Source organism: Lactuca serriola, chromosome 4 (genome assembly GCF_051521515.1).
Source record: "Lactuca serriola cultivar US96UC23 chromosome 4, Lser_US96UC23_V15, whole genome shotgun sequence".
Classification (NCBI taxonomy): domain Eukaryota; kingdom Viridiplantae; phylum Streptophyta; class Magnoliopsida; order Asterales; family Asteraceae; genus Lactuca; species Lactuca serriola.
In genome coordinates, this window is record NC_136411.1 from 41,355,332 (window position 1) to 41,427,420 (window position 72,089).

At 33.4% G+C, this 72,089-nt stretch overlaps 3 protein-coding genes and 3 pseudogenes across 3 annotated transcripts; 1 reads left to right on the forward strand and 5 right to left on the reverse strand.

Moving 5' to 3' along the window:
- Nucleotides 1-11,761: 11,761 nt before the first annotated feature.
- On the reverse strand, nucleotides 11,762-13,599 carry LOC145098275 (protein FAR-RED ELONGATED HYPOCOTYL 3-like). Its single transcript, XM_079035925.1, has 3 exons — nucleotides 13,147-13,599; nucleotides 12,811-13,060; nucleotides 11,762-12,727 (listed from the first exon to the last, which is right to left on the reverse strand). The coding sequence occupies exons 1-3, from the start codon at nucleotides 13,597-13,599 to the stop codon at nucleotides 11,940-11,942; spliced, it is 1,491 nt and encodes a 496-aa protein (XP_078892051.1). The 3' UTR covers nucleotides 11,762-11,939.
- Nucleotides 13,600-29,335: 15,736 nt separating this feature from the next.
- LOC145098276 (protein CANDIDATE G-PROTEIN COUPLED RECEPTOR 6-like) lies at nucleotides 29,336-29,845 on the reverse strand. The gene has a single exon (XM_079035926.1). The coding sequence runs from the start codon at nucleotides 29,843-29,845 to the stop codon at nucleotides 29,336-29,338; it is 510 nt and encodes a 169-aa protein (XP_078892052.1).
- A 58-nt stretch (nucleotides 29,846-29,903) lies between these two features.
- On the reverse strand, nucleotides 29,904-30,617 carry LOC145098277 (protein CANDIDATE G-PROTEIN COUPLED RECEPTOR 7 pseudogene; annotated as a pseudogene).
- An 8,685-nt stretch (nucleotides 30,618-39,302) lies between these two features.
- LOC145098278 (secreted RxLR effector protein 161 pseudogene) lies at nucleotides 39,303-40,193 on the forward strand (annotated as a pseudogene).
- Nucleotides 40,194-60,525: 20,332 nt separating this feature from the next.
- On the reverse strand, nucleotides 60,526-61,743 carry LOC145098279 (protein CANDIDATE G-PROTEIN COUPLED RECEPTOR 7 pseudogene; annotated as a pseudogene).
- A 1,308-nt stretch (nucleotides 61,744-63,051) lies between these two features.
- Nucleotides 63,052-70,794, reverse strand: LOC145101383 (Leucine-rich repeat transmembrane protein kinase). Its single transcript, XM_079038573.1, has 24 exons — nucleotides 70,548-70,794; nucleotides 70,262-70,445; nucleotides 67,962-68,033; nucleotides 67,783-67,851; nucleotides 67,615-67,686; nucleotides 67,450-67,521; nucleotides 67,252-67,323; nucleotides 67,094-67,165; nucleotides 66,926-66,997; nucleotides 66,744-66,815; nucleotides 66,584-66,655; nucleotides 66,431-66,502; nucleotides 66,284-66,349; nucleotides 66,119-66,184; nucleotides 65,996-66,034; nucleotides 65,853-65,911; nucleotides 65,396-65,781; nucleotides 65,107-65,302; nucleotides 64,660-64,803; nucleotides 64,438-64,556; nucleotides 64,139-64,349; nucleotides 63,825-64,065; nucleotides 63,593-63,743; nucleotides 63,052-63,518 (listed from the first exon to the last, which is right to left on the reverse strand). The coding sequence occupies exons 1-24, from the start codon at nucleotides 70,633-70,635 to the stop codon at nucleotides 63,183-63,185; spliced, it is 3,003 nt and encodes a 1,000-aa protein (XP_078894699.1). The 5' UTR covers nucleotides 70,636-70,794; the 3' UTR covers nucleotides 63,052-63,182.
- Between the last annotated feature and the right edge of the window lie 1,295 nt (nucleotides 70,795-72,089).

Below are 72,089 nucleotides of genomic sequence, written 5' to 3' on the forward strand. Positions count from 1 at the left end.
ACCCGCTTCCTTTTATCATGTAGAGATTGTAAAAGTCTTTGGTGTTATTTGGGTGCATGGAGACACAACATAGGCCTTTCGCTTTTATTCAGTAGCCACTTCAAACTTTTGATGGCACCATATGTTTAATTTTATTGTAGTCATTTCTTTCCTTTATATGTACTCATAACATTCATAATGGTGAGTTTAATGAAACAATTTAATAAGGTGGTAAGTCTAATTATTATTTAATAGGATGAAACTCTATCATTGTGAGCAGTGGCGAACCTTAGTGGCGCCCTAGGGGTTCGGGACCACTGCTACGACGCCGACACGTAGTGTAAAAAAAAAATTAATGTTTTTTTAATGTTTTTTCTATTGGGTGCACCAGCTTAAAACACGAGTGACACTACTAATATAGATTTATTTGAAATTTTTTTTAGTGTCACCCCTACGAAAATGTTCTGCGTCCACCACTGATAACTCTTCATTGAAAAAAAAAGTTTTGTATTTCTTAAATAAATACTATAAATTAGTTTTGCAATGTTTTGTTGAACTTTGTAAAGTTTAATGTGCTATAAGAAAAAACTTATATAAAATGTAGAAAGTTGATGTGATAATTCATTAAACTCTATGAAGTTTAATACATTTTGGATGCTTTAATAAACTACATAAATGATTATATCTCCTTATAAACTTTACCGTAATAGATTTTTAACAACATTGTCCAACATAGATAGTTATCAATAAGAAGTTAAAAGAAGAATGCCACATGTTTGAGTCCTTTTAGAACAACATACCAGCCATGTTTGAATTATGTGGGATTCATAACTGGGACAACATACATTTTAAAGTGTTTGATTCCAAGTGATCAACGACACTAGACCACCTTCTACTACATGCATAATATTTTTGGTTAATCTATATATAATGGGACTCAACCATATGATTGCTTTTAGATTCGTGTTCCATAACATGCACCATTCTCACTATTAGAAAACTAAGTGATTACCTACAGCATAATTGGTAGTAAATCCGTAGGAACAAGGCGTTACCTACAGATTTCCTACAAAAAACGGGTTGTAGGAAAAACCCTCGTGGGTAATTTTTTCCTGCAAATTAGCTACAAACGTTCCTACGCATTTCCTACGGAATATTCTGTTACAAATTTAACTACGGAATACCTACATAACACGTTAACTACGGAGTACTTACAGATTACCTACAGGTTATTTAGCTACGGAACTCCTACAAAATACATACGGATTATTTTCCTATGGAATACCTACGAAATGATTTTCCTACAGAATACCTACCAACTACTTTACCTACGGATTACCTATAAACTGATTTTCCTACAGAATACCTACCAACTACTTTACCTACGGATTACCTACAAACTGATTTTCCTACAGAATACATACCAACTACTTTACCTACAGATTACCTACCAACATTTTTCCTACGGAATACTAACAGATTTTATTGGATTTTATTTCCTACCGAATACCTACTGAATATTTATTTCCTACAGATTTTCTATTAATTTTTACCAGTTTTTATTGCTATATTAAATTTATAATTCCTACAGAATTATAATTTAAAAAATATCCAAATTTTCTGCTAAAAAAAACCAAATAAATAATTAAAATAATAGTCAAATACCATTACATTCATTACCATTAAAATAGTCACTAACATGCCATTCATACATTCAAATACTCAAAATACCATTACAATACCATTACAAAAACTAAGAACTAGTCAATAACATAACATTAATTTAGTGTTCTAAAACAACAGCTAAGAACTACTTGGTGGATTACCGGACGTATTAATTTGTTTCATAAAGGCCGCCAATTGTCATTGCACTTGCAATTCCATTTCATTTCGCATTTGTGGCATTTGCAAATTCATTTCACTTTGCTTTTCTTCCATGGCTTGTTCCATGTTTGACATTTTTTGTCGCAACTCATTTACCTAAATATAGCAAGACAAACACATGCAGTTAGTAAATGTAATTCAACTTTAAACCATGATAGCAATGTATTTTACTTTTAATTCAATATAAAAACACACTATTGCTAATAAAAATGTACATTGTTTTTAACATCCATAATAATAACTTTTTATAAGCATAATAATAACATACTATATTTTTATCCATTATACCATTGTACTTTACATTTCCAATCCATAATATCAATATACTTAAATTATTATCAATAACAACAATTTACTTTACCAAATATCAATAATAGCAACATACTATAATTTTCACCCATTATAGCATTATGTTTTACCTAATTTAATAATAGCAACAAAGTATCATTTTCAACCATAATAACAATGCACTTTACCTAATATTAATAATGACAACATATTTCAATTTTCACCCGTAACAACAATGTACCTTACCAATATGAACATATATTTTTCAGCCATATTAAGTACCTCTTTACTTGATTTTTTTCTCTATAATATATTATGTAAATAATAGTACCTCCTATTGTGACTTTGCAAAGCCAGCAGAAGCTGAAGTTGACTCATAAGAATATGCACCTGTCATTAGAAAGTGAAGATCCGAGTATCCTGCCCGATAGATAGGACCTTTTTGTTTCCCGCCTTTCCTAAGCAATTGTGTTTGGGTCCACAATTCAGGATCATTCACATTATGTTGAGTCGGATCATCACCATATTTTTGAGATAGGGCTGTGTTATATGATTCCTACAACATACCAAAAGAAAGTTTTTGTTATTGTACTAAAAAGTAAAAACTAATATTAGTAAATATATAAAAAGATAAAGACAACTTATGATCGCCACTCTAGATGTCTCATTCACAAAATCCACTTGCGCCTCTTTATCTCCCCCAAAAAATATTTTCTTTGATTTGGCGGTAAGATGTATCTCATAATAAAGATCAATGAATGAGGGGTCTTCACCCGTCAACTGTTTCTATATAAATGACACAATATAATTGATATAATTAGTGTTGAAAGAAAAATGTATCACTAAAATCTATAATTAGGATTACTTACCAATTTAAGACAGTGCTCCTCAAATCCAATGCTACCACCCGTATGTCTGGCTGCCCCCCAGAATCAGTGTTACGGTTTTTTTTCCGCTTTTGGACAAATTTTTCCACTCATCCGTGTCCCATTTCTGTAATATATATATATATATATATATATATATATATATATATATATATATATAATTAGAATACAAAGTAAAAAACAAAAAAAATAAGCAATAATGTATTAGATTCCTTGCCCTGCACAAACGTCGCCAAACATCTATATGTATTTCAACAGGATTTTAATTTGCAAGAATCTCAAAGTTATCATTAATCTCTGCGATAACGTGGCCAACTTTTATTGCAGAATTTACCGATGCTTCCTTAGCATCCCTCATTCTACCCCTGTAGCAATCTTTCAGTGTATTCTCAAAACCTTCACGAATTATCCCTTCTTCATTTGGATCCCACCGGTATTGAGTCTGTAAAAATTAAAAAGTAAAAGTTTAAAATGCAAAATAACAGTGAATGAGAAATAGATAATAAAAATAAATAATTAATATATTACCCTAAAACACTCAAACATTTGAGTGACAACTTCCTTCGGAATTTTTTTATAAGTAATCCAAGGTTCATTTATAAACTGCCAAAATATCTTTACGATCGCCCGATGAATACTTTGTCTCCCAAACCTACAATATTGAAATAACCATATAAGGATAATTATAACATCAAAAATAGTAAATTTATAATAATTAAAAAAAGACTTACTTGTACCCCTTTCGTGTGATAAATGACCTATGAGAGTCATTCAAATCTGCATCATTTGATCCACCATGTGTACCCGAATAATGGGGCGTCTGAACCATTGGTGATTCAGGCTCATGCATAGACTCATGCCCATGCTCAGGCTCATTTTCATACCCAGGCCCATTATAGAAAAAATCACTAGAAGGGTCTTCATTGTTGCCTGTCATCTCATAACCATATGCAATACCATTCCCAAAATTCTGTACCACCCCTGTATCTGCTATAGCATCAGTCAAGCCCATGTGGGTATTTATGTCACCCATGTTACTACTCCCTGAGAATCCTGACCTTTCCGTCCTAACTGAAGTGCGTGAAAGGCCACCTGACAAAGGGATGCGTGGAAGGCCATTAGGGTCGGACGATGACCTGGCTCCCGATACAAAACCACCGCGTGGAAGGCCACTAGGATCGAGCAAAGGTGATGACCTGGATCCTGGTACAGAACCACCTGTAAGAGGGATGCGTGGAAGGCCACTAGGATCAGACAAAGGTGATGACTTGGCTCCTGGTACAGAACCACCTGTAAGAGGGATGCGTGGAAGGCCACTAGGATCAGGCAAAGGTGATGACCTGGCTCCTGGTATAGAACCACCTGTAAGAGGGATGCGTTGAAGGCCACTACGGTCATGCAAAGACGATGGCCTACCACCCGACGAAGGACGAACCGGAAAAAGGTTATGTGCTAGGCCTTTATCCGACATGTTGCGTTTATAGAACAAAAATAGTCAAATATGTTAGATGATAATGAAAAATAACAAATAGACTAGGTTCTACATACCATATTATAACTTAAAGGTAAAACAGGATAACAAATATATTAAAGTGTATATACCATATAGCATAAAACAAACTTCCTAACATTCGTCCTCATCTGGATAATAGTAGTCAAAATAAATTGGTTCGTCTCTATCATCTTCATCTGTATCATCTTCTTGTTTTTCCGCTTTTGTGACATCCCCATTTTTCACGGCCAGAAAAGACCAGTTTTGTTTATGCTTTGTAAAAATCAGAGTACTTCTTTTCATAAAAATGTTGCGGAATTTGTTCCCAGAAAAACACGATAAATACGTTATCAAAACATTTTCGAAGAGACGTATTTTATTCATTTTAAAGCGTTTAGGATGTCATCGTCAATACAGAAACATAAGCATAAACGGAACTTACATTTATTTACACTAGTGATCTACATCTCTTTAATCTCTCAGTGTAATGTGACTTCATATCAACACCTGTGATATAAATAAACTGAGTGGGTCAGGTTGGGAAACCTGGTGAGTACATACGGTTTTCAACCCACAATAATATAATTATTATGTTTAAACAATCAAACAATCAACCCAATTACCCATCCCCATTATCTTCTTTAGTCTTAAGGATCTACCTTAAGAATCCGCTATTCCTCGTTTATTTATTCCTAAGGATTATCCATCGTTACCAAGGCTTATAAATTATAACTGGTGAACATGTAGTCCAAAACATTTGGTAAACACTTAGTTCAAAAATAACCAGTGAACACACTCAGTTCCAAATACCTAGTGAACACACTCAGTTCAAATACCTAGTGAACACACTCAGTTCAAAAATACCTAATGAGCACCTAGTTCAAAAACACCTACAGATTACGAGTCTGCTAGCGTTCCACTGGACTATCTAGTATCGTCCGTGGTCGTCATCTATATTCCACTAGATGATTGGATCATTGTCAACGTTGATGTCTTTCATCGTGTTATCACAACTATTTCATCTACCCATGTTTTACCCAACACATTTTGTAGATATAAAATACATATACAGTTTAAATCATTTAAAACATGTATAAAAATATTTCACCCAACATAGACAGCAAGTATTCAGAAAATATGCACACATAGCACGTAATTTATATTAAAATACTTCATATCTATGTGTAAGATGAAAGGACTATGCACTCACCTGATAAGGTGATGACTCGGTACTCGGACAGCACTTCGTTACTGTTAAAACAATTTCTCTCGGACAAAACCTAGTATCATTACCACTAGAGTTTAGTCTAATGTTAACCGCGACTAATTAATAGTCTAGATATTATTACTATTATATAAGAGTTAACAAACACTCTTATATAACTCATAATAATAGCCCAAATACTTATTATAAGTTCCTAATAACGTTACTATATTAAAACATAAGCTATACTAAAGACAGGGTAGGCATAGCTCACTTACAGCGGGTTTTTCTCAAAACTGGGCGCCACTGGAGCAGCGTTCTCGATCCGAAAAGGCTCTTCTTCTCAGAGCCGTCGGGCACTCCGGGGCTTTCGCCTCGTGCTAGGGAGGTTCCCTAGGCTTTTCGGGGGTTTCGGGGGCTAGAGAGAAGTTCTAGAGAGAGAGGGAAGTTATGGGAGGTGTGAGGAATGAATGGAGGCCTCACCACTTATTTATAGGGGCTGGAGGAAGGTTCACGTCGTGAATTTTTAATATTCACATCGTGATCCAGGCTGGCTACAGCCAGGCGCAGCCTGGTGCTGACACGTGGCATCGCATACAGGGTGGAAATCAACCGATTGTCAAAAATTCATAACTTTCGCATACCAACTCCGTTTTCGACGTTCTTTATATCCACGCGTAGGTAAAAACAATATCTACAACTTTCATTTAGACTTTGTCGGCTAATTGTTGACCGATCTTAAATTTAACAGTAGGAGGAGTTTAGACTGCTAAATGACCGCGAAGAATTCGTAACTCCTTCATACGGAATCCGTTTTCGTCTAACTTTTTACCATTGAGTTCCTATTAATTAGATCTTCAACTCTCATTAAGGTTGCGTAAGCCAAAAACCGCTCGAACTAAAATTCGAGTTTCGGGTCGTGCACTGCTATGCCAAATTTTAGAAAAATCATAACTTCCTCATACGAAATTAGATTTGGGCGTTCTTTTTTTTTTTTGTATGTTCTCGGTTTAATTTATACAACTTTTGTTTAGATCACTAAGGCTAAAAAGTCTTCTATCTTAAATTCACTATTTACGTTTCCCGGTGTCGTGCCGGTTTTGCCGAAAAACTTAGACGGGCCATAACTTCTTTGTTATAACTCGGATTTCGGCGTTCTTTATATGTACGGAGACCTTCAGACATATTCTAAAACTTGGTTAAGATTATTTATTATAAATAATCTTTTGCCTAAAAGTCGTTTTCGACCCCTATTATCTCTAAATTGACTAGCCCGGATCTACGGGCGTTACAACTTTAAAATCCTCACTCTCATCGGAAGATATTTGCTCAAAGTTAGTTCTATTTGAGGCTAGGCTCAAACGTTCACTAACATTTACTTCATTCGGTAACTCAACCCGTTCATCAAGATGAAAGACTCCATTTGCTTTAGTGCTTCCATCAAGCGCAACTTCCGTTTCAGCTTTGGTGACTTCATATACCCCTCTTGGTTTTGTCTTGACAACCGCCCAAAGATCTTTTAATTCATTTGTCACCGCAGGATATGTTGTATAAAATACTTGTTCCGCTTGTGATGCCAAACGAAAAGGGTCATTAGTTTGAATACGGGACGTAGGTTTAACATCAACCAATTTATTCTTGTTAACTACTACACCGCGGATATTATCAAACCAAGTGCATTTGAATAGCACAACAGTCGAGCGCCCAATGCCATAATAGTCAATCTCTAGGATCTCATCCAATAAATCGTAGTAGTCTGACTCTTCGCCATTATATATCTCCCCCCCCCCCTCACGCATAGTCCATAGTTATTCGTTGCACGTCCTTTACCATATTCTTGTGTGTGGAACTTATAACCATTTACAAAGTAGCCATTGTAAGACTAAGCATCGTTCGAGGGCCCATTTGCTAAAGGTTCTAAATGTTTAGCACTTCCATCAGTTAAGTCCCTCGTTACCTACATTAGAGAGCATATATGCAAAATGTTTGTTGAAAAAAACACAAAAATTAACAAGTATGATTGAATTGGTTTTACTTACTTTGTATTTAAACCATTCTGCAAAGTATTTATCTCTAAATACTGAAATTGGTTCATTTTGATATGATGCTTGGGATGCTCGATCAAATTCTAGGATGAAAGGGGCAACTTCTGCATAGTTTAGTAGGATGTAAGTGTGTGCTTTGTGAAGTTCTTCATGTTTCAAGAGTCTTTTCTTTCCACCCTTTTCATGTAATCTTCTTTATGGAAAGGCAAATACGCTTAATATATCTCCACTTGAAGAGTTGTCATGTTGTGGTGCGACATTTCGTGGCTCTTGATTATGGTGTGTCTCAACCGTGGGGGCAAAATATAAAGAACAATAGGTAGCGATTTCATTCACTAGATGTTCATTGACGATTGAACCTTCAACCCTTGCTTTGTTCCTAATTCTTCTTTTTATTATGCCCAACTTTCTATACTTAGAAATTATCAAGAACGTGTTATGAATACTAAAAAGAATATGTAAAAGTTTAATACTTAATATTACAAACAAAATGATTACCTCTCGTATTGATACATCCATCTGTATTGCACCGGACCACCAAGAATTGCTTCATCAGCTAAATGTATGATTAGGTGTTCCATGGAATCAAAGAAACTAGGAGGGAATATTTTCTCCAACTTGCAGATGGTTTGAGCAATACTGCGTTTCATGTTGTACAAGTCCTCCATATGCAATGTTTTTGAGCATAATACTCGGAAAACATGCATAACTCTGTTATGGCCTCATATACCATATTTGGAACAAACCCTCTAATAGCAAGTGGAAGCAACTGTTGCATAAAGATGTGACAGTCATGGCCCAACTTTCTATACTTAGAAATTATCAAGAACGTGTTATGAATACTAAAAAGAATATGTAAAAGTTTAATACTTAATATTAAAAACAAAATGATTACCTCTCGTATTGATACATCCATCTGTATTGCACCGGACCACCAAGAATTGCTTCATCAGCTAAATGTATGATTAGATGTTCCATGGAATCAAAGAAACTAGGAGGGAATATTTTCTCCAACTTGCAGATGGTTTGAGCAATACTGCGTTTCATGTTGTACAAGTCCTCCATATGCAATGTTTTTGAGCATAATACTCGGAAAAACATGCATAACTCTGTTATGGCCTCATATACCATATTTGGAACAAACCCTCTAATAGCAAGTGGAAGCAACTGTTGCATAAAGATGTGACAGTCATGGCTCTTGAAACCGTAAAAACTGCCATTTTTGACGTTCACACAATTCCCTATATTCAATGCATATCCGTCTGGAAATTTCAACTTTTTCAGCCAAGCACAAACTTTTTTAACATCGACCCTCTCTAAAGTGTAGTCTCCTTTCTTGATCCAAGCCTTCCCTTTTTTGTCCCGGGCGGGGTTTAGAAGAGGACGGTCACATAACATCTCAAGAGTCGGAGATCGATGAGTCGGCGATGGCGACAACAATTGTAACAGTCAGAGATCGATGAGTCGGCGTTGGTGAGCGACAGCAACAACAACGTGGGTTTTGGTGGGGAATCGCCGGAACAGGGGTGGGTTTTGGTGGGGAATCGTCGGAAGGAACGAGACTAGGTTTTGGTGGTAGAAAAGAGTTATGCGACGAGATGAGGAAGGGAATTAAAAAATGGGTTAAATGCCTTATTTTTTTAATTCCAAATGGTTAAATACCTTTTAATTCCAAATGGTTTAATTCCAAAGAGTTATGCGACGGTGGTTAAATACCTTTTTTTTTTAAATTCCAACTCCACGTATTAATTTTGGGTTCACATTCTATACTTTTTGATGCTTTGAATATATATATATATACTAGGTTATAACCCGTGGAAACCACGGGAGATAAGTTAAAAATTTTATATAGACCAAAAAATTAATAACTGTAAAAAAAGCATTTGATTCTGGATGGTAAATAACTAAAATTTTATTTGATAAGTAAAATAAACATAACAATTTAACATAGATTTTGAAATACTTTCTTGAACACAACATTAGAAGTTTTATTAGTCAAATTATCATCCTTATCTAAAATCAATAACTTCAATCATTCTTTGTTCTTTACTCTAGATAAAACAACATATAACTGACCATGTGATAAAATCAGTTCTCGCAAAAACAACCTAACATTATTCAACGATTGACCCAGACTTTTATTTAGTCATAGCAAAACAAACCGACGAAGGAAATTGTCTCATTTTGAACTTGTAAGGAATTTTATTGTATGAAGGTGTTAAAGACAACCTTGAAATAAAAACTCGATGTTCAATGTTACTTCCAGTTAAGTCCAGTGTTAGAATTTCTATGACACGATTACCCAATGACACCACCTGAAATCTAGAAAATTATAGCAAAATATTTATAAAAAATTAGCTATAAGAAAAATGCACCGTAATATTGATCGTAAGTAATGTTTAATTAATTTGATAAGTAAAATAAACATAACACTTAGATTTTGAAATAGTTATTTGCACAACATTAAACGTTTTATTAATCAAATTATCATCGCTATATTGTACCGAAAAATTTAAAAGATATATATCTTAAACATAATATGTTATAAAACGGTAGTGAGAATTTATTTATCCATCATCTTTGTAGACATTTTTAAATAATAATTATGCCGTTAAAAAGAGAAAAAATATATATAATTATATCTTTGTGAGAAATGGTATTTGAAATTTTAAAAAGAAACAACATATTATGATTGAAATAAGGACATTTGTTTAAAAATTATATGATATACATTATTATGAAAATTATATATATATATATATATATATATATATATATATATATATATATATATATATATATATATACAAATTGCCTTAAGTATAATAGAAATACTAATAATAAAAATAGTAACTTCGAGTCCATAAAACAAAAAATTCATATAACATTATTCGCAATATTTTTTGATATTTTTGTTAATTACAATGTTATTTATATATCATATGAAAAATTAGTTTCATATAATGAGCAGTGAACGTTAATCTAAAATCTAATATATATATATATATATATATATATATATATATATATACAAAATTGCAAAAATGGTCCCTGTGGTTTGCATTTTTTCAGGAAAAAAGTCCAAACCACGAGTTTTTTGGTTTTGTGGTCCTTTTGGACTGGTTTGTTTGTGAGAATGGTCCCTATACTTAACACCCGTTAAAAAAAATCCGTTAACCCCCTCATGTGCCTTGCACGTGAGGGTATTTCTGTCCTTTTACTTATAGGGACCATTTTTGCATATGGAAAAATAAAACATCCTTTATATATCGTTTTCTTTTCCCAGCTTCTTCCCCAACAAATCTTCTTCCCCAACGTTCTTAACTGTTCTTCCCCAACGACTATTATCTTCCATTTCTCCTTTCCTGACTTGCAATCGAACAATGGTGGTTTGTTTTTGTGGAAAGCTTGCTTTGGTGAAAACGTCTTGGACACCACTGAATCCCGGCAGGAGGTTTTATGCTTGCCCTACTAAGGATTCTGTTTGTGGGTTTATCGGGTGGGTTGACCCACCTATTTGTGCTAGGAGTAAAACCATCATACCTGGTCTTCTAAGAAACATAAATACATTGGAGGAAAGATGTAATGGGCTGGTAAGAAGTATCAACATGTTACAGGAACAGTGCAATGGACTTTTGAGCAGGAACAACATGTTGGAGGCAAGGTGTGATGCATTGAAGGATGAAGGTTTCAAGCTGAAGATGTATTTATGTGCAAGTTGGTTTATGTTTGTGATTGTTATCTTTAGTACTTGGTCTATGTAAGGGAGAGGGTTAGGCAAATGTGGGGATTTTTGTTGATCAAGTGATGCAGGGTAAAAATGGTATAATTTTGTTGTAATTTGACTTCATCATGTTTGTAATGAATTCCAAAATGTGTATCAGTTGTGTTCAAAATGTGTATCAGTTGTCAGATATAAGCACATAAATAGAACCAAAATGTAACAAAAGTACATTACCAAAATACATGTCATAAATTTACCAAAATGAACATTCCATTAACCACATGAGTGGAACCAAAAACCATTACCAAGTTAAGCATACAAGTGTCTGTGCACCATACATAACCACATCATCAAACCATAACTAAAGTTTTCAAAAACAAACAGTTTTTAACAACAAGAAACTAAATAGTCATTGCACCACAACAAATAACCACAATCACTTCTTAGATTGATTCCCTCCTTGCCCTTTACAGGTCCTAGAGTTGTGTCCTTTATTCTTGCATTTGCTACAAGTAACACTAACATGTTTCCTTGATAGCTTCTGCACTCCATCATTTCTTGGCCCTTGGGAATTTTCTCCTTGCATCTCATTGACTCCATCACCTTCACTTGCCTTCTGCCTTTTGCTTAACCTTTCACCCTCACTTTGTCTTCTTTTTTTCTTAGGCCTTCCCACCTGAGTGTGATGTGGAGGAGGGATTAGCTTTGTTAGACAATTACTTTTAGGCCACATGGGTCTCCCTTTAATTGGTTCCACCTTAAATGAATAAGCTTTTTGCCATGTCTCTAGCCAATACACCTTGTGTACCCACTTGTAAATGTCAAGCTCAGCCTCAGGGTCTTTGCTCATTTCATTCAGAGTTGCAATTGCATGCCTGCAAGGTATTCCCATTAATTCCCACTTTCTGCAAGTACAGGTTTGGTTCCTAACATCCACCACATGTTGATCTTGCAATGCTGCAGTGACTTGATACTTGTTTGCCCCATTCCACCTAGCAATATATTGTGAAGCACCTTTTTTCCTTGCATCTAGGATGTCTGTTGCTGTAGGTGTTAGTGGACCTTTAGCCTTCTTCATTGCCTTCATGACATTGCATATCCTCTTCATTAGATACTCCCTAATGAACTCTAAACATGAAATTACAGGTTTGTCCCTGCCTTTCTCTATCTTCCCATTAAACACTTCACACATGTTTGAAATCAACACATCAGAAACAGCTCTTCCTGCACATTACAATAACATACAATTAATGCTGATAAATAACTGAAACACATAATCTTTACCATATGCAAACATATACAATTACCTGAGAAATGACTCCTTGCCCAATGTACAGGAGGAATTTGCTTCAACCATTGACATGCCTCCTTATCATACTCACTAAACTCTTTCATCAAATGTTCAAACTCAGGAATGGTGGTTGCTGATGCACACCTCCATAAATGGTCCCTGTACTCAGTTTGCCCCCACTTCTTTCTCATATTGTCATGAATATGTCTAATACAATACCTATGCTCAGCATTGGGAAACAATTGATCAACTGCAATTTGTAATCCCTACATGACTCAACATACAATAATTAGAATTAATTTCTTGGTAAAAAAACACAATCTAAATGATCAATTGATGAGTTTTAATTTACCTTTTGCCTGTCACTTATGAAAGTATAGTTTGAGTTGCTCCCAAGCTCCAAGTCATCCCCAAGGTTTTCTAAAAACCACTTCCAGCTAGCTGTGTTTTCAGACTCAACAATTGCATAGGCTAAGGGATAAATTCCATTGTTGGAATCTAGACCAACTGCTGTAAGAACCTGACCAGGGAATGGGTCTTTCATGAAGGCACCATCCAAACCTACTAAGTCTCGAAGACATGCTTTGAAACCTTTTTTCAGTGGACCCAAGCATACATAAATCCTTCTAAACTGCCTTGTTGGGGATGCAGGGTTGCCATTAGGACACACATCTATTTTGACTGTTGTGTATGGGTTTGTAGCTTGAAGTTCAAGAGCATAGTCCCTCAACAACTCAAACTGTTTTGTGTAGTCCCCAGTTACATGCTTTCTTGCCATATCTTTTGCCCTAAACACCTTATCCATTGAAATACCCACCTGGTAGGTCTTTTGAAAGTGATCTTGTATGGCTCTCAAAGGAATCTTCAGATCTGCCTCAACTTGATCTATGATTTTCTTGCAGATTAAAGAAGCAGTACAACTCTGAGTTTTCTTGTTTGTAAGCATGTATGAGTTTGGTTTAAGGTCCTTATAAACCAATCAGATTCGGGGTTTGACCTAGATGCATGTATATACCAACCACATGTTTCTTTTTGTGTCTTTACTTCTTTGCCCTTGCTTTTTGAAGTGGTAGGTTTAGTCCCCACTTGACCTTTATTGATGACAGGTACAACTCCTCTGCACTGTGCCCTAAGCCTTTGACTGTCATTTTTTTTAAAGAATAGATTCCTTCTTGTTTCTAGTGCGTGCACATCAATTAACTCCTTTAATTCTTTTTTACTTTTAAACTTTTGCCCCACTGAGAATGACTGTATATGTACTGACCCAAGGTTGCACCTTTTTTCTTTTCCCAAATTTCTTATGAGAGCTCTTCTTTCTCTGTCTTGGTCTGATCCTTCATCCAATGATTCGAACTCCTCATTGTTGATCACTTCCATATCTTCAGGTTCATGACCATCATTAATACATGCTCCTTCAACATCACTTTCAACATTTAGAAAGAAGTCTGCCATGTCCACATCAACATCTTCTATATTGTTCTCCTCATCCATTATGTCATCCACTTTATCTTCATTTTCTGATTGTTTCCCATCATGATCATCACCTTCATCCTTTTCATACTCTTCATCACTCTCTTCAGATTCAACATCTCCTTCATACTCTTCAACATACTCATCACTTCCATTTAAATTTTCCATAAGGTTGTCAAAAAGTTCATTATATTGTTCATCATCATTAATGGGTGGGGTGTTGTAGCATCCATCAATATGGTCATTATCATGAACCCCAATCATCTCATCCCCTACATTAGCAATATTTGAAGTAAATGGATTGTAGCATCCTTCAACAACAGTTGCAGCCTCATGAACCTCCTTAACACCCTCATTAGTGTTTTCCTTCTCTTTTAAATCATCAATATCCTCTAAATTAAGCCTCTTGCTATAAGAACCTTCCTCTCTTTTTGAATTCCCAACTCTACCCCTTCTATACTCTGGAGAGAATGCATCAGTTTTACTCCCAAAAAGAATCAAAGACATGTACTCACCAATTGGTTCATCATTGACATGGTTCATATTTCTCAATGGAGATTCTACATGAACTTCAGCCTCATATTTAGCCCCTTGATCATCATTTTCTGGTAATTCCTCAATGACAACTTTACCCTTTGCATTTGGAGACATGAAGTATGTGAGTAGATTTGTCTTCCCATGTTCTGTGTACACTTCAATCAACTTGTTATTTTGAATAAATTTAGAAAGATTGATAACATCCTGATCATTCCCTAAAGCTCTAAGACCAAATTGAAAGTCACCATTGGGTATCCTGAAATGGTAGTATATCACTGGGGATTCAACACTCAATTCAATCATCCGTGGGTCTGGGTAACCTAGGTCAAGCATTATGGCATCAAGTTCATGTACAGAAAACTCATCTATGTCCACATAATCAACATAACGCACTTCACCTCCAGTATACTTTATGTCAGGTAACTTAGTAAACTTCCCACCATGCTGAAGCTTAATACTAAACCATGTGGGTGCACCCGCTACAAGTCAAAATTGTACATGATAACAAAGTCAAAATTTGGCGGATTTTAGTATAAATCAAGGGTAAAATGAAAAATAGGAATGTTTAAGAAAACAGAGCAACTTACCATATAAGGATGATACGTCGACAACTTCATTTTTTGGTCTGATCTGCCACATTACGTACACCATTTCGACTTTAAAGTATGACCTTGTCTCCTTTTGCTTCGATTAGGTTCTTTCGATAACGACTTTTTTTTTGCAGGTTTAATGGAGCAGAAGGAAGAAGGAGGGAGGTGGGGAGTTGACGGGTGTTTGGGATTGTAAATGAGGGATAAAAGGTAGAAGGAAGTGTTGACACTGTAAGTAAAAAGACAAAAATACCCTCACGTGCAAGGCACATGAGGGGGTTAACGGGTGTTAAGTATAGGGACCATTCTCACAAACAAACCAGTCCAAAAGGACCACAAAACCAAAAAACTCATGGTTTGGACTTTTTTCCTGAAAAAATGCAAACCACAGGGACCATTTTTGCAATTTTGTCATATATATATAAAAGTTCAATAGAGAACCATAATTATGGTTTTTCAAGGAACCAAATCTTTTTTTTTCAATTTCTAGAGCTTATTCTTTATCGAAAAAAAAATCTAAAAATATCTAAATTAATATATTAACATTGTGAAAGTGAAAAATATTTTCGGATTCACCGTGTGAATCCGGATTCACGTTGTGAATTTTCGAAGATTCACATTGTGAACTTGACGTAAAAAAAAATTGAATTTTATATCATTGGAAAAAGGATAAAAATTTATGAATTTATGTATTTTTAGTTTTTTTTTTGATAAAAAATAAATTCTAAAAATTGAAAAAAAGATTATTTCCCTGGTTCCTTGGTTAATTATAGTTCTCTATTGAACCTCACCCTATATATATATATATATATATATATATATATATATATATATATATATATATATATATATATATATATATATATATATATATATATATAAAAGCCCTATTTTTCTCCAGCCGCTAGAATCATATTTACAGGTTTTCTTTTTCGCCACGTAATCTACCTCCTAAACGACACCATGAGTATTAAAGTCGATTCAAAATAACTTGTGTACGCTTCATGTAAAACGACATCATGAACATGAAAGTCGATTCAAAAGAGTCATGTGTCGGCTTCGTGTAATTTCTGATTTTCTTTTTCTTTTTTTTTTCTTTTGGATAGTCACACATGTTGGGAGATGTTGCTTCGAAACGTTTTTCTCAGCAAACATGGGTGATTTTCATGCACTCGATGAACTGATGCACTTCCCATTTTCTCTTGTGCAACTTCGTGCCGCCCCCTTCTCGTTTATGTTTATTCTGATTCAGAAATCTTTGGAAATTGACCATATAGTTCTTCTGGTGACAATCAACAACCGATCTGAATATCGCTGAAACAGTCTTCACGGTGAAGACTTTCAATGTCGTCCCTTCTGATATACTATTTTTTCTCCCGGTATGCATAATTACACATTCATCATCTACATGAACCCTAATTTCATTTAATTTTAATTTCATGATTTGTGATCCCTGTTTAGGAATAACCGAATATTTGGATGTTGAATCCCTTAAAATTGTGAACGAAGTTTACTCTCTTTTCTCTTGAAATTGTCCATGTACTCTCCGACGGTTTGCATGTCAGGCCGTCTAAAACCAAATCAAGCTATTCTAACCCTCAAACGACGCAACTTACCATTACGTCGATCCAATCCCATTATTTTCGTTTCTCCTTCAACGCCTCACTTTCTATATAAACCCTTTTTCTCTTCTACAATATTTATACGTTTCCAAATACGCCCACTTCACTCAACGTTTCAACAAGGACACCCATAAATTGGATACACACACCCGCTGGGAGGCGCTCTGGTTTTGCAGGTATGTAATTTTGGATTCAAATTTTGCTAATACTTGCTTCCGGTGTTCAACAAAACCTGCAAAATGTTTCCCTACTTCGAGAAATTTAATCGACTTTCAGATTAGGTCTTCCTTTTGCAATTCGACATACGTTCAATTCTGCATCTTTTCAATCACGTGGAAGACGTTTCCTTAAATATCTGGAAATCGGAATCAAAGAAGAACGGCTCAACTTTTCTTTCTTCCGTTACCTTCTACAGGTATATTATCACAGGAACCCTAATTTGCTTTCAAGTTTAATTAGTTGTTACAATTAATCCAATCGATGGATTTCTTTACCCTTCCGTCTTTTTTTTAAACAACTTTATGCCCAAAATATTCTTCTCATTCTTCTATACGCACAATCAACATCATGGTTATAGCCAATAACCCTTAATCAATGAAGAAATTCAACATGTTGCTTGCACCCGTTTTAAAAAGCAGAGAGCCCAATTTCATGAAGGTCGGTGTTGTACCTGCTTCTGAATCTTAAAGTATAAACGTGCAATTCTCCTAAACCGCCCCAGATTTTCTAATGTTCTGATTTTGGTGTCACTGCAAACCAACAGTTTTTGTTCAAATTAAAAGTTGAAAAAAGGCAAAAAAAAATTGTATCGATTTAATTTGGATTCAGCACTACCCTACATGATTTTCAATTTTCAATTAAGGGTTAGGGTTTTCATGGTTGGGTATATAGACTTATAGGTTGAGTTGTTTTGCTACCATGAACGTCCATAATTTAAGATGTTAATTAGATTTATGTTTTTATTAATGTAAATGCTATAACATTAATTCAATAAATATCCATGTTTCTTTATTTTCATTGCAGAGGGAGAGTAACAAAATTGGAACTATTGGATGATAAAACTTAGGAAAAGGCAATTGTCTCTTCTTCTATTCCACACCAAATTGGATTTCTTAACCACAGAGGTATGAATTACTTGTCACATTCCGCTTTACCTATGTTTACTGTCACATTCCACTCCATTTACATTGTTAACAAGAAATTTGTTCTATGTAATCGAAGAAATGGATGCCCAACTTAAGGTAACATAAAAAGTTATTGAAAACCGAATCAATTTTGTGGTATTTTTTCTGTGATATGTGGAAAGGCTGATATAATGTGCACACTTTCATGTACTCCAGCCAAAAACACACATTTTTGACAGCAATTAAAAAAAAAATATTTCATAGAGTCTCAAAGATCAAGTGATCTTTAAGCTGGACATTTGGCACGACCAACAACTTACTTCAACCTATTCAAAGTGATCTTCTGCCAACCTTTCATTCCCACAGGTACATCTTCACTAACACTAATTTCATTCGATTTTAATTACTTGAGATCGTTCTTGCTTCTCTTCTATATTATACCATGATATGCTCTCATCTGATGTGTGTAATTGTCTTAAAACTTTTGTGAATGATTATGGGTTATTTGTGAAAGTAATGAACAATCTCTATCGGATCGAATTGCATGAAATTTGTCATGCTTCATCATTCTGATTCAATATAGGTTCACAACCATTGTGATTTATTAGTACCTTCCTGCAAATTTGTGTATGTACCTTGTACAGAATCCCATTTCCTCTCTCGTTCTTTTGTGTTATGTTTGGTTATTAACTTTTCAAAAGCATAATTCCCAATGTTCATGAAAGTTAGCGTCGTATCCCAAACTAAAATTGACCATATTTATTCCATATTGCATGTAGTTTTTTTGATTCCTGAGCTTAACATGATGCTATATAATCTAAATATTGATTTATATCCATTCAACCCACCAGATATAGGAGAAATTGTTGTTTTCTTTTTTGAAATTACAGCTTTTGGCATATCAAATTTTCCCCATGTTGTAGACTTAATCGTGTACTTGACCATAAGATATGATATGGATTATCATGTCACTGTTTTATAATTGAAATTCTTTTGTTCCAATAAAATATGAATTTTTAACAGTTACATTGCATATTTTGTGTTCGTCTATGATATGGATTATTATGTCAAGTTACATGTTAAATTGATCAGCTCAAGTTTCATGGGAATAGGAATGTACATTCGTTTGTTTGTATAATATAGCATTGTACTTTCATATTCTTTTGCTAATTTAGGTCTTTTATGTTGAAAATCTACCCATTTATATCATTAACATTCCAATTTTTTGTTATTACACAATTTGTTCAACAACTATGAACCAAATACCCAAATTACCCTTATGTGTTCATGTTCAAGGCTTTTCAACGACTAGTACACTGTATAGACTCAAATTTCTAAAAGAAGACTTTTTACCATTCCTATAAGATTTTAGATATCTTTCTCTATGTGTGTATACAAATATGTGGAAACTTTGCACAACAACCATATTACATACATACACCACTATTAAAGGCACTTGTAGTAATGATCTCTTACCTCCCTCTAAGCTTCAGCAGTTGAGATTTAATATCAGTACATAACATAATTTATCATTTAGCATCTTACTTTCATGTTTTTGTTTTGTTGACATTTTAAAATAGCTTTACCAGTACAATGTTTTTATTTTTAAAGGTCACATGAATGTAATTTCGTTTTGTTACCCATAATAGCAATGTACGTGAATAAGGATTGCTTATTAATAATTGCAAAATACTTCATTCCAATATACTTTAATCTTTCTAAATACCCAATAGCCATTCTCGGACCGTGCTTAGCACGGACCTCGGAAAATACCTAATATATATATATATATATATATATATATATATATATATATATATATATATATATATATATATATATTGTAAATTACATTTCCCCTAAATAAGTTTACCCTAAAAACATTCATTCTTCCGGCCGATTGTTGTGTTCGATTTCTACATTTCAAAGTACCAATCTCTTGTAATCGGAGATTTCATCGACTTCGTAGTGGCCTTACAGTGTAGCCACCCCACTACCACAATTTCTTAATAGCATAATCGGGAATAAATAATATGTTTGAAATCCAAAATCGAAAGGAATACAAATCCAATTTCGTAATAGTTAGTAGAGCAGAAAGATACCTAAAAAGCGATTTCAGTCCGTTGCTAAAGTTATGAAGAAAAAATGGCGTCCTTGTGGTCTAATTTTGGAATATGTTGGCTGTTGGATTTCAATGATGAAAATTGGGCGATGATGAAGAAGAGGTAAAATAACTAATTTCGTTTTTATAGAATATGAGATTCAATGTACTCCCTGTATTTATTATTTGAATTTTGATTGTATTTCAAAATTGAATCTTGAATTGTTCTTGTTTAAGTGTGAAAATCTGAAAGTTATGCTTCTGAAATTTCATTTTCATTCATACATTCTCGCTTGTTCTCTTAAATCTATGTATTATTTTCAAATAATGAGATTTTAATGTTGGTGCCTACAACAGTGAACATATGATGGGGGTGTAAAATTAGGTTTCTTAATTTGAATGAAAATTGTTATGTTTTGGTGTAAGCTTGCTAAGATAAATAACCAATTAGTGTATTAGGCAAAATTTTAGTGGTATTTTGGTTGAGAAGTTATATGTATGAAATGAAATAGTTGTTTATTTGATTATATGTGTGTAAGCATATTGAGCAAAGTGGAATGTTGTGTAGGAGACAGTGGAATTGAAAAAAAAATTATTATATCTATATGAAAGTGGAATGCTATAAGAGACATACAGTTGAAAGAACATTAATATTTTAAGGAATACAAATTAAAATAGTAAAAGTAAAATGTGCTCAATATAGCGAGATTTTTTTTCTTTGATTTGAACATGTGTTTGTGTGTTTGTAAGATGTAATGAAAGTATATTGCAATTAGAAAGTATATGAACAAAAAAGTAAAAGAAACAGTTAAATTACATTGTAATATATTTTTCAATATTTTGATAGCATTGTATATTCATACTTTTTTTTATATATATAAAAAACACATTTACAATAATGTATGTTTTGTTATTGTAGCAGCAAATCTCCATAATCATAAAGCATGATGGTGGTTATTGAGTCGAGTGTTGAAGAGTATGTTGCATTCAACAACAGCTTAGAATATATTATGAAAGGTATGTCATTTCCACAAATATATTAAAATCCATCTATCCAGCATAGTAAACAATTATATTGTTAAAAGTACAATGGTATACTTAGTATTTAAAGTAACTGCATGAATTTTTAATAACTTAATGGAAAAACAAAAGAAAACCATATGCAAGATTTACCAATTCATCATATAAAACCATTATTTTTGAACATTTGGTGTCAAAACCTTCATCTTCTCTTCATTTTCTGTTGAAATGCACAATGATTTTGTTACATTCACGACATCAAAAACTATCAAACTTACAGTTTTCTTTTTAAAAATACAATATAAAAGGGCATATTTGTCATTTTTATAATATAAAAGGGCATAGTTGTCATTTTCTAATATAAAAGGGCAGACTTGTCATTTCTAATATAAAGGGGCAGAATTATCATTTTGTACCTAAATCATAATCAAAAAATATATAACCGACAGAAATTGATAAATGACAGTATTTCTATTATTATAAAAGGGCAGAATTGCATTTTCTACCTAAATGATAGCTTGAATTTATATTTGATAGTAAAAAACATAATAAAAAATATAGCCAACAAAAAATAAACAATTGCAGTTTTTCTATTAAAAGGGCATATTTGTCATTTTTATAATATAAATATAAAAAGGCATAGTTGTCATTTTCTAATATAAAAGGGTGGAGTTGTCATTTTCTAATATAAAAGGGCAGAATTGTAAATATTGTTATGTTTTAGGAAGCCGATCTATTTCAACCACTTTGAATGGATTTGCAATAATCAGTTTGAAATAAATTATAGAAATGGTCCTGTTTGGTTTTTTCTCTTTAGCATTGTACTCAAGTATAAGCTAAATTCTCTATATTTCATAATAACATCCTATTTTAAGCTAAATTCTATATTTCATAATAGCATCCTATTTTAAAATGGTGGAAGTCACCAAATTTACAGAAAATTGTCACTGTTTAAATAAATTTACAGAAAAAGTCCCTGTACAAAGTAAAATTTCATAATAGAAAATTAAGGTAAACTGCAATTGACATAAAAGATACATGACTGCTTTCATTGAAATCTTGAGCATAATATGCTACTATGCTTATAGTTATAGACGAATCAATGTTTGTTCATATACTTTAACTTAATTTATTTAACGTGAATGCCTATAAGATATTACATACACAAAGGAACAAACATAAATACACATATATGTTTATACGATGGTACATAAGAAGTTGAAAGAGGAGTAGAAGATATAAATAATCAAAATAAGGAAAAATAATAAACATAAAAAAATCGGCATAGTTGTTTAAAGGATGCTTTACCAGAATTACACAGATGAAGAAGTAGATATGAAACAAATTAGAGAAAGGACAAATGTTGGAAAAAAATTTAGGGGTTTGGGATTTATAGGTACAATGAATATGTGAAGATGATATTGTGATCATGATTGCATTCCTATTATGATTGCTATAAATTTGGTAAAAAAAATTAAAGAATTAAAAATTATTGTTGATTATATGGGATATTGTTGATTTCATTCCTTTATGTAATCTGTTAATTACATATCGGACCCTAAATTTACAAAATCACAACAACATAGTTTTAAGTCCCAACAGAAAGTTATTAATTACATATTGGACCCAAAATTTAGAAAATCATAGCAAAATAGTCTTACTTACATATTTTAAAGTGTTTTTTTTCATTAATCACAACAACATAGTTTCAAAGTATATTGCTATAATTTTAAAAAAAATTAAAAAAAGGACAGCAATATAACAACATTTACACCTGCTTAGTTTTCGGTTATTTTTAATAGTGTTGAAAGGTGAGGGGTAAAAGAGTCATTTACTTCCAAAAAAACTTCGTTTACTTTTCAAAAAGAGTTGCAACTTTATATGAAGTTAAAAAGACAAAAATAACAATGTTTCATAATAAATGGACCAAAATGCCCTTTTCCTATTTTTCTACTGTTTAATATCACAACTGGATGTCATTATGGGTTATAATGTTTTTAAAACATATAAGTCTAATAAATGGACCAAAATACCCTTTCTGCATATAATCACAACAACATAGTTTCAAAGTATATTGCTATAATTTAAAAAAAAAAAAATTTAAAATGGACAACAATATAACAACAATTACAACTGCATAGTTTTCGCTTTATTTTTAATAGTGTTGTAAGGTGAGGGGTAAAGGAGTCATTTACTTCCAAAAAGAACTTTCAATTTTTGATAAAACAGTCATTTACTTTTCAAAAAGAGTAGCATCTTTTTAATGAAAAAAAATAAAAATTTGGTCTAAACTGTCATATTGGCCAAATGTACTTAAAAAGAGTTGCAGATAAGAAGATATGTTTTCTTTTACTGATTTAAATCAGGAACCACAACAGATAAAACATACCTTCAAAGAAAGGTTTTTAGAAAAAAGAAAGTATGTTAAAGTATTTCAGAACAATGTTATAAATATTGGTTTATGAAGATGAACTAACCAAATTTGTTATGTTGTCTCTTCTGCAGAAATAGTATTGTTGAAGATGAGAAAGCACAATAAAACTCGACAAAGGGAAGGAATGTGGAGGACGTGTTGATGATATTGAAATATAAATGGAGTCAAAATATTAATTTCAAGTTGCTGATTTTTTGGGATTTCATTGAAATTTTGAAAAGAGTCAAAATAAGAGAGGATTTTTTACCAAACAAATCAAACGTGAATTGCTGTTGTTTTCAAAAAGCATGGAATTTAAATTTAAATTTAAATGTTATAAGAAACCCAAAAATGCAATAATTTCAAAATTTAATAAGAATAAGAATTATTCATAAAATGACACGTGGCATGTTAGAATGGTAGAAAGGGGACATGTGGCACATTAAAGGTTTTGTTTATTAGAATAGGTAGGTATATATATATATATATATATATATATATATATATATATATATATATATATATATATATATATATATATTTTCATTTTTTACATAATGGTAAATTGGAAAATGAAACTTATTTGTATTTTATATATTTGTTGTTTATTTATTTTTATTTTTTCAGATTTATGGTACTTATAGCATCTTATTTATATGTTTATTTCGTTTTATTTTTTCACAACTTAAGGGTGCATATGTTTGTATGTAAGTTTATGTTATGTATAAATCGGTCAAAACAAAACAATCAAAGTATAATTAAGTTGTGAACAAAATAAAACGAAAAAAACGACATTTAATTCTTGAAAAATTGAAAAATAAAAAAAAGACCGTAGGTAATCTGTAGGTAATACCTACGGATTACCTACAGATAAAGGTAATCTGTAGGCATTCTGTAGGTATATACCTCCGGTATTTTTTTTGTTTTTCAATTTTCAAGGGTCAAATATCGTTTTTTTCGTTTCGTTTTTTTTCACAACTTAATTATACTTTGATTGCTTTGTTTTTAACCAATTTATACACAACATTAACTTACAAACAAACGTATGCATCATTAGAACCCATTAGAAAAAAACACTGATTTAAAAAAAAAAAGTTCTAAATGAGTAATGATTTCTAATGGTGATTACTTTGATTGCTTTGTTTTTAACCATTTATACATAACATTAACTTATAAACAAACGTATGCATCATTAGAACCCATTAGAAAATAACATTGATTTAAAAAAAAGTTTTAAATGAGTAATGGTTTCTAATGGTGCATATGTTTGTATGTAAGTTTATGTTATGTATAAATCGGTCAAAACAAAGCAATCAAAGTATAATTAAGTTGTGAACAAAATAAAATGAAAAAAAACGACATTTAATCCTTGAAAAATTGAAAAATAAAAAAAGACCGGAGGTAATCTATAGGTAAATACCTACGGATTGCCTACAGATAAAGGTAATCTGTAAGCAATCCGTAGGTATTTATCTACAGATTACCTCCGATATTTTTTTGTTTTTCAATTTTCAAAAGTCAAATATCGTTTCTTTCGTTTCGCTTTTTTTTTACAAGTTAATTATACTTTGATTGCTTTGTTTTTAACCAATTTATGCATAACATTAACTTACAATCAAACGTATGCATCATTAGAACCCATTAGAAAATAACATTGGTTAAAAAAAAGTTCTAAATGAGTAATGGTTTCTAATGGTGCATATGTTTGTATGTAAGTTTATGTTATGTATAAATCGGTCAAAACAAAGCAATCAAAGTATAATTAAGTTGTGAAAAAAATAAAACGAAAAAAACGACATTTAATCTTTGAAAAATTGAAAAATAAAAAAAAAAACCATAGGTAATCTGTAGGTAAATACCTACGGATTGCCTACAGAAAAAGGTAATCTGTAGGCATTCCGTAGGTATTTACCTACAAATTACCTAAGATATTTTTTTGTTTTTCAATTTTCAAAGGTCAAATATCGTTTTTTTTGTTTCGTTTATTTTTCAAAACTTAATTATACTTTGATTGTTTTGTTTTTAACCAATTTATACATAACATTAACTTACAAACAAACGTATGCATCATTAGAACCCATTAGAAAATAACATTGATTTAAAAAAAAGTTCTAAATGAGTAATGGTTTCTAATGGTGCATATGTTTGTATGTAGGTTTATGTTATGTATAAATCGGTCAAAACAAAGCAATCAAAGTATAATTAAGTTGTGAACAAAATAAAACGAAAAAACGACATTTAATCCTTGAAAAATTAAAAAAAAAAAAAAAAAAAAAAAAAAAAACCCGTTGGTAATCTGTAGGTAAATACCTACGGATTGCCTACAGATAAAGGTAATGTGTAGGCAATCCGTATGTATTTACCTACGGTATTTTTTTGTTTTTCAAATTTCAAAGGTCAAATATCGTTTTTTTCGTTTCGTTTTTTTAACAACTTAATTATATTTTGCTTTGTATTTAACCAATTAATACGTAACATAAACTTACAAACAAACGTATGTATCATTAGAAACCATTACTATATACACAATAAACAAAAAGCTATCTACATTTGTCCTTAAGCTACAATTAACATCATTAAACAAATACATGATATACTAAACATAATACATACATATGGTATGTATGTAAATGTGTGTATTTATTTCTATTTATGTTTAGAAAATAACATTGATTTAAAAAAAATACTTCTAAATGAGTAATGGTTTCTAATGGTGCATACGTTTGTATGTAAGTTTATGCTATGTATAACTCAGTTAAAACAAAGCAATCAAAGTATAATTAAGTTGGGAAAAAAATAAAACGAAAAAAAACGACATTTGATCCTTGAAAAATAGAAAATAAAAACAGACTGTAGGTAATCTGTAGTAAAATACCTACAGATCACCTACAAACAAAGGTAATCGGTAGGTAATCCGTAGGTATTACCTACAGATTACCTACGGTCTTTTTTTATTTTTTTTTTATTTTTCAAAAGTCCAATGTTGTTTTTTTTTTCATTTCAGTTTTTTCACAGCTTCAATATATCTTGATGGTTTTGTTTTAACCAAGTTAAATATAACATAAACTCACATACAAACGTATGCATCATTAGAATTCATTACTATATATACATAATAAACAAAATGTTATCTATGTTTGTTCTTAATGCACAATTAACATCATTAAACAAATACATGATATAGTAAATATTATTATTTTTAAATGTTTGTGTTTTATATATGTAAAAACAAAAAGATCAAAAAAATAGTTGTAAGACTCAAATAATAATAATAATAATAATAATAATAATAATAATAATAATATAAAATTATTTCATAGCTATTATGTAGTCAATCTTTTCCGTCGATAGTCCGTAGCTAATCTGTAGAGAATTACCTACAGAATATATACGAATTTAGTTCCGTCGTTATTCTGTAGCAATTGTGTGGCTAATTACTAACCGAATACCTACGGATTTTCATCTGTAACTATTCTGTAGTTATTTTGTAGCGATTATGTTACCAAATTAGGGTTTCTCATTCCGTAGGTATTGTGTAGGTTATTTCCTATGGAAATTTTCCGTAGCTATTTTTCTATAACAAAAGCCTTTGTTTTCTAGTAGTGTCTTCAACTTGTCATGTGCAAATGAAGATATTAAAATACACTTGAGCAACAAATGTTGTCTTTTGCATGTTTGTGCATGGAAGGTAAATTTACTCCCATGGAAGGTAAATTTACTCCCATCGAATTGATAACTTTGATCAGTTAGGATTTAACTATAAATATTTGCTCAGTTGGCAATCTACTATACTAACACGACCCTAAATGTTTGATCCTATAATTTTTTTTTTTCTTTTTGACTTTTTGAAAATTTAGATGGTAGTAATTAGGGCATCTATCATAGTAAATTATTTATAGGGCATCTATCATAATAAATTATTTATAATTTGATAAAGAGTATATTATGAATTAATTCCGTACATATAAGTTGCATGCTCCCATTTCTCAAAGTTGATCCTATAACCTTTTTTTTTTTTTTTTTTACTTTTACTTTTTGAAAGTTTGGATGGTAGTAATTAAAGCATCTATCATAGTAAATTATTTATAATCTGATAAAGAGTATATTATGAATTAATTCCATACATATATATAGAACTGCATGCTCCCATTTCTCAAATGTTGACAATAATAAAGAAAATATAAATTACAACAATAATAATAATAATATAAACATACTATATTCTTTTTGTTAATAAATATAAGAAATAACATTGAAGATGAATATAATAAAATTAAATTAATTTATATTTATAATACTGTTTATTGGTCCAATTATTTTGTGCTTTTTGTATTTTCCCACCGCCTCGTCCACCACTCCTCTTATGCCATCTTCCTTTTCCACCGCCTATTTCTTTGATTCGTATCCTACATCTGATTTCTTCCACCTTCTCGATCTTCTACCACCGATTCATTTCGATGGTCATATAACTGCCTTCTCCTCTCTCCTCCAAACGCCGACTAACTTGTTCAACGTCTTGATCACAAACCCTTCGTCTCCATCTCCGCTCATAATTTATTAAATCATTCACATTGATATCTTATCTTTTCGATGAGAAGGAGTCCCACCCGTTGGTTGAAAGGAGTACCGTTAAAATTCCTTTCTTTATCACTATCATCCATAAGAATCCGGCCGTAAGCTATCGACTGCACCCCAACAAATATGCTCAGTTGTTTAGCTTCGCTAATTATCGGTATGTTGCTTTCAGTAGAATGAAAAAACTCGATCTCAAATTTCAAACAAAACTGAGAATCACAGAAAATGAAGAACGGGGAGCGGTGTGCAAGTGTGCATATGTCACCAAAAAAACACCACCATATATCACCATCTCCAAAGCAAGATTAATTAATCAATATTAGAAAACCCTAATTTACTTACTTGGAGCGAAAAAATCCATGGATGAACGAGACGGAGACGAAACAGGAAGAATGAGTCAGTGCAGTGCAAGAAACTTTAAGGGCTTATACTTATTGGCTGATATGCAACTTCTAAGGTTTTTAGAAAGAAGGGAACAGAGCCATGCATACTGCATAATACTAGAATGTGCATAATACTATAATGATTTGGAATTGATTTCAAATTTAATAAAATAACTAGGTGTAAGACGTATTACATGGGTTTAATTAAAAAAAATATATAAAATTTTAATAATTTGAAAAGTTTGAATTTATAAGAAAAATGAGAAAAATTTGAATTATTAAAATTAATGAGACTTTAATGTATTGAATACATTACATATATAAACTTTTTCTAATAAATACTTTACATATATATTACCTTAGACATTAAATGTGGAATTTTAATTTAATAAAATAAAAAATACAATAAAATGACAAGTGAAAAATAAAAATTTTAAAAATTCTAGAAAATACCATGTGTCCAAATGAATGAGAAGATGACATGTAGCAAAAAACCTTCATTTATTATAGTAGATAGTAAATAATGAAAAAAGGGGAGGGGTCGATTTAATGACTAATTAAAACTTCTAAAATTCAACCAAATCTTTAACCTTCCAGTCATATACTATATGTCAAGAACAGAACAAACCTAAAACTAAAAAACAAAAAGTGTAAATTAAACACATCGAATTGTTCCATGAAAACTAATTAAAGCTGACTACTTATCCTAGACGAGAAGTTTCTTACAGTTTTCTCCCTCATCCTCCAGAACAGATGGCCTGTACATGTAAAACATCACCATAGAGAACACAAAACTAAAGCTTTCCTTTGTCATAATAGTCATTTCAAGAGACTCTGATGCCATAAACATAAGGTATACTAAAACCAAGACAAGGAACACATCCGGCCTAATCGAAGTCTCCTTGAGCGAGCTAAAAGACCTCAGAAAGGTTGATGCATCCTTCGCCAATTTGAACTCGCAACACACCAAAGCAGTGTAGAAACAAATAACGATGCAACACGTGATATCTATAACTGAAATAACGTCGTCCAAATCCACCCGATGTTCATAATAAAGGCCGGATTCCTCTGCCACTATATAAGTTACATTAGCCACAACCCGAAGTAGGATCACAAGCGTCAAAAGCCACATATCCCGTAGTGGCAACACCCACCTCCAGAAACACCATCCGACACCGATCAACACGATTATGGTGAACAAAACCACATTCCTCATAAACTGAAATATGTAAAACATGACATGCCACCCATGGTGAGTGCCTGTAACCTTTATATCATGTTGACCGGCCACCACAAAGATAAAGTGAAGGAAGGTTATAAAAAGGATCATCTGAAAACGTTAGCAAATGGATCATCTGAAAACGTTGCTGCTGGTTCTTGAAGCATAGTTTGGTCCAAAACCCTAGAAAACATAGATATATGAGGAAGAATCTGAAGTAATCAGATGGTTGCGGTTCCCGGGCTGATAAGTAATCTTTGGTAGTGGTAGTGTCGTCGTCTAGAAGGTTGTAGAGTTCTGTGCGGACGTTCATGGTCACGAGAGATTGGTTGTTGCAATTGGCGAAGAAGAGTAAGTGGTTACCGGGATATGTAACATGGTACGACATGTTAAAGGATGAGTGAGGAGGAGGTGAGAGATCTCGGAATGTAAAGGGGACTGTGATGTTCTTGATATCTAAGGCGCATAAGTCAGGGTTTGGTCTGAATTTGAGTTGGAGGTGGTAGCGATCTGACAGTTCTTGAGAGACGAGGAAGAAGCCAACACGTGAAGGATCTGCTGGTTGTGATGCGTTGGAGGTGATCGGATTGGAGGAGATTCCGGCGGAGGAGACTGCAACAGAAACGTAGCCAGTATGTAAGTACTCAAACTTCGAGAAGAGGATCAAATCTCGATTATCGGATAGGATCTTGACGGAATTGATATCCGCGGTGGATGGTGCAGCGAAGATGAAGAAGAAGAGGAGGAGAACGGCAGTGAGAATCTTCATGTTGGATTCGAAGGTGGTGGGGTGGTTGGAACGATGAGATACGTACGTTTAACCTGATTTTTTACTCTCAGATATTTATAGATAAAAAAAATCAAGTTATCCATGCAGATACGTTTCACTTTTTCTTAATAAATGCAATAATACTTATTAAGACTGAATGTAAATTGTGATTGAGTTATTTCAGTTTAAAAATCCAGAAGATACAAGAAATAATACATATCAAGATAGAATACCCTAAACTTGAGATTTGATTGGGTTATTTAAATTTAAAAATCCGGAATTATCCAAATATAATGTCGTGAATTAATGATGTGATGATGAGTTATGTCAATACAAAAATCTGAAATGCCCGCAAGAATACCGTACGTATCAAGAAAATTAACTAAACTTACATTTGAAACCTTCGAATATCCCTCATTATAAATTTTGCTCTAATCATTTCTTTTTTTTTTAATCCAATTCTAAATGAGTTATTGAAGCTCGCTAATATTATATATGATGACAGAAAAGAAAGAAAGAAGAGTTTTCTACAGAATTCTAGCGCTTTGCTTTACTGATTTTCATCTGATCATAAATTTCTTTGACCATTTATTTTAAGCCTTCGGTCCTTTTTTTTTGGAACTACAAAGACCCCAAGATCGAATCATCCAATAGGACAGAGACGACCCCATATGGATTCTACTAAGAAATTCTCCACATTAAGAGATAAAACACTTTTATCAACTTTAATGAGGCTTGCGGGAGTCTGAACTCCCAACCTCCAACCCCATATAGGTATAAAACTCATGTCTCTTTCCAGTTAAGCTGGAAGTCATCGACTAAGCCTTGGTCTTTTAGAAATCTGTTGAAAATACACTTGGTAATTAACAAACTGAAATTAATTTGTTAAATGATGCATTGTGTATGATTGTTATTATTTATGGGTAGATTGTGTAAGTTTTATGCAGATAAGAATGATTCGGGTCAATGCGCGGATCTTTGATGGTTTGCGGGTTGCTCCGTATATCCGAAGTATTTAATGTTGAATCTGTTGTAATTTGGGAGTTAACCTCATCAGATTAAATATATTTTCTCTCATATTTCCTCTCGTTTTGTGTTAGGGTTTTCTCAGAATAGGGTTTCATAATTTTGTCTGTAATAAGTTCGATCTTGTTCTTATTCTTTTCATCTGAGTGAGAGTGTTATTGTAGCAAGGTTTCTGATGTATAATCGAATTGGTTTATAGTGAATAAACTGTTCAAGTTGGGAAGTTCTTGTGTTTGTGTTTTTTAAGATGGTATCAGAGCTTTCAAGCTCCGATTTGTTGTTCTAGACGCTCGATTGTGGTTTCCATTATCAGATCGTCAATCTCAGAACGGTATTTTCTGATTCCCTTTCTTGTGTAGATCATTCCTGTTGTTGTTTGATCTAGGGTTCTGTTCTTGTGTAGATCTTTCCATTTCTATGTTTTGTTGTTTAAGATCCTGGTACTGCGAGATTGTTTTGGATTCTTGCAAGTAACAAGTGAAGGTGAAACGAACACTTGGGGTATTAGGACTTCGCTTCTGTCGGTCTTCAAACTTCTATCATATCAATCAATCTCTAGTCTGAAATAACTCTCTAGGGGTCGGGTTTGATCACCGATAAACCCTAGTAGAGAATGGACATAGAGAGTCGATTCTCTTTGCAGTTCCTTCCAACTCTCTGTGAGGACTTTCTTGTTCCTTTCTATTTTTCTCTTTTGATTGTTAATATTGTTCTGATTGGGAGATCCTGGTTGTCTTGCGTACACCAGTTAATTTTTTAGTTTCTTGCATTATATTTGTTTTTTGACACTGTATTGATTGTCGTGGGCCCTAACATACTTGGTGACCATCTGGACATTAAATCAATACTGTTGTATGTTTTGTTTGTGGTGTTATTTGTTGCTACTTTACCTTGTTGTCTAAATGGCCGGTGACCCTGCTTCGGCTGGTGATCCTGGTTCTACACCGAGTGGAAGTGGAAAGGATGATTCAATTAATTTTGATGACCCTCTCTATATTCACCCATCTGATAATGCTATTACTTCAATAGTTACTACAAAGTTAATTGGAAATGAAAATTTTAGGTTATGGAAGAGTTCTATTTCTAGATCTCTCAAAGCTAGGAATAAACTTGGATTTATTGATGGTTCTCTTAAGAAAACTAGTGTTGATGAGTCAAAAAAAATCTAAGTGGGATAGGGCTAATGCTGTTGTATGTTCTTGGCTTTTATCTTCTATTTCTGACTCTATATGTCAGAGTCAAGCTTACTCTGAGGTAGCTGAGGATATTTGGAATAATCTTTTTGAAACATATAATAAGTCAGATGGTTCAGTTGTGTTTAATATACATCAACAGATTAATACTCTTAAACAAAATGGAATTTCTTTGTCTGATTATTTTAATAACTTGATTCCTTGTGGAAGGAATTTGATGGTCTTACTAGCTTGACTGAGTGCACTTGTGAGGCTTCTATCAAGCTAAAAGATCATTCTAACCTCATGAAACTTATGCAGTTTTTGTCTGGACTTGATGAGTCCTATAGTCAAGTAAAGAGTCATATTTTACTAATGGAACCTTTACCTAATGTTAAAACTGCATTTTCTATTCTCTCAAGAGAAGAATCTATTCAAAGAAATGGATCTTTATCTTCTCTTCAGTCTTTACAGTCTTTGTCTAAGTCTCAACCTGCTGCTTAATTTTAATAGCAGGTTTAATAAAAGATCTGGTTTCAATAACACTAATAAAAATAAAACTCAATATGTTTTGTGTAAAAATTGTGGAATTAAGGGTCATTCAATTGATAAATGCTATAAGCTAATTGGTTATCCTAAGGATTTTAAATCAAGGAATGAGTCTAATAATCAGAATGGCTTCAATAAAAAAAAATTCTGCCAATTCCTCTACTACTACCTCAGGGAGTACTATCCCTTCTAGTGCCCCTGATTCTAGCGGGGAATCAGAGTTTCATCAGCTCACTAAGGAGCAATACTTCAAATTCTTACAACTTATTGGTGATAGACAACTTAATGAGGAAACTTCTGCCAATGCTAATATGGCAGGTACTTGTTTGTTTCAAGCTTTTAATTCATCTGTTAGTTCTCTAAAGTGGATTGTTGACTCTGGAGCTAATCAACATATGATTGCTTCTGAGTCTCTTCTTCATGACACAGTGGATGTGTCTAAACTAGATCTTCTTGTTAGTCATCCTAATGGTACTTCAGCTAAAATTGAAAAAATTGGCAATATGAATTTGTCTAATTCTTTGACTCTTTTTGATGTTTTTGTTGTTCCTGATTTCAATGTTAACTTGTTATCTGTTTATAAGGTTTGTAAAGATAGTAACTGTGAGGTTGTTTTTAATGAACATAGTTGTAAAATTCAGGGTTTACAATCAAAGGAGATGGTGGGGAATGGTAAAGAATCTGGGGGTCTCTATTACATCAATAGTGTACCTTCAGGTTATTCATGTAGTTTTAATCATTCTGTTTCTATGTGTTGTGTGTCCAAATTAACTTGGCATAATAGACTTGGTCATCCTTCTGATCAAGCCTTAGGATCTCTAAGAACTAAACTAAATTTTGGTAATGAAGTATTGCCACCTTGTGATGTATGTCATAAGGCTAAGCAAACTAGAGAGTCTTTTCCTGCTAGTCAACATGTTACTACTAAACTTGGTGAGTTAATTCATTTCGATGTTTGGGGACCCTATAGAGTGACAATCTCAGAAGGGTTTAGGTATTTTTTTTGACCATAGTTGATGATTATTCTAGAGCTACATGGGTTTATCTGTTGAAATCAAAAGATGAAGTTTATGGTTATGTTCTTGTTTTCTTTAATATTTTGTTTAATCAATTTGGGGTTAAAATCAAAACAGTTAGGTCAGATAATGGAACTGGGTTTTTGAACTATAAAATGAGACAATTAATGGAATCAAAAGGTATTTTGCATCAAACTTCATGTGTTCACCCTCCACAACAAAATGGAGTTGTTGAAAGAAAACATAGACGCATTCTTAATGTTGCTAGATCTTTGATGTTTCAATCTGGATTACCTTTAAAATTTTGGGGAGAAGCGATTTTAACTGTTGTTTTTTAATTAATAGAACTCCTACATTTGTTTTAAATGGATCTTCTCCTTATGAGCTGGTTTATAAAGTTACTACTGTTTTTGATAAACTTAGGGTTTTTGGTTGTTTATGTTTTGCAACAAAGTTGAATCATTCTGATAAGTTTTCTGAAAGAGCTTATAAGTGTATATTTCTTGGTTATGCTTTTGATAAAAAAGGTTATAAAGTTTTAAGTCTTGATTCAAATCTTGTTTTTGTTTCCAGGGATATAAAATTCTATGAATCTGTTTTTCCTTTCAAGTTAAAGCATTCATATATAACAGATAAATCTATTGTCCTTTTAGATGATATCTTTTCCTATGATGAGTCAATATCTTTTAGTATTTTACTAGATAATACTAATTTAGAAGAATTGAGAGGTGCCCATCAGTTGAATGGTGCTAGTGCAGACCAGAACTTGGATGAGACTTTTCCCTCTAATGTCAGCAACCAGTCTGGTGAGGCAGATGTGCCTTCATTTGATGAGGTGGTTCCAACTTCTTCTTTATTGACTGAGGAAAATGTTTCATTTGATACTAACCCTTCTGATGGTCAGTCTTCTAGGGTCACAAGGTCAGGACGTACTGTTCATATGCCCTCTAGATTTAGTGATTATGTTGTGGAAGGTAAACATAAATATGGTATAAAGAGGTTGTGACAACCCAAAATTTATTGCCGTTACAAATCCCGTCTGCACTAACGGAATTCGTCGTTATATTTATTGTTTTCCGTGATGTTTGGAGTCGTCAATAAACAAATATCTAGTTATTTATATGTCCTGACATTATCATAAGTAATTGTAACTTGTAAGTGTTAACCCCGTTTAACTAAATAGAGTTATATTACTTTTCAACCACTTCACCCGGGTAAAAAGTTTCAACCCCGTTAAACTTTAGCATCGGGTAGCCGTGTATCGGGTGCAATACCTGACGCATATGAAATGAGAGTGAACACCATTTGAACACTCTTTTACCACTCATTCACTCTCTCTCACTACTTTCTCTCTCTAGACCCGAACCCGACTCCAAAACCACGAATTCTGGCTCCCAAACGTAAGGGTTTCTTCCCTATCTTGTTCTAATCATAGTCCATAGCATTTAGAGGCCAAAAATCATAGGATTTAGAGGATTAAAGGGAGTTTATGTCCTAGGAAGCCCCTTAGGCCGTAAACACCTAAAACCTTGCCAAAAACCCCATTTTTCCTTCCTTTAAGCTTGTGTACTAATTAAGGGATTTACCTAGGTGATTTTGGACATGAAAACTTAAGATTTTGAAGCCTAAAAAGGAGTTTACGGCCCAAGCTTATGCTTAGGCCGTAAACACCCAAAAACCCTTGATAAAAGTCCCAAAAACTCATCTAGGGCATGTAGGAATTTAACTATGACCCTATGAAATGTTTAAGGCCATTAAGCAACACCATTTAGAGACAAAAATAGGAGTTTACGACCAAGTCTAAGCTTGGGCCGTAAACACCCAATAATTATGCCAAAATGTCCCCAAAACTCCACCTAAGGTCTTCAAAAATTTATCTAAGGTGTAGGGAAGTGTTTTGGACCATTTAAAACATCCATTTTGAAGGATTAAATGGAGTTTACGGCCCAAGCACAAGCCTGGACCGTAAACTCCCCAAAATGCCACAAAATGAGGGTTTAAACCCTCCAAATTAGTCCAAGACACTTGCTAGTAAATTAGGGAAGTGAAATAAGGCCTTAACTTGTAATTTTGGAGGAATACATGAGTTTACGGCCAAGCCTAGGGGGCTTACGGACGTAAACTCCCAAGGAGTGGACTTTGGGCCATAAACTCCAAGGGAGTGAACTCATGGACTCCCCCGCAAACCCCTCTTGGCCTTGTACCACTCCCGGGAACCCCTTCTAGGCCCTAAAACCCCGAATCAATGCTAGAATGCCTAAATACTTTAATGAAAAGCATAAAATGATTAATTTCTTGTAAAATACATATTTCATATGACATTAGGGTCCTAAAAGGTGCACAAGTCATTATTTGGTACAAAACGCTCAACCGACACTTTCACCCGATTTGCCCGATTTACGCATTTTCAGGTGAGTTCATACCTCTTAATGAACCTTTCAAATGTTTTATATGTTTTAGGGGGGGATACAAGTCAATTATACATGTTTATGGAAATTCATACAAGTCATTTATTCATGTTACGGAAATTAATCACATGTGATTCACTATCCGTAGTTCAAATCACATGTGATTTACCACTATGCTTTATAAAAAAGATTTTCGTTTTCAAAACCATTTCGGATAAAAGATCAATTTTATAAATATTCCCTTTTGACAAGATTTTTATTAAATAAATTCCTTATAAAATGTAACCACACCAATATATTTATATAAATAAGGCTTGAAAGACTTAGGACCGATAGCTCGCCTTATTTCCTGTTCTTATTTGATTGTGGGCTTAGGGTAGTTGTTATCCGTCCGACTGTCGTTGATTTCTTAGTTATATATCATATATATTAGTGTTGGATACGAGTATTTTCAATTCATTCGATGTTTAAACCACTAAATTGACAAGAACCATACGCATTAAGTTAACTATAATAGGTATAGTTAAGGCCACTATTACTCGCTAAAGCTACTACTCTACACACTATAATACACTCTATAATGATACTATATACTAATACAAGAACATACTACGAGTATACAAAAGACTACTACGCTATAATACAAGAGAAAGCACTAATCAAGAGATAACACACTAACCCACTACGAGATACTCTATTCGCTATGCACTACGCCCAGAGTCTTCTGGCAGGAAGACGACGCTATATGTATAGATCTATACGGGGCAGACGCTATTACATCCCGACTATTAACCTCAGTCCGAGCCGTACAGGTCCAGGGATGCCACTACTTCACTACACTGTGCATGACCGGGAAGGTCATGGGGTCCTCTATTACTCACACTATCGGTAACATACAAGAAATACACTATCACCACACTAAAATACTAACTAAGAGTTAAGTTAAAATCCCGAAGTAATCAAGTATCTAACACTATAGAAAGTTTGCACCACTATTATTGATTTCAGGCATAACCTACCATATTGCATTACTTATTGGGAACCCACTATTATACTGTTACAATGAATGTTTTCTTCAATGATGAAAATTACATGTTTCTTAAAGGTTTTCACTTACAAAGTATTTCTGGAAAATATAGGATTTTCTAGGTTTTTCTACTACTTATGAATGTAAATTACAGCTTTTCATACTATGGGTTCTAATGCTTTTTATACAAAAACTCACACTAAACTCTTATGAACTCACCAGCTTTATGCTGATATTCGTTTTCAAAATAACTTGTATCCTCAGGTCAAAGATAGACAGGTACAGGTGCGACATTTTGGAGAAGGTGGAGCATACAAGATCCATCTCTTATTTTTGTAATACTTTTGGTGATTGTTAAACATTATAAAACACACTTGTAATTAAACTCACTATGTAATGCAATGGTTGTATGTTTCTTGTTTTTACTATTATGCAATTGTGATGATACTGTACATGACGTCCTCCACTCCGAAACGTATTCCGCCGTTATCGGTTTTGGGTGTGACAGAGGTCTTTTAATTACTCAGCTTTAAATTCTGAAAATCTTTGTTTTGTTGCTAGTCTTAATAAAACAGTTGAACCTAAAACCTATAGTGAAGCAGTTTTAGATCCTAAATGGATAAAAGCAATGAATGAGGAAATGGAAGCTCTATATAGGAATAATACTTGGGAAATTGTAGATCTTCCCAAGGGAAGAAAAGCTATTGGTTGTCGTTGGATTTATAAAATTAAATATAAGTCAAATGAAGAAATTGAAAGGTATAAAGCTAGGTTAGTTGCTAAAGGGTACAGTCAAAGAGAAGGTATAGATTATGAGGAAACATTCTCTCCTGTTGCTAAAATTTCTACTGTCAGGGTTTGTTTAAAGTTAGCTATTCATAATGCATGGCCTTTATATCAATTGGATATAAATAATGCTTTCTTATATGGTGATTTATCTGAAAATGTTTACATGCAACTTCCTGAAGGATATCATTCTAAAAAGGATAATAGAGTTTGTAGATTGATTAAGTCACTTTATGGACTTAAACAAGCACCTAGGAAAGGGAATGAGAAACTGAGTTCTTCTCTTTCTTCATTTGGTTTTGAGCAAAGTATCAATGATTACTCATTGTTTGTTAAAAAGGTAAAACATGTTATAGTTATTCTGTTGGTTTATGTGGATGATATTATTATCACTGGAAATTGTAGAGATGAATTGGAAAATGTTAAAAAAATTAAAATCTCAATTTTTAATAAAAGATTTAGGAGAATTGAAATATTTTCTTGGAATTGAAGTAATTAAAACTGATCAAGGTATTTGTCTAAATCAAAGAAAATATTGTTTGGAATTGTTACAAAAGTTTGGCATGCTAGCTTGCAAACCTGTTAAAACTCCTTTGGAACCTAATCTTGTTATTAAGAGGGAATGTGATCTAGATCCCTCTGATTATGTGGTAAATATTATAGAATTTCAAAAATTAATTGGTAAATTGATTTATTTAACTATGACACGCCCTGATATTTCATATGTTGTCCAAATTTTGAGTCAATACATGCACAAGCCTTATAAGTCTCATGTGAATATTTCATTTAGACTGTTAAGGTACTTGAAAGATTGTCCAGGGAAAGGAATTCATATAACAAAAAATTATTCTCTTAGTCTTATTGGATTTGTTGATGCTGATTGGACCAAGTGTCTTTTCAGTAGAAGGTCTGTTATAGGATATCTTGTTTATTTTGCTGGTTCTCTTGTATCCTGGAAAAGCAAGAAACAGAGTACTGTTTCTCGTTCTTCCACTGAATCTGAATACAGAGCTTTAGGTTCTGTAACTTGTGAAATTGTTTGGATTTTAAAATTACTATGTGATTTGGGAATAACTGGTTTGAATCCAGTTAATATTTTTTGTGATAATGAATCAGCAATTAAACTTGTACTAAATCCAGTTTTTCGTGAGAGGTCTAAATATTTTGAAGTAGATCTTCATTTTGTTAGAGAAAAGGTTGAAAATGGTGTTATAAAAGTTAATAAGGTTGATTCTTTAAATCAAAATGTTGATGTTTTAACTAAAGCTCTTGGATCTTCTCAACATGAATATATTTCTAGTAGACTTGGTTTAATAAATGTTTTTAAACATAATAAATCATAAAATTGAATTAATGTTCAGTTTGTGGGGGGTGTTGAAAATACACTTGGTAATAAACAAACTGAAATTAATTTGTTAAATGATGCATTGTGTATGATTGTTATTATTTGTGGGTAGATTGTGTAAGTTTTATGCAGGTAAGAATGATTAGGGTCAATGTGCGGATCTTTGATGGTTTGTGGGTTGCTCCGTATATCCGAAGTATTTAATGTTGAATATGTTGTCATTTAGGAGTTAACCTCATCATATTAAAGATATTTTCTCTCATATTTCCTCTCATTTTGTGTTAGGGTTTTCTCAGATTAGGGTTTCATAATTTTGTCTGTAATAAGTTCGATCTTGTTCTTATTCTTTTCATCTAAGTGAGAGTGTTATTGTAGCAAGGTTTCTGGTGTAAGTTGATGTATAATCGAACTGGTTTATAGTGAATAAACTGTTCAAGTTGGGAAGTTCTTGTGTTTGTGTTTTTTAAGAAAATCCTATATAGCAAGTTTCATTAATTAAAGCTTTATATATTTAACTATTGAGAATAATAAAATAATTTTAATCATGTATACTTAAATGGGTCATGTTCGGGTTGTCGTGTCGCAGGTTGGCGGGTTAACGGGTCAAAATATACCAACCCAAACACGACCCATTTAAATATACAGGTCACGGGTTGGCGGGTTTGGAACATAAACCCATATATGACCCGCCAACCCATTTATTTATACGGGTTCACGGGTTGGTCGTTCGTGGGTCAGATTTGGTTTCGTAGGTCAGATTCCATAAATAAAATTTGTCACACCCCCGAACCAGACGGCGGAAACGTCTGAGGGGTCGCGTGACTTTAATTGAATATCATCACAATGAATATACATGAATCATAACATAAGCGTCACCATGCATCAATATATTACAACTGGAATTGTTCACATCAAGTACATTGTTTTATCACTACACATTCATAACCTAAATAGTTTGAGTACATTTAACAACATAACATCTAACATTACTTCTTATAACTCTTCCGCTTACCTGTTACCTGAGAATACAAGTTATTTTGGAAAAACGTCAACATATGAAATGTTGGTAAGTTCATAAGCAATGTTGTGATAAAATGATTTGTGTATTTTGTAAAACCCAGAAAATCCGATATTTTTTTAAAAGACTTTTGTTTATCAAAGTGTGAAGATCCGTAAGTTGATGCATGGATGATTTTAAAAACATATATATATATATATATATATATATATATATATATATATATATATATATATATATATATATATGAAGGGTATTTTGTAATATTGTTATAAAGTTTCGAACGAGTAGTATTGAATTCCCCGGAAAACCCGATGTTTTCCGATGTTGAAATGTATTTGTAATTACTGATTTTTGTATTGTCTTAACGAATTAGTATTGGTTAATCCATATTATATATCGTCCTAATTTTTGTCTACTTTGATTTCTCGTAAGCCTTAACAAATGAAGGGAAGGGGAGTACTATGTCCCACTACTATCATAACTACCTTAGGCTGTCGTGGATGCGAAAGACACAATGGTCCAACTCGCACTTGATTACTGTGACCTTACTAGCTTTTCTACGGGGACACTTTGGCCCACTAGCACATAAAACTATTGAAAGTCCTTTTATAAAATATTGGGTTATTGAAGGCCCAATAACATATAAGCGTTATCCCTTTGGGCCCAAAGATCATGTTAGTGGGCTTGCAAGGCCCAATAAGCATGATTTGAAACTCATAAGCCCAAAGTTTGTAGGTTTATTCCTTTTAGTCATCACATATCTATTGGAGAGTTTTGTTTTTAGCGATTGTTGTTTTGTATTGATTCAAGACCGAATCAATTCGTTTATAACGATCTTTGGTATTGAATGTGTATTTGTTTTTCGTTTTGTCGCTAGCCGGATATCTTGTATTTTGTCTTAATAAATTAATTTGTTTAGAAGTATGACTTTGACCTTTTCACTACCTTTCTTTTATAAAAATAATACTTTTAGTCCTTTATATAAAAGAATTTCATTTTTAGTCCTTATAAACATTTTCTTGACACTTTTGTATCATAAACTTGTTGAAAAGACATTTTTAACCCAAATTATATTTAGTAAATAGTTTTAGCCCTTCCAGAATGGTGTTTCTCAGTTAGAACCCCAAATTTCGCAATTTTTACAGTTTTGGCCATAATATAAAAAGTTTACATTTTTTATCCTTTTTGGAATTTAAAAGCATTTTTGACCTTTGAAATAGTTTTATTTCACTTCATGTCCCATGTTATACATATTGTTACAATTCAGCCCCTTAAAACTTCAATTTTCGCAATTTTGGGCTTATTGGGCCGAAAGCCCAAATTTAGCCCATTAAGCTAAATTTTTGCATTTTAAGTCCTTTGAAAATTCTAATATTCGGGAAATTGATTATAGAAATTGTTTTGGCTCTTTTGACCCTCAAGAAACCGTGAGTTTACAGTTTTTAACCCAAGTTTTGTATTTTTGACAATTTAAGTCCTAAAATGGGTTTTATGTTAGAATATGTTCCTCATAACCTTATAAGCTATTTTTCTTAACTAGCTTAGTGTAAAATAACTTAGTTTATGTTTGTTTCTTTTCTCATGTCATAGATCTCGAATTATCACCCCTTTTTGTTACATATTTATCACAAAAACACATAACATCACACACATACATGCATAAAATCACACATAGCATACACATACACATAGATCTACACATTTTCTTGTATTCTCCCCCATAAAACATATGAAAAACCGAAAAAGAGGGGTATGAAGCTCACCTTGAGTTGTGTTTTCGGTTTTGAAGAGAGAAAAGAAGAAGATTTCGATCCTAGCAAGTCTTTTTGGTAGATCTTGAGTTTAGTGACTTCTAAGGTGCAAGATCACAAGTTGGAATAGATTTAGAAGAGATTTTTGATAAAACAAAGAGTCTAAGTCATAGATCCAAGTATGAACTTACCTTAGATGATGAGTTTTGTGGAAAAATCTCTTTGAAAGCTTCCTAGATCTTGAAAATTTGGAGAGGAGTGGGGAGAGTTTCCTTTGAGAGAGTTTGAGTGAAGTGTGTGTGTGTGTGTGTGTGTTTGGGTTCGGCCAAGAGGAAGAAAGAGAGGAGAGAAGAGAGAAATGAGGTTGCATGGAAGTATGAGAGTTGCATGGATATCCACTAAATAAAAATGAGTTGGCACCACAAGTCAACTCTTTCTTTCTTTGTGGGCTTGGGCCGAGATTGAAGAAGGAAAGAGGAGATTTTTGGGCTTTTTGTCCTTAAGCCCATATTCTAGTTAAGTTAGATGATGCTTGGCCCAAATAAATCAAAGTATAATTTTTATGACCTATTAGGGCTAAATTAATGTGGTTGTGACCCATTAAGGCCCAAAATATTATGTTTCATGTATATGGGTCCATTTAGGGCCCATTAAAGAGTTCTAGATTCAAGATGGATAATTTGGAAGTTTCTTAGTCCATTAGGCCCAATAAGGAATCCTAGTCCAAAATGAACTCAAATTGGAATTTCAAAGGTTTCCAATTCTTTGTTGACCATTTGTAGGGCTAGAATGAAGTATTTGGTGAAGTCTTGTTGTTATAGAATAAGCATCATGCATGCTTTCATGTTATTGATTCATAGTTGTTATAATTATTGTAATTACAAGGCACCAAAATTTCTAGTTGTGACAAAATTGACAATTAAATTAACATGAATAAGTTCTTGATGGTTGATGCAAGCATATCCAAATTTTAGACACTTAAGTCTTAAACATCCTAATGAAATTTAAAAACATTCATAGAAACATGTTCAAACTAAACATTAATACAAACATAGATAATTCAAGTGCTAAACAGCTAAAGTAATAGCCACAATTCCCATTTTTTTCTCCGAAAAAACAAAGTCAATTCTCCAACATCATTTCGATACCTGATTTCGATCACATAGTAACAAAGGGGAGAGTGGGACTATGGGAGACCGGGAGACTGGAAGTCTGGAAGAGGGAGATACACTCATACGTGATTTGAATTTGAGATTATTATTTAGGGGAAATGGGCAAAATGGTTATACACTTAGCCTTACAGGTGACGACTTACAACCTTAGGCCGTCCACCATGAGACAAAATGTCAAAACAGTCAAATGGTCTATGACTCAATGGTATATATTAAATAATCCTTATTAAATATTAATACTTGATACATAAATACATTTAAAAATAAAATATTTTTTATTTAAATATAAACGGGTTGGCGGGTCAACCCGTTTATTTTTTGAGAAACTCATATATGACCCGTTTAATAAACAGGTTGGCGGGTTGGCGGGTTGAAAAACTCAACCCAAACCTATTTATTTTGTGTCGTGTCGTGGGTCGTGTCGAGAATTGTCAGCCCTAACGTTTGGCGTGTGGTTCGAGTAGTCAAATTGTCAGACTACATAAAAAGAACTTCCCTTTGTGGTTGAATAATTTTGTGGAAAACTACACAAAAATATAAAAAGTTAATATTAAGTTTGTATTATGATAACTAAATATATATTTTGTTAGGTAACATGGTAAAAGAATACAATACAAAGGACTTAAACACAAGTGGCAGAGCCAGAACGAAACACAACCGGGTCTATTTTATACCTTACCCATTAGCGACTTAATTAGAAAGTGAAAAGGGGCGGTATCGGTGGCGGGTTCTAACTCCGGTGACGGTGACCGTGAAACAACCCGTCTTTTTTCTTTGTAAACAGCTACTTTAAACAAAGAAAGAACGCGGGAATAAGAACAAAAGGAGAAGAGAATGAGCAAAAGGAAATTTCTTGTTATTTCACATCTTGACCAGTGGGTGCCAAAGACTAGAGGATCATATAATTACAAAAATATGTAATTAGTGGGCTCTAAGGACCATAACCACAGTCAAATCTAGGGATGTCAAAAACTCCCGTGGGGGCCCCGTACCATTTGGTGGAATTTTTTTTAAAAAATCGGGGGCGGGGGCAAGGTTAACCCCTGTTTCCCACTTATTAACTCGTTCCGGGAAAACATTATCAATGAAAGAAGGAAAGTGATAACCGTCCTTTTTCTTTTCTTGCTTCTTTTCATAATGTAAAGAATCAAGAATATAACCACATTTGCTTTCAGGACATAGGATAAAAAGCCACCAATGCATACTGCAAAAATAAGAATTATTTAACAAGTAAGCGTATATGTGTACTGTGTATTTATATAAGTGTAGTGTGTATATGTATGTGAACGTATTATGGAAAGAAAAAAAATTACCCCTGTAAATATGGAGCAAGAAAATATCGTTTGCCTTTATGATATGAAAATACTTCTTCGATATGTTTAGTGACGGGCGACATGTCTGTTTTAGTATCTAAGCGTGCAATGCAAAGCGGATAAAAAAAAACACATTCGGATATATATATATATATATATATATATATATATATATATATATATATATATATATATATATATATATATATATATATATATATATTTACACAATGTTAGTAAAAATTAATTATATCTAAAAAGTTATTATACCATATTAAAAAATATAATAATAACTTACATCGCAAACCAACGAATAACGCTTTGATCAAGCCAATCTCTTAAAAGTAGTTGTAATACCTCAACATATATTAGTTATATAAATATAATAAACTATAATATTATTTTGAGCTTCCAAAATTCATCAAAAAAAAACATGTTTTTAAATTGTTAGTATAATGTTTTTAAGATGTCATAACTTTTTTATTTTTAACATGTAAAATTCTACTATAAATAATTATTTGTTACCTAAAAATAGCTTCTTTTAGCGTAAATAACAACTTCTTTTAGCCAAAAAAAAAAAGCAGCCCAAAATCAATCGGGGGCAGTGGAACGGGGGCGGGGGTAGGGGTAATAAAGGGGATTCGGGGCGAGGGCGGGGGTAGGAAGGCTGAACATTTCGGGGGTGGGGACGAGGACGGGAGAACAAGGAAATTTTGGGGGCGGGGGCGGGGGATGCACTCCCCGTCCCGTTCACCCCCGTTGACATCCCTAGTCAAATCATCACCACCACCGCCCACAACCATCGTTCAAAACCTATACCAGAACCACCATTCTCCATTTATAAACCATTAAAAAAAAAACCGAAGACCTTCATCCTCACCCAAAATTCATTAGCACTACTGTAACATCCCAAAATCACGAATCACGATCAAAATTTTCATTTTTAAATTAAGTAAAACATTGTTTCCAGGGAAAACCAAGTCAATAAACCATAAGTATAAAAATACAATCATCCCAAATATCAGAGTATCATAAAATGTGCAATCATGAAAACTACCGACGATAGTATATAGTCAAGTCTTCGCTTTCTCATGATCATCTGAAGTACTTGAAACACATTTAAATCTACAATTGTAAGTGCGAATCTTAGTGACTTCCTAAAAATATAACATACAACACAACATAATAAACATATATGGGTTATCAGTAACCCTGTGACTATCAGTTGTCCTATGGGCTCATAGAAGCCTTACGAGTTATCAGCAACCCTGTGGACTATCATCAGTCCTAGAGTTATCAGCAACTCAATAAACACACATATCAACAATCAACAAATAAGACTCAGCTAGTCTAGCATGCACCCTATTATGACATGGGTAATATAGTGAGAAGACTCACCTCGCAAACAACAGGTTAACACAACAACTCTCTGATAGATGAGACCGGTACTACGAGACACCTAAACACAATATATGAGTACCCACTCAGTCTACACCCTAAAACCCTTAAGTTGACCAAAGTCAACAATGGTAAAAGTGAACGGTCCAAGTCAGCCCCAGTTGTCCCCCTCCTGATGGCGCAAAGTTTGGATGCAGTAGCCAGAGTCTGCATGATCACACTACTAGGGTGAGTTCACGACCCCACTTTTATGGTTTTTAAAGATTTTACTGGGTCGGGTAGGGGAGTGGGGGAATACATGCCTATCAAACTACTTTATCAAAATAAATTTGTGTGTGTGTGTGTGTGTATATATATATATATATATATATATATATATATATATATTAATAGTCTATGTAAAACATGAAACTATAGGATAATATGTCGGTAGAAACTCTATCTAGTCTTAAGCAATGACATTAAGCATGATCATTATGCTACCCTAATTACTAGGAAAGGATTATACCTAGATGTTACGTTGATCGATTTCCTAGGATAGCTTAGTACCTAGAAGTAATGCTGACCGAATTTAAGGATATGCATGGTACTTAATTGTTACTCTGCCATTATATCTTCTTATAATAGTAATCATAATTAGTGTGTGTGTGTGTGTATATATACACACACACGAGAATAATTATAAAGTATTCACTAATTATAATTATCATATATATATATATATATATATATATATATGTGTGTGTGTGTGTGTGTATGTGTGTGTGTCATGGTAAAGCATATATAAGTAGTGATAATTAGGGAAAAGAATTTCATCAAACAAAGATTAAAGAAAGGAAAGATAAAACAATAATCATACTTAAGATTAAATAAACATGTGTTAGTGAGTTGTTATTATTCATCATGTTAGGAAGTAAAGCAGATAGCAAGCAAAACTATAAGCATACAAGGCATAGTATTTACATGGTTCGGTCAAGGTGACCTATGCCCACGGGCAGGAGGTGAGTATTCTTTATTTTGGAACTCTCCAACAAAGTTTACCGGTACAATTTTCATAGAGATTCGCCTAACACTCTAGAAATCAAGATAAAAATGACCTAGCATGCATCCTTATTTATACTTGATGGATCAGACCTAAAACCCTAATGGGCCAAGCCCATTGGCCCATAGGCCCATGAATGGTGACAACCAATCATATTCCACCATGCAACATATTCTACAACATCTCCATGTCATACAACCCATGAGCATCAACAACACACATGATGGACCACCTTGACCATAGTGGAGCAATATGATGCATATGTGGCATATCATGAACACTAGTGGTCCAAAATCGATCATGGTGGCACAACATGGTGTATTTCTTGAGCATGATCATCTTCTAAGCATGCGTGGATCAATATGGCATAACAAAGGAATTAAGATGGCGCATCATGTACCAAGATGGTCCATGATGGCGTAACATCTCCCTCATTACGTAACTTCCCATCTTGATGGAGCAACAACATCGTCATGGATCAATATCTCCTTGGCTCAACATCACCTTGGTGCAACTTCCCTAAGGATGGCGCAACTTCCTTCTATATGGCACAACATGATATTCCATGTTCCTCCAAGTGCTCCATGTTCCTCCAAGTGATCCATGTTGCTCCAGTTGCTCCATGTTGCTCCAAGTGCTCCATGTTGCTCCAAGCGATTCCCAGTTGCTTCAAAGCACTCCAAGTTGCTCCAAACCTCCTTTTGGAAGATCCGTTCCTTTGTCACTTGAACCGTTCCTTTGTGTGATGATCTAAATCCATCTTAGATGATTCGTTTCTTTGTCACATGATCCATGAACCTCAAGTGTTCCATTAATATCTACGTGCTACAAATGCTCCATGAGAATGCACCAAATGCTTAAGGCACATTTAACACATCGTTTAGTCTGATTAAATTCTAAAGGGAAATAGAGGTTACAACTATAATGCCTTAAGCAGAGAAATAATCAAACAATTCAATTAATTAGAGCATATGCAACCTAGTTTGATCTATGTCTTTCACATATTAGCAACATATTATGAATATAAATCTACAAAACTTTCCTATGAACAAACTAATTCATAAGACAAGAAAAACTAACTTTTAGATTGTTATTGTTAATAACCTTGAATCCTTCAAATATTTTGGTAACTAACACCACAAGCGTCGTACCTCTGATGGTTCACACCCAAGACTAGCAACTAAGGATTATGGAGATGGAGGAGGAGAATTTCAGCCAGATCTCTTCTAGGGTTGGGTGTGCCGAATTTGAGAAGAGTAAAGCCCTTTATATAGGTGAGGTAGCTTAGAGCCAAAGCTAGGGTTTAAGGAAGAAATCCTAATCCCTTTTCCTGGTGACAAAGAAGCCCATTCCCTTCTATGTAAGGGCTTGGATGAAATCTCCTTGAGCTTCCCCGGGTGAATTTCGTCCCACCTCATCTAATGAGGTCCATGGGCTCCTTCTCTCAACTTCCAATAAATAACCAAACAAGTCATGCACTTTTAATTAATCAAATTAATCCCAAAATTAATTCTAATTAATTTATAATCAATTATTAATTAAATATCATAATTTTAATTAATATATTATTATCATAATATATTAACAAATTATATATTTCAATCTATTAGTCAAATAATAAATCATTCTCTCTCTCCAAAATAATCTTGTCTAATTGCTAGCTTTGAGGGAAACCCAAAAAGATTGTGTGTGACATGATGACATCCCCATTTTCACGGCCAGAAAAGACCGATTTTGTTTATGCTTTATAAAAAACAGAGTACTTTTAATAAAAATGTTACGGAATTTGTTCCCAGAAAAACACGATAAATACGTTATTAAAACATTTTCGAAGAAACGTATTTTTATTCATTTTAAAACATTTGGGATGTCATTGTCAATACAGAAACATAAGCATAAACAGAACTTACATTTATTTACACTAGTGATCTACATCTCTTTAATCTCTCAGTGTAATGTGACTTCATATCAATACCTATGATATAAATAAACTAAGTGGGTCAGGTTGGGAAACCTGGTGAGTACATAGGGTTTTCAACCCACAATAATATAATTATTATGTTTAAACAATCAAGCAATTAAACCCAATTACCCATCCCCATTATCTTCTTTACTCTTAAGGATCTACCCTAAGAATCAGCTATTTCTCGTTCATTCATTCCTAAGGATTATCCTAAAGAATCGGCACGAAGTCCATCGTTACCAAAGCTTATAGATTACAACTGGTGAACACGTAGTCCAAAACATCTGGTAAACACTTAGTTCAAAAGTAACTAGTGAACACACTTAGTTCAAAATACCTAGTGAACACACTCAGTTCAAAGATACGAAGTGAACACACTCAGTTCAAAGATACCTAGTGAACACACTCAGTTCAAAATACCTAATGAGCACCTAGTTCAAAAACACATACAGGTTACGAGCCTGCTAGCGTTCCACCGGACCGTCTAGTATCGCCCATGGTCATCATCTATACTCCACTAGATGACTGGATCATTGACAACATTGATGTCTTCCATCGTGTTATCATTAAACAACTATTTCATCTACCCATGTTTTACCCAACACATTTTGTAAATATAAAATACATATACAGTTTAAATCATTTAAAACATGTATAAAAATCTTTCACCCAGCATAGACAGCAAGTATTCAGACAATATGCACACACAGCACGTACTTTATATTAAAATATTTCATATCTATGTGTAAGATGAAAGGGACTATGCACTCACCTGAAAGGTGGTGACTCAGCACTCGGAAAGCGCTTCGATACTCTCAAAACAATTTTCCTTCGATAAAACCTAATACCAATACCACTAGGGTTTAGTCTATCGATAACCGTGACAAATTAATAGTCTACCTATTATTATTATATAAGCGTTAAATAACACTCAATATAACTCATAATAATAGCTCAAATACTTATTATAAGTTCCTAATAACGTTACTATATTAAAACATAAGCTATACTAAAGATAAGGTAGGCATAGCTCACTTACAGCGGGTTTTCTCGAAAACCGGGCTTCGCTGGAGCAACGTTCCCGATCCGAAAGGCTCTTTTCTCGGATCCGTCGGGCGCTCCGGGGCTTCCGCCTCGTGCTAGGGAGTTACCCTAGGCTTTGGGGGGTTAGGGAGGCTTAGAGAGAGAGTTTAGAGAGAGAAAGTAAGGTTTGAAGGTGTGAAGAATGAGGGAACCCGGCACCTCTATTTATAGGGGTTCTGAATGACCTACTCGCCGAGTTGGTACATGTGATGGCCTTCTGGTGGTGCCACGTGTCCAATTCTGGTGGTGCCACGTCACCCCTATCGCGTATCAGCCTTCAAACTTAAAAAAATCATAACTCTCGTATACAAGCTTCATTTTTGACGTTCTTTATATCCATGCGTAGGTAAAATCAAGATCTACAACTTTCGTTTAGACTCTGTTGGCTAATTCTCAACCGATCTCAAATTTAACAGTAGGAGGAGTTTAGACTGTTAAATGACCGCGAAGAATTCGTAACTCCTTCATACGGACTCCGTTTTTGTCTATCTTTTTACCGTTGAGTTCCTATTAATGAGATCTTCAACTCTCATTTAGGTCGCGTAAGCCAAAAACCACTCGAACTAAAATTCGAGTTTCAGGTTGTACACTGCTAAGCCGAATCTTAGAAAAATCATAACTTCTTCATACGAAGTCAAATTTGGGCGTTCTTTTTATGGATTTTCTCAGTTTAACATATTCTATGACTTTTGTTTAGATCACTAAGGCTAAAAAGTCCTCCATCGTAAATTCACTATTTACGTCTCCCGGTGCCGTGTCGGTTTTGCCGTAAAACTTCGGCGGTGTCATATCTTCTTCGTTATAACTCGGATTTCGGCGTTCTTTATATATACGGAAACCTTGAGACATATTCTACAACTTGGTTAAGACTATTTATTATAAATAATCTTTTGCCGAAAATTCGTTTTCGACACTTATCGCCTCTAAATTTGATGGGTTTTGGTCATAAGACATCCTATGTGCTCATACAAACCCTAATGCTTGGATCTAGGTTTCTCTATTGTACATGCAAGTTATCAAAGACTATAAACCCTAATTCTAGCATACAAGTAATCATATTAACATGAGAATAGGTTTATAATGTTACCTTGATTGTTATGTAGAAATAACAATCCCAAATCTCCTTGTATTGGCTTTGGAAGCATAGAGTCACAAGTGGCACTCCTCTAATGGTTCACAAACACCATAAGCAAGAGGATGAAGAGGAGAGAGGATGGAGGCTGCCCAAAACGTGTTCTAACCCTAGAAGAGAAGTTCCCCACGTTTTTTAGCCTTAAGGGTTCTATATATAATGAGGTTATTAGGGTTATCTAACAAGGAAACCCTAATTTGGTTGCTTAAGCCCTAAGCAACCCATGGCGCCCTTTCCTTAAGGCCTTGGACGATTTCATATGGGCTTCCCCCATAGAATTCTTCCACCTTATAATAAAAGGCAATCCATGGCCCAAATTGCAATTATCTTATAATTACAATTCCAGTCCCTTAAGTTTAATTAATCTCTTTTAGTCACAAAACTAATTACCAATTAACTATTGACTAATATTAATTAAACAATATGATTTCTCCTTTAATATATTATTCTCATAATATGTTAATAAATCATATTTAATCCTTTCTCTCCATAATTCATCCTATCAAGTTGCTTTGGTGAAGGCAACCCAAAAGGACCATGCACCATCGGGTCAAGTACATACCAAAATAATTATGGACTTAGACACTAATCCAACAGTCTCCCACTTGGATAAGTCTAATAACTATTATGCGTATGACTTCAGATCCTGATCTGCAATCGTAGTTTTCCAAAGCCGCTGTCAACTCTGATCCTATCAGATACGCGTGTCCTTTAGATAAGGGATCATATATTCCTCCATTCTAGATATCATATGAGATATGATTTCAAATCATTCTCTTTGTAGTATATCTCGATTCCCGATTTATGACGACTGACTAATTGAACAAATCAAATTAGCCCTAGCCCGGCCGAGCATTTACGTTTGTCATCACTAAATCATCGAGGGGCCCAAAGATATCGCTTTTATCCTTCTTTGGCTAAAAGGAACGGATAAACTTTGATTCAATGCTCGCTTGCACTCACTCACCGAATCACACACAACAATATGTTTTATGACACCAAGTTACTGGTGCGTTTACATATTATCAATGTGCAACCGATTTGCAAGATACAACTCACACATCTCGGTTTCAAGAATATAAGATGTTATCGTCTCACCAATCACTCGTGACACAATCCATGGAGTGATCCAAATGAGCGTGGGTTTAATCCAATGCTCAAATTCATATTCATAAGCACTCATGAACGTTGCAGAAAACATTTGCTTATGTCTAATACTCTTTTAGACAATCCACATACCAATTCACGACAACCTTCATTCATACCTACTTCCAACATATGAACGACTGTGGCCCGTTCGAATAATTTGACTGTTCTTAACCAATTAAATTATTCAGGAAGTCAAAACATGCAAAGTGAAACACAATAATAATACTAATCCCATATGGCCTCAAACCTTTGAGTATAAATAAAACTCATTTATTCATCACCATATCGATTACTCATTATTTGTCGTTTCGGGTAATCAACTTCTTACTTGAATTATTACACTTGTCCCATGCTCTTAGCATGCACACAATGTTTACCTATGGTTCTTGCTTTTGTGAAATAGATCAAATTGAACACATTTCCAACCATTTTCATTTCACAACTCCAAATCCTTTTTCATAAGTGTAAGAATATCAAATTCTTGCTACTTATAAAATATGCTAGATTGTAACATTCTATGCAATGATCCTTTCGTAATGTCACTGCACCAAAGTCACAAAGACTATTGCCAATGATATTACAAAGTCCTCTATCAGACATTGTTACAAGACAATTCCTTAGATATGATGTCTCTCACTCAAAGTACATTCCTTTGAACATCCTTTTGCATAAAAGTTTCTAATCTAGACATAGATTTTCAATATTCAATTCCCAATATGGACACGCTTCCATATTTTCCATATAACAACTCATTCTTAATAGAATCTTTTCTATTTATAATAATGTCGATATGGTCCATCCAATATGGAAACATTTCCATAATTTCCATATGACAACTCATTCTTAATAGAATCTTTTCTGTTCATAATAATGTCGATATGGTCCATCTAATACCATGCTTCCAACTACTCACAAGCAACCAATCCTCGTCGAACTTTGGATTGTCCTTTGATAGTTGTTTAATTATTTTAGTCAAAACCGATTCTAGTCCCTTTTCCCTCTAAATGCGCTAGACATTTGGAAAATTTTAGAATGGTCAAATATTAAAGCATTTGCAATCGATCCTATACCCGAAGCGTATGGGACACGATGTATAATGTTTTATTTGCTATGTTCTCAAAATTCGAATTGTGAAGAGGAATGTCGTAGTCATAATCGAAATTTTAAGAACACACTATGTACTTTTGACTAAATTTATTAACATTTTTCAACCTAAGCCTTTAGATTTGAAATGAAGCATAATATTCTCGCCCTTAATTATAGTAAAACAACTTTACAACCCTTACGACTTTGCAAGGTATAACTCTTGTTTTTCTATAATTAATATTGCCAACTTGCAATATGTGCTTTAATAATCATACAATCATAACATTTATGCTCCCACTATCATGATGATTATTATAAAACATAACACTTATGCTCCCACTAGCTTCGACATGTATTCATAAACATCTTAACTTCCAGAAAAACAATACCTATTGAATTTCTTAAGTCCATGTTTTTAATACTTAATGAAGGATTTATTATTTCTTGAAACTATTACATAGGTGTTCAAGTTCACCCTAGACTATGCCTCTAATAGGCTACTCCACATGGTACAATCTACATGACTACTTCATAACTTGATCTTCAGTCATCCGTCCTTACTCTTGATTCCTTGCATTGCCAACTGCTTTGTCAATGATGCTCCTTAGCTCTGGAGGTGCATTCGCTCCTGATGCTTCATTTTTCTTCGGGCAGTCCCTAGATAAATGTCCTTTTTTGTTACATCCATAGCACACCTTACTCTTGGACGTGCACTTGCTGGCGTAATGCCTTGTCCTTCCACATTTGTATCAAGTCACCTTCTCATCGTATCCTTCATAGTGTTCTTGCAGTACATTTGGCGTTGTTGCTCTCATCGGACAATCTTGCTTGAAGTGTCCCTTTCCATTACACTTAAGGCAAACTTCCTCCTTGGTTAAGCATTTATGGGCATAATGACCAATCTTCCCGCATTTGAAGCAGGTCACTTCCTTAGGTCATCTCCTATTACACCATTTTGCTTCACCTCTCCCTTCCCTAGATTGTGTGAATAAGCCTTTCCTGTCAGACCTTGAAGATCCCTCAAATTTCCTCTTCTTGCCAATCTTAACCCTGATGGTTGCCTCAAGAGCAGGTGCCTGGCGTATTGGCACCATAAGTTTGTCCTTACTTTGTTGAAGTAAGCACCTTGTTTCCTCCATATGTCGATCCAACATCGTCTGCACCATTGCCTAGACTTCTGCCATCGTGATTGGCTCAGGTGCAACTACTAATTCTGGTGCATGCTCGTTCACTAGTGGCTTAGGCTGCGGGTTACTATCTCCAAATCCACTTTGAGTGTTCATCATGTCGATCTATACATCAAATTTAGATGTCCGGTGTAGAGTGACGAGAATTTAGATAGAGAAGATTTTATTTATGATCGACGTATAATTCTCCCTATCACTTTGAAAAGTTATATGCCGGTTCTAATATCGTAATTAAATGTTTAGAAACCTGAACACATAAAATTTCCAGATCTGGTCGGCAACAGACCATAGATCCGATCAAACGATAGCATAAAGCATCACAAATCATTTAACACATAAAAACATTTTAGGCATCGTCCCTAATTAAGCTAGTGCTTGTGTCTATTCAGGTGTGCCTCCTAAAATATATTAGACACACTCCTCATGATCATCGCTTAGCATTCTAAGTTTAAGTCTAGAAATTTCCTACAAATTCCTAGTTCGCTTAAACTAATGCTCTGATACCAACTGTGACATCCCCATTTTCACGGCCAGAAAAGACCGATTTTGTTTATGCTTTATAAAAATCAGAGTACTTTTAATAAAAATGTTGCGGAATTTGTTCCCAGAAAAACACGATAAATACGTTATTAAAACATTTTCGAAGAAACGTATTTTTATTCATTTTAAAACATTTGGGATGTCATTGTCAATACAGAAACATAAGCATAAACAGAACTTACATTTATTTACACTAGTGATCTACATCTCTTTAATCTCTCAGTGTAATGTGACTTCATATCAATACCTGTGATATAAATAAACTGAGTGGGTCAGGTTGGGAAACCTGGTGAGTACATAGGGTTTTCAACCCACAATAATATAATTATTATGTTTAAACAATCAAGCAATTAAACCCAATTACCCATCCCCATTATCTTCTTTACTCTTAAGGATCTATCCTAAGAGTCAGCTATTTCTCGTTCATTCATTCCTAAGGATTATCCTAAGGAATCGGCACGATGTCCATCGTTACCAAAGCTTATAGATTACAACTGGTGAACAAGTAGTCCAAAACATCTGGTAAACACTTAGTTCAAAAGTAACTAGTGAACACACTTAGTTCAAAATACCTAGTGAACACACTCAGTTCAAAGATACCTAGTGAACACACTCAGTTCAAAATACCTAATGAGCACCTAGTTCAAAAACACCTACAGGTTACAAGCCTGCTAGCGTTCCACCGGACCGTCTAGTATCGCCCATGGTCATCATCTATACTCCACTAGATGACTGGATCATTGACAACATTGATGTCTTCCATCGTGTTATCATAAAACAACTATTTCATCTACCCATGTTTTACCCAACACATTTTGTAGATATCAAATACATATACAGTTTAAATCATTTAAAACATGTATAAAAATCTTTCACCCAGCATAGACAGCAAGTATTCAGACAATATGCACACACAGCACGTAATTTATATTAAAATACTTCATATCTATGTGTAAGATGAAAGGGAATATGCACTCACCTGAAAGGTGGTGACTCAGCACTCGGACAGCACTTCGATACTCTCAAAACAATTTTCCTTCGATAAAACCTAATACCAATACCACTAGGGTTTAGTCTAACGATAACCGCGACAAATTAATAGTCTAGATATTATTATTATTATATAAGCGTTAAATAACACTCAATATAACTCATAATAATAGCCCAAATACTTATTATAAGTTCCTAATAACGTTAATATATTAAAACATAAGCTATACTAAAGATAAGGTAGGCATAGCTCACTTACAGCGGGTTTTCTCGAAAACCGGGCTTCGCTGGAGCAGCGTTCCCGAGCCGAAAGACTCTTTTCTTGGAGCCGTCGGGCACTCTGGGGCTTCCGCCTCATGCTAGGGAGTTACCCTAGGCTTTGGGGGGTTAGGGAGGCGTAGAGAGAGAGTTTAGAGAGAGAAAGTAAGGTTTGAAGGTGTGAAGAATGAGGGAACCCGGCACCTCTATTTATAGGGGTGCTGACTGACCTACTCGCCGAGTAGGAGGACCTACTCGCTGAGTTGGTACATGTGGTGGCCTTCTGGTGGTGCCACATGTCCAATTCTGGTGGTGCCACGTCACCCCTATCGCGTATCAGCCTTCAAACTTAGAAAAATCATAACTCTCGTATACGAGCTCCGTTTTTGACGTTCTTTATATCCACGCGTAGGTAAAATCAATATCTACAACTTTTGTTTAGACTCCGTCGGCTAATTCTCGACCGATCTCAAATTTAACAGTAGGAGGCGTTTAGACTGTTAAATGACCGCGAAGAATTCGTAACTCCTTCATACGGACTCCGTTTTTTTCTATCTTTTTACCGTTGAGTTCCTATTAATGAGATCTTCAACTCTCATTTAGGCCGCATAAGCCAAAAACCGCTTGAACTAAAATTCGAGTTTCAGGTTGTATACTGCTAAGCCGAATCTTAGAAAAATCATAACTTCTTCATACGAAGTCAGATTTGGGCGTTCTTTTTATGGATTTTCTCGGTTTAACATATTCTACGACTTTCGTTTAGATCACTAAGTCTAAAAAGTCCTTCATCGTAAATTCACTATTTACGTCTCCCGATGCCGTGCCGGTTTTGCCGTAAAACCTCGGCGGGGTCATATCTTCTTCGTTATAACTCGGATTTCGGCGTTCTTTATATGTACGGAAACCTTGAGACATATTCTACAACTTGGTTAAGACTATTTATTATAAATAATCTTTTGCCGAAAAGTCGTTTTCGACACTTATCGCCTCTAAATTGACTAGCCCGGATCTGCGGGCGTTACATTGTGCTACTGTCAATTCAAGTTTATGATAATTATAGTTATGAGCTTAGACACCTAATCCAACAGTCTTCCACTTAGAAAAGTGTAACACTCGGTTACGAATTTCTTCATTATTCGGGGTTGTGGCCGATCATCTGTCGTCATAAGGCTTAGGGTCTTTGGGAAGAAATATTTATACCCATTTGGATGTGGGAGATGTTGGTTATGTGATGAAAGGGTTCGGTTTGTACTTTAGAGCCCAAGGGTATCGGAAAAGGCGTTGGTTCGGGCATTTTATGAATTTTGGATTTTTGTTCAGAAAGTTTTGAGGTAAGGATAAGTTGATAGATGTGTAGAGCTTCTCGTTACCTTTCCGTTTATATAAAGAACATCAAAATCGAAGTTAGAACGAAGTAGTTACGCCCGTTTGAAGTTTGGACTATGATTGAGTATCAGCAAAGGCACGCGGATTGCAAGGTGTAAGCATTAGAAGTGTCACCTTTAGTGGCGATGGAGGCTTTATCGACTACACCTATGTCACCAATAATATTGGTGATGTCGATAATGTTTGCATTTCTTGTTTGACATCCATGTTGATGAGAAGGATAGCCTAGAAATACGCTAGGGAATGGTGCATGTTTCTATTTTATTAAATGTAGTAATGTGAGGAAAACAAATGCATCCAAAACATGGATATGTGTGTAAGTTGTATGTTTGTGAAATAGGTGGAAGTGAGGGATTTCGTTTTGGATGGAGGTGAAAGGAAGGATGTTAATTAGAAGATGAGTCGGTTTATTGAGCACTTCCACCCAATATGTTGGTGGAGAGTTTGGGAGGCTAATAAGGAAGTTGTTAAGGATCAGCCGATAGAGCTGGAAATTAAAAAGAAAAAGAAATTATATTTTAGGAGAGAATCGTGGCCGTTGATTCAATGATATTGAATAGAATCGTATGATTTCAAATGATTGAAAATTTGAGATACATATATACAAGAGTATATATATATATATATATATATATATATATATATATATATATATATATATATATATATATATATATATATATATATAGGGTTAGGTTCATGTGAGACGGCCTAATTTTGTGAGACCGTGAGACGTATTTGCATTTTAAAATTATTTTTAGAATATGTACAGTGTAATATTCTATTTAGAATATTTCACGTATTTTTCAAAAAAAATAGGATTTTTTTTATTTTTTATTTTTTTTAGTTAATTCAAGTTCCGAAAATAATATTTAAAAAAAGAATTTTTAGATTTTTCCATTTATTTTGCATTTTAAAATTATTTTTTAGAATATGTCAGTATAATATTCTATTTAGAATATTTCACGTATTTTTTCAAAAAAAAACGGGATTTTTTTTTATTTTTTTTAGTTAATTCAAATTCCGAAAATAATATTTAAAAAAAAAAATTTTGGATTTTTCCATTTATTTTGCATTTTAAAATTATTTTTAGATTTGATATCACGATCTCACAAAATTAGAATGTCTCAAATAAACCTGAACCTCTATATATATATATATATATATATATATATATATATATATATATATATATATATATATATATATATATATATATATATATATATATATATATATATATATATATATATATATATATATATATATGACAAAACTCAATACATGTGGCGAAATACATGAGTCCATGGGCTATATGACAAACTTTGACAGTGGGCTAATACGAAATACAACATAAAGCCATAATAAATAAATATGCTAACAATTGGGTCATTTAAGGGCATTGTGATTCTTTCTTTAATACAGTGACACCTATAAATTTTTTGAGTAACCCGACAAAAGAAATGTCAATCCTTAAACCAACCGACGTTTTGGTTTTTGGATGGGTTGGAGGGAAACACGTGTGTGTCAACCTTAGTAGGGTATCCCTTCTCATGGGTTTAAGGGCTGAGGGTTTCATGGCGGGGCATGCTACGTTAAAAGTTGCTACATGCAAAGTCACAAAACATGAGAAGTCGTGCATTGAAAATCAACATGTGTTCATACCATTTGTGTTTGATATGTTTTGTTTCCTCACGTTGGATGTGATGGAACTTTTTTCTAAGGTACAACGAATCACGCATAACAATGTTATGTCCTTTAGATCTATGAATGTAGACTTAAAAAAATCGGGTTTCTCATACAAAAAAGTTTAGCTACCTAGCTTGTTGGTCGTTTGTCTTCTCATTTTTGTATTTTTGTATTTTTGTATTGTTACCCCTAAATAATTGAAGGGGTTAAAATCAAAAGGTTAAAAAAAAGTCATTATCAAAAAAAAATTAATGAATCAAACTTCTAAATAAATCAAATCTCAACGAACTAGTTATGTGTCCAGCAGAGAAGAAACCTAAAACTCAAAAACAAAAACACCAAACATACAAATTGTTCAAGGAAAAGCTAAAGTTGACTACCGGCATTGTATCACCTAGACGAGAGATTCCTTACAGTCTTCACCGTCTTCGTGAAGAACAGATGGCCTGTACATCGTGAAGAACAGATGGCATGTACATGTAAAACATCACCATATAGAACACAAGACTGCTGCTTTCCTGTAAGACAGTTTGTTGTAACACCATAATTAAAAGGCATACGAAAACCATTAAAGAGTACACATCCGTGAGCGATAACGACATCCCAAAGTTTGAAGTATCCGAAGCCTTTGTGAGCGCCAAATCCGAGAAAAAAGCAGTGTGGAAGAAAACAACGACGCAACAGTTGGTATCTATAAATAGAATAATCATATGTTTCAAATCCAACCAATCTTCATAATAAGGGCCGGATTCCCCTACCAATATATAACCCACATTAACCAAAACACGAACTAAGATCAGTATCGTCAAAAGAATTATTTCCCAATCTGGCAAAACCCGCTTTCGGAAACTCCATCCGGCGGCGGTCAACACGAGTACAGTGTACAAAAGCACATTCCTCATTACCTTAAATATGTTAAACAAGATATGCCATCCATGATGAGTACCTGTAACCTTCAAATCATGTTGATCCGCAGTCGAACAGATAAGGTGAAGTACAGTGATCCAAATCAACATAGCCATTAGTAAATGGATCATCTGAAAACGTTTCTGGTTCTTGAAGCATAGGTTGACCCAAAACCCTAGAAAATACAGATAAACGAGGAAGAATCCAAAGTAAACATACGGCTGCGGTTGGCCGGCTGATAAATAATCTTTGGTGGTGCCGTCATCTGCAACGTCGTAGAGCTCTGTGCGGAGATTCGTGGTCACGAGGGATTGGTTATTGCAGTTGGCGAAGTAGAGTGAGTATTTACCGGGATATGTAACATGGTATGACGTGTTAAAGGATGCGTGAGGAGGAGGCGAGAGATCTTGGAATGTAAAGAGGACTGTGATGTTCTTGATATCTAAGGCGCACATATCAGGGTTTGGTTTGATTTCGAAGGGGTAGCGTTCTGACAATTCATGCGAGAAAAGGAAGAAACCAATACGTGAAGGATCTGCAGGTTGTGATGAGTTGGAGGTGGAGGAGATTCCGACGGAGGAGACAGAGACGGAAACGTAGCCGGTATGTGAGTATTCAAACTCCGAGAAGAGGATATCTTCCTTGGATTGGATCTCAACGGAGTTGATATCCGCCGTGGATGGTGCAGCGAAGAGGAAGAAGAGGAGGAGAACGGCAGTGAGAATCCTCATGTTAGATTCTCAGGTTGTGGGTTGACGGCGGAGGAAGGCGGTGGTGGGGAGACAGTGAGCGTACGTTGAACCTTTTTTTTTTGTTTTTTTCCTTTCGGATATATTTATATAGAAAAAGGTCAACTACTATCCATGCAGATACGTTTCACCTTTTATTGAGCTTTTCTTAATAAAAGCAATAATACTTATCAAGATAGCATACGTACCTTGAATTTAGGATGTGATTGAGTTATTTCAATTAAAATCCAGAATGATCTAAATAGAATGCCGTGAATTTAATGATGATGAGTTATTCCATGAATATCAAAATTCCGGAATCCCTTCAAGAATACCTATCAAGAAAATTAACTTAAACCTTTGATTACATTTATCCCTCATCATCAATCTCGCTTTAAATTAATTATTGTGCTATTTATCCAATATATTTTGTTAGGTGTTTTGGTGAAAGAAAAAAAAACAAACTGCATTAAAAAAAATAATAATAAAATAAAAACTTCCCTTTGTGGTTCAGTAATTTTATCTAAAAACTTATGGAACGAGTTTTGTTCTTGAGAGTTGAGATATGTTGATCCATGTACATCTTCTTCAGTTCTTCTAAAATTGTGTAAATCAGAATAAGACATGTTTTTTTTAGTTCTTATTAGTGTGGAAGTTTTTTAAGTTTGTAATTACTTTCACAAATTACATTCATAAGAGATTTATTCTTGTTTTTTATCAATAAATTGTTTTACCTAGCTACTTCAATATATAATATTATTAGGTGTAAAATGTTTTGTTTTTTTGTTAAAAACGTGAATGGAATAAGGATGCAAATCTGGAGAATCGGGTTTTCTGTCATTCACACAACTAGTCGGGTAATGCCTAAAAAATCGCAATCAACAATGCAAATGATAAGGATTCACGATACCCTACTTTCTAACAAAAGTACACCAAAAACCTTTTTACTTTTAAATCATATATACTCAATATGTAGGTTTATAACAATAGGAAACAAATTTATTTCATTGCATGTCAAAATACAATACATCAAAATAGGTACGGCATAATTCGGGTGTTTAATAAATCAACAATAATAAGAATTTTGTGATTAAAATCGTATTCTAGTTTAATGATTTATAAAATAAATAAGAATCCTATGACAGCATCGCCTGGAACCTTTTTAAAAAGAGGATTAATCAGATTTAAAAATAAGGTCTTTGATTTTCTTGGTTTGTGTTAATGTGTTTCATGATTTGTAGTAGAACTCAAAGTGATACTATGGTTTTTTGACCAGTTATTTTAGTTGAAATTGGCACAACTAACATCAGGTTTTCAGAATTCCATGATAATTGTAACACTACTTTGTAGCTTGTTACATTATGAATGTTTATTTTTTCTAATGTCTGTCTATATACACCATCAAATATCAAATACACATTGACATTCGCAAGAAATGATTGTCAGTTATTTGCTTCAGGAGCTATCAACGACTCAGTACACGGATCCTCACTGGATATTGTAAGTGTCTGACTAGGATTCTGCCAAAAGTGATTCCTTAAGGCCCTAAACTTGGGATTTATAGTTGAAAATCCAGGGTCAGATAGCAAATCTTGAACACTCGTGCGACCCTCTAACATGTTCATGGCTTGTGACATAGTTGGCCTAAGTGTAGGTGATGCATTCGTGCACAAAAGAGCCACATTCAAAAGTGTCATTGCTTCCTCCGATGAATACTCGGATCCCAAATCCGGATCAACCAATTCCAATAAACTCCCTCTCTCTTGCAGAACATATGCCTGTAAAGTGAAAACAAAAGAAATTAATATTATTACAGTTGACTTTTTTGGTCAAAAATTGAGATTTTGCTTACCCAATCAAGAAGGTAAACAAACTCTTCTTTGGGTCTATAGTTGGTGTTGCTTTTTCCACTAACTGTTTCTAATACCACGATTCCAAAACTGTAAACATCTGCCTTGGGAGTCAAGTAACCTCGCATCGCGTACTCCGGAGCCATGTAACCTCTAAAAAAAAACAGTTAGTATTAAATAGGATGTATTGATGTAATATGTGTAACAAAAGCAAGCTTAAAGAACATAACATACATGGTTCCTGCAATACGAGTACTGATGTGGGTATTTCCATCATCAGTAAGCTTTGCCAAACCGAAATCAGATATTTTTGCATTCAGGTCTTTATCGAGCAACACATTGCTAGTTTTGATGTCTCTGTGTACAATTCTTAGTTGTGATTCTTCATGGAGATACACCAAGCCTCGGGCTATCCCTAAACATACCTTCCACCTCACTGGCCATGTCAGCTTTGCTTTCGACACTTTATCTCGACCTAATGCCATGGTATTATAAAATTAGCGAGAAAGAAGATTTTCATCGGTTTCTAAATTTTATGATAAGCTTACCGAAAAGGGCACGAGATAGGCAGTTATTCTCCATGTACTCATAAATCAAAGATAACTGGTTGCCTTCAACACAACATCCGTATAGTTTCACAAGATTTGGGTGTTGTAAAGCTGAAATCATGCCGATTTCATTCACGAATTCGCGAGTTCCTTGTTTTGACTTTGATGATAGTTGTTTCACTGCAATGATTGTCCCATCTGATAATGAACCCTATTATACATATTACATATTTTATTAGTAACATAAAAATAATAAAATTTGTGCTTTGAACGAATTGACAGTTGACAGTTGACACCACCTTGTAAACAGCACCAAAACCACCTTCGCCAAGCTTGTTTGACAAATCAAAGTTTTTAGTTGCAGCTTTTATCTGTCTTAGAGTGAATATTCCAGTTTGCAGATCCAGACCTTTGAGCTCTGTTATATAAATTTAAAAAAAAAAAAAAATGTATTGTATTAAGTTTGTGACTAGTTTTTTTGCAAATTTAAACGTTCAGACAATATTAGAAAAGGTATTTACCTCTATCTTTCGCATTTTTAGCCGTAAAGAAGCCTTTTCTCCACAAGATAAGTATGATTAACAATATAAAAAACACTCCTCCACCAACAATTGCTACTATTAAACTAACTGCAATTTTTTTCCCATAAACAGGGGGGTCGAAATCTGTATGACAATGCAATGTTAGAACTTAAAAAAACAGCACTGAGAGAATTTATAACATAATAAGCTGACATGGAAATGATTTATAGGTTGTTTCTTTTTCACTTAATGTGGACAGATATGTATGATTGTTTCTAACCCTTTACCTATTTTCCTTTTTACTTTTTTCCTCCAAACTCCTCTAACATTAATGAAGTTTAACAAAATTGATGACCATTGTGAACTTTGTGTTTTGGAATGTAAAGATAAAATCGACTCTATATATACAACACTTTAATTAGACAGACATAATGAAGAATGACTTACTTGGATCAAGTGAAATGGCTGATATTAAAGGACCATAAATTCCTCTAACTGGAATTCCAGTAGTGCCCCTTCCAGCCCAATAAAGTTGAATCTTGACCGTGTTACTCGTCACATTGACTGTGAATTTTTTTGTAATTGGCCTACCAGCACCTCCAGCCTCTTTTGCAATATCAAAATCCTTCAATTTCAACTCCCCCTACATTTTTTTTTAAAAAAAAAATTTAAAACTCATGTTCAAAAGTTTCATAGGCATATATGGATATACTATTGTAATTCATAGTTAAATCACCTGGACATAAACATCAAATACGCGCTTTCCAAGGTTGTTATATGTGCTGTCTTGGGTGAAAACAATCTCAGCAAAGTGAAGGCTAAGATTGTAATTTCCGTTGAGAAGACAGAGTCCATAGTAAGTGAGAGAAATAGCAGCTGTGCGTGCTGACGTGTACAATTCTGTTTCGGATGATGACACGTTATGGAGACTTGATACATTTGAAAGAGTGTAGATATCAGAATCATGATCATCATCTAAAAAGTGTCCAGTGCTGCTAAATGCCCAGTTTCTTTCCCCATAATATGTTGCTGCGCCTTTTGCTTCTAAATCAGCTTTGTATCTAGTGGTGTTGTTGATATTTACTTCTTTGCCCCCGCAATTGATGTGTAGAGAATAGGCTTCTGAAGGAGAATATGGGAACTTAGTTGACATTTAAGATGAAGTGAATTGATGTTTATTATAGTTTACTCACGTTGTCTAGTTGAACTAGAACATGGGAAATCTTTCCTTAGACATGGATGAATATTGCTTCTACATTAAAAATAAATAAATAAATAATCAAGTTATCATGTAGTTTTTGATGGTTTCACATAATAAAAATGTCACGTGTCTTACTGTTTGTTTGTGGACAAAGAATACCCCTCCACCATGTTTCTGATTCAAGTAAGCAAAAATTTAAGAATAAACATGAGTATGAAAAAAAGAACAAAAGAAAAAAGAAAAAGTGGAAAAACTTACATTGTCCCACGTGGACATTCATTTGGACCAGAAGAATCCCATGTAAAACGGTTATAGGAAACATCCCTGAAAAGGCATATATTGGGAAAATATTTTACTTTTTGATTATCCAAAGATGTAAATTATGTAGGGAAAGATGGCTATTTAAGAAAATATTGTACTTACACAGTTTTGGAGCTTGAGAAGACCCATCCAGGTATAGGTCCAGTAAGATTATTATCTGTCAAATAACTATAAAACAGTGTCACCTTTTAGAAAATTGATTACAGTTATTAGAAAACAACATAATATTGTTGAAGATAATTCACTTACATGTAATCTGTTTTGCCTAGTTCAGAAAAAGATGATGGGATTTCACCAGTCAAATTGTTGAAGCTGAGGTCTCTACAACAATTAAAAAAATATATATCATGAATAAGTTACAAGACAATGTAATTTTATACATATACCAACCTTTATACTTACAGAGTTTTCAGTGTTCTCATATTCCCCACGTATTCAGGGATTGTCCCACGGATCAAACAATTTCTAAGTACCCTGTGTAATTCCAGATTATAATTAATATTTAATATTTTTACTTCAATAATAATACGATGCTTTATTATAAAAATAATCAAAAACTCACAATTTACTCAGATCTTCCATTTTCTGCAGTTGTGGGAAACTAGATCCTGTAGTTTTCAAGTCACTGATCCTTCTGTAACACAAGAGTAATATTAAATATTTTACATGTTAGATATATTAGATAAAGGAATCAGTAAGTTTGTATATTCAGAGAGGAAATAAGGTAAAAAGAACTATACATACAGATCATTTAGTTTTGTTAACACAGAGATGCTAGAAGGAATTGGCCCCTCAAGAGAACAACCTTGTAGATGCCTGCATTATTAAAAAGAAAATATTGACATCTTTTAGATTAACACATCTCTAGAAACCAAAAGAAACCTCCAACAAAAATAAATAAAATGTGCTTACAATTTCTGAATTTGTGTCCAGTTGCCAATGAAGTCTGGTATCTTTCCAGTGAAATTATTGTCACTTATCCTCCTAAAATTGTAAGTAACAAAAGTTATAATTTGAATCTATTATTATATTTATACATTGAAAATTTTACAAGATGTATTTATACTCACATATCAGTCAAGTTGGTAAGTTTTCCAAGTCCAACAGGCAGTGGGCCAGAGAATTCATTTGAAGCCAGAACACTGGGAATACAAAATTTTATATGAAAATATGGATCAAACTTATAATTTCAATCTATTATTTTTCTTTCTTGGTGTTTTAATCAGAAGTAGGCAAGGGTAAAAAGGTGAAAAGTTATTAGTTATTACAGTTTCTGCAAATTTTTCATGTTGACAATCTCTTGGGGTATGGATCCTGAAAAGCGATTTCCTTCCATGCTCCTACAAAATGTTGAAGAAACAATCAAAATTAAGGGGTTTTTTTTTTACTATTTATAGTATTATAACAAAATAAAAAGGGGTGATGTTGTTTACAGATTTACAAGGGTAGTTATTCTGGTGAGAACTCTTGGAAATGGGCCGGATAATCTGTTTCCCATGAGAGAGCTGCATATAGTCATGGATTATTGTAAGATTTGTTACTACAGTAAAATAATTATTAATTATTTTTCACAGGTAAAAAAAAAAATAGGTGGTTCATACAGGTCACCCAAGCGCATAGTAGCCCATTGGGGAGGTATAGTTCCATTGAGGTAGTTACGACTGAGATCCCTGGATTAAAAAGCACACAATTATAATTATTTTATTATTATCATTTCATAAACATAAAACGCATAACTTTTATTGATTAATAATGTCTTAATCAAAGAGATCTTGCTTACAATTGTGTAAGGTATCGAAGCTTGGAAAACTCTGGTGGAATAGCAGCTGAGATGTTCTGGGATTTCAAAGCTCTGCATTGTTAACAGAAATTAAAAAATTTTATGGTTTGAAATTATTCAAAAAAAATTAAGTCTATCTCCATCTCATAAGAATTGCAGCAATTTCCTATTATATAAGTTTTTTTTTTTAAAAAAAAGATGGTAAACTTTTGTTTCATAAACTTTAAACAACAAATACTCAATGTGCATGTTGAATTGTTAGATGTGGTATTTATATAATTAATGCTAAAAATATGTACAATTACTCTAGTAATAGATGTATTTTGACTAATGTTACAGAATCCTATCAATATTTATAAACGAACAAATTGATAAAATCATATAGTAATTAGGATTTTTACAAGTAAACCATGTAAATGTATATTATGTATATTTACAAACATATTTATTGGGTGGATTTTTTAATTTTTTAGAAATACTGTATCTCATATTTTCAACACCAACAACAATGTAATAAGATCTATTGAGCTACCCTAGAATGAGACAGTTTATTCGGATATAATTCCATAATTACTCATGAACAGAAACGCGTCAAGTTTTTAGCATCATTATGTTTAAAATTATAATATTGATATCACGATTTTATCATATTTAAATGTACTTATCTTTTCATTATTGTATTTAAAATAACTCCATGCAATTGACTAGGTCAATAAATCTTTTTCTAATTCGTTTTGGTATTTTGTTCCTTAAATAGTCAAAAAACATTCACTAGAATACAAATAAATCTTACGTCCTGTAAAATTGCAAGTTCTTTCATTTTCATTTACAACATAAAAAAGTTACATCTTGATTCTCATATAGAAGTTACAATTTTCTATTTGTTTATTTTTTTTTTCTTGAATAAACCAACACTAACGTTTTTGTCAATACAATTCTTTTGCAGTAGATATTTTATATATTTGATAAATAATTAATCAAACTATACGATTAACAAACATTGTAATTTATTACATATAATTAATTTTAACCCATAAATAAAAGAATAGTGTATCACTAATTCACTATTCAATAAACGGTTCATGACTTATTCATTTAATTTTACCAACCGAGTTGCTTTCGTGCCTCTCCATTTATGCCTAAATTGGTAAATTATTATAGTTACATAATTGGATATGAAATTAATTTCATTGCTTATTTTGATAAAAAAAAAATTGTAAGTTTATTGCCTAAATAAGCCAATAACAAACTTAAATATGAGTCTCATGTCACTTAATGACAAAGAAAGTTGTTGACCTTTCAAGTGATGCTTTAGACACTGCCTCGTATATTTTACTAAAACAAATTTTAAAAAAATAAAAGTAAAAACTACAATCGAACTCATTGATACAATGATACTTATAATAATTTTAATATATTAATAGCTACCTTTAATTTTATTTTATTTAAAACATTCTGTTTTTTAGGTCATATTGTTTTTTTTTTGGTTAAAAGATGGAGTAATATCTAGAAGATGGGGACAATAGGACTCGTACAACTGTCAGCTGATTCCAGCTTGGCAGTCAACAAGATCGGGTTGACTATCTTCCAAGTCAAAGCTACTGTCCTATGAGGCTATGACTATCTATGTATGTATAAAGTATAAAACTATAAACTATAAACAATACAATTCAGATTGATCTTTTTTTATATATATATAAAATGCGCCAAGATTTACATGCTTTTTGATAAATACGCCAAGATTCACATGTTTTGATAAATTCGTCAAGATCAAGATGAATTTAATACTCAAAACATTATTAGAATTTAGAACAATTTCATAATTAGTAGTTAGCTCTATCAAAAAATCTAATGAAGAGTTATAAATTATATATGAGCATGAAGAGCTTTTTTTAGAAGTTAATTAATAAGAATCAACCCATAAAGAGCTTTTTACCAGTGGAGAAGATAGTCTTTTTGGGTCAGTATATCAAATTACAGAAAACTTTGTCCCCATAATAAGATTATTATTACTTTAAAAGTTTAGTTTTTCCTCCAATGATTGTGGATTCTGAAGGTTCATGAACATCGAAGAACAAAAATCACATATAATTATCTAAAATGCATCGGTAGTTCCTAAAATGAAAACAGAAATCTATCGTTGGAACATTGTGTATGTATATATGTGTGCAAATTGCAATGAATGTTGATTAGACGAGATTTAGGCCATAGATTTTCGTAAATTCGTAAGGATATCGACTTCATCTTCCCTAATTAACATTTGGATTCCAAATTGCCATAACCAAATTAGGAATACGTACATGCGAACGACGCGGCAGGTGGCATTTTGTTCGAAAGAGCAATCACAGTTAACAGAGACCTCGAATCCTTTTGGGAACTCGCCGCGGCCCCAATTCCCTTCGCCACTGCACGGATTCTTATCCAAATCCCATTCTTTCGTCCCATTTATCCCCAATTTTTCACCTATTTCTTTCAGTACCTTCACTGCATCAATCCACACACACACACAAACAACCACCATTAACCTCTCCGTCATTCTTCGATTCAGAACGAAGTAATCAATGAAGATACAAAAGGAACACCTACCTTCTGTCTCGTCTAGCTTTGGTGATTGTGCGGATGCAAAACTTTTGTACAAAATCAATGAAAACATGAAGAACAAGATACTTTTCATGTTGCTGATTGTAGGATGCTCCTGAGACTTAGTGGAGCAAATGAGACGAGTATATCATATAGTGCGAGAGAACAAGAGAGTAACGACAATAATAATTGTCGATAAAGAAAGGTGTACAGCAGGTCAGAGCTGAAAATGGCGACTAGAATTAATTGGGGGAGATGGAGATGAGGGTTAGTTTGGCCCCATTGGGCATTACGAATCTCTCATGTGGGAATAAAATCTTATTTTATGAAGATAAACTCTTGTTTAAATTATCAAATATCAGATAATTAGTTACATAATACGCGATAATTTATAAAGTAGAGCCATCGACACTGTACATAGCTATATAAATCCTCTTTAATAAATAAAGATTGTCAATCTCACGTCGGTATTGACATTTATCATATTATGATATTTTTAAAATAAATATTATCCACTTGTCAATTTTTGATTTGTTTCAATTTTTTAAAATTAAAGTCATATATAGTTATGTATGTAAAGTATTAAATATCAACCCGTGTAGAATACGGGTTTCACACCTAGTTGTCAATATATTGCATTTTAGGTGTCTAACAGCATCATTATTTTTTTTCTTTTTGGGAATGAAATTTCCACAATGATTTTCGGACAAACTTTCATATAGCGACTAATCTTCGATGCGAACATGAAGCTTTGTCTCCTGTCCTGAAGTTACTGCACACGAAACTTCATGATCATAGAAGTTGAGTAGTGTGAAGATTTGAACATGTGTGGGTTATTTACTCACAACATATTTCACATTTCTTACTAATTCTATATTTGGCATACTAAATAGTTTTAGCTAATAGCTGAAAAACTATTTGTTATATAAAAAGTTAGTTGATAATTAAAAAAATAGCTGACAAAAAATAATGTTTGGTAAATTTAACAGATTAGCTAGTTGAAAGATATAAAATGATATAAAAAAAATATTTAGAATAATATGTTTTTTTTATAATTAATTAAGGGTATATTTGGAAAATTAAAAAAAAAATCATGAAAAGCTGGTCTAAGACTTTGTTTGGCATGTCACAGCTAACTGATAAATTAATTTATTTTTCGAGTTTTTTAGTTGTCATTTTTAACAAGCTGAAAAGTATCTTATAAGTTGGTTTTTGCAAAAGCTATTTAGACTGACTTTTCATAAGCATTTTTTAAATTTTCCAAATATACCTTTAATTAATTATAAAAAAAACATATTTTTATAAATGCCTTTTTATGTCATTTTATCTTCCAACTAGTTTAACAAACGTCATTTTTTATCATCTTGTTTTCCAACTATCGGCTAATTTTTCAGCTAGTACATCAAATATAGTCTGACGTAGTTTTTATGTAAAAGCTAGCTTATAAGCTATATTTTGGTTTGTCAAACGTTACAATTTAAAAAAATGAAAATAAGATAAGATTATCAGCTAATTTTGGCGCTAAACATTGCGCAGGTCACCACAACC

Bases quoted from the DNA above. Each gene is read 5' to 3' on its own strand.
- LOC145101383 (XM_079038573.1), bottom strand. From the start codon at position 70,635: ATGAAAAGTATCTTGTTCTTCATGTTTTCATTGATTTTGTACAAAAGT. The intron at 67,687-67,782 runs GTATGAACCACC...GACTATATGCAG, and splicing joins ACTATGCGCTTGGGTGACCT to CTCTCTCATGGGAAACAGAT. The intron at 65,912-65,995 runs GTAAGACACGTG...TTTTTAATGTAG, and splicing joins TCTTTGTCCACAAACAAACA to AAGCAATATTCATCCATGTC.
- LOC145098276 (XM_079035926.1), bottom strand. From the start codon at position 29,845: ATGAGGAATGTGGTTTTGTTCACCATAATCGTGTTGATCGGTGTCGGA.
- LOC145098275 (XM_079035925.1), bottom strand. From the start codon at position 13,599: ATGGATAAGGTGTTTAGGGCAAAAGATATGGCAAGAAAGCATGTAACT. The intron at 13,061-13,146 runs GTAAATTAAAAC...TGAGTCATGTAG, and splicing joins TCATAAGTGACAGGCAAAAG to GGATTACAAATTGCAGTTGA. The intron at 12,728-12,810 runs GTAATTGTATAT...TGTAATGTGCAG, and splicing joins GGCAAGGAGTCATTTCTCAG to GAAGAGCTGTTTCTGATGTG.